We start from the raw sequence: 70,302 nt of genomic DNA on the forward strand, positions 1-70,302 counted from the left end.
TTATAATAATTTTTGAATATTCATAAATTTTAAAATTATATTTTATGAGTTAGAACGCTATAAATTTACCCTCAATAAAATAATTTAAAAAAATTCAACCTTCCATAATTACATATATTTTACCAATTGAGTTCTCAATCTTTGTGGGTATATAGATTCTCAACTTTTCCATTTCGGAAATAGAAATTGTGAGGTCGCCAATTGGTAATTTAATTAATTTTTTTAAATTTAAAGAATAAAAGAGAAAAGAATTAACAGAGTACTTATATTTTCCTTGTTAGACAGTTGGTAAGAGTTTTTTTTTCCTTTTCTTTACTCTGTTTCTCTTACGAAGTTAGGTTTACTTTACTTTGTTCTTTTTCCATTTTACCCAAGAATGGTGTCGGATTCCGTGTTGGTTGACCGGCTCCGGGAAATACTCCGAGTTTCCGACCTTGAAATTGCCACCGCCGGCACCGTTCGTCGGAGGCTTGAGGAGGAACTTGGGGTCGATTTACTTGACAGGAAAGCATTTATCAGGGATCAAATCGACCTTTTCCTTCGAATTCAGGTTGAAGAAACTCCAAAGAACGACGTACACGAAGCAGAGAATGGGAAGGAAGGTGAAAATGATGATTCTTGCTCCCAAGAAGAACAAGAGGAAGAACAAGTGAAGGAAGATGAAAATGGTGATTCTTGCTCCCAAGAAGAAGAGGTGGGTGAGGATAAGAGTGCCACAAGGTCAAAGAAGAAAGCACGGTATGATTTCTTGATAAACTTTAATCCCAAATTATTAAAGTTTGAGATTAATACTTAATTGATGTTGTTACACTTAGGTTCGGCATTGCCAGGAAAGTACTAAAGTGAAAGAATCTCTAGTTTTGCAAACCCCTAATTTACCTTGGAAGATAAATTATCTCTTAATGGAATAAAATGGGTATAAGGGTATTGTATATAGATGATCAATACAATATAATCATATAACCGAACCCAACTAGTTTGGGATTGTAGCGTAGTTGATTGATTGATCAGTAATCCATCTGATTGCATTGATTCAATTTTTGATTTTGTGTCAATAAATTGTTCAGTGCTATCTAATCATGTTGTTGGCAGACATTCTGTAGATAGAAGTGCAAGAAAAAAGTAATTGAAGGCAAGAATTTGTATGCTAATACATAATCTAAGTGCTATTGTTTACTGATAATTCTCACAAGTATCAGCAATTACATGTAGCAAAGCTACAATATGAGCAGCGAGAGAGCTTATGTGGCGTAATTTTGATCATCCACTTGTAATAGTGCTTTTTCTGATGTTGTTCATGTTGAATTGTTTTCAAATATTATTAAGTAGGTCTGAGAAAATGAATGGAGAAGCAAAGAAAAAAGGGGGATTTAACAAACCATGTGCACTTTCTCCACAGCTTCAGAAATTGGTTGGCGAGCCAGAACTTGGCAGACCAGAGGTGATGCATTACTTCTATGACATGTCTTTGTTATGATCCTTACTCTGTCTTCGATCTAATTTCCAGGATGCTTTTTGGTGATGTCTTTTTGTTAGTAGGTCGTCAAGAAGATTTGGGCCTATATCCGGGAAAAGAATTTACAAAACCCAGAGAACAAGCGGAAAATTTTATGTGATGAAGTTTTGAGTGGAATTTTTCAGGTCAAAAGTATAGACATGTTCCAGATGAACAAGGTGCTATCCAAGCACATTTGGCCCTTAAATGAGGAAAATGGTATTTTTACTTTCCTTTTGACGATTTCATTGTGGAATTTTTTGTAATATGTGCCATTTTGCATCATCATGGTATTGCTATAGTTGTTCGGAATATTGCTGTTAGGTACCTAAATGATTGTAGAAGAGCACTGTGCCTATGGTCAGTTGTTTTTTGGTTCTCGAATCAATAGTTTCTTACTTTCCTGATTTATTGTATAATTATTTGGCATCACACCATTACGGGGTTAAATTAAGGGGTTTCAGCAGTACTCATAGCAGCATGTGAAGAGGAGATACACGGATGCCCCAGTGTGGAGGTTGGCTATGGATGGATTCAAGAGAGGTAGCACTAGCAGTATACTTAAGAAATATTAGGAGACGTGAGTAGACATGACATGGGGCAAGTGCAGCTTCCCGAGGAAATGGTCTTATATAGTAAGGTGTGTAGGATACAGATTAGGGTAGAAGGGGGTATTTGGTAGGACTTAGGATCACATCCATACTAGTAGGTATAGTCTTGTTGTACATACTAGTAGTCGTAATATTACTCTTGTAGTTTCTTGTTCTTCCATTTCTATTACTATCTACTCTTTCATGTAGTTTGATTATTGTATTATTTTGTAGTATTGGTATGCTACTATCTGCTCTCTGTTGCTTCTTGTACTTCTATTACTTTTCTTTTATGGACTGTTTTCGTCTTGAGCCGAGGGTCTATCCAAAACAACCTCTCTAACTCTGAGGTAGAGGTATCGTCTGCGTACACTCTACCCTCCCAGATCCACTTTGTGGGACTACACTGGGTATGTTGTTGTTGTTGTGCATATCAGCCTGTCTAGATTAAAATCTCTGCTTGGTAGTGACTTCAGAGTTGCTTGTGGCGCTTCACCTATCATATCTATAAGACTCAGAACTCAACTTAGTGGAAGTGCTTGTGAAATCTTGTGTATTTAGGATACTTTTGTTTGACTCATGCAGGCACTCAAGTCAAAACTTCTGTGAAGAGAAGGCTACCGAAAAAAGGCAGAGTAGAAGGTGAGAATAAATTGCTTGAAGTGCAGAAAGTAATAGGCTTCGATTTCGAAATGCTTTCCGCTCTTTATAGGTTGCTTGCAGTATGGTGAAGCTTTTGCTTCAGCTTTTCTCCAACTAATGACATTTCCATCATTTTTGCTAAGTCAAATCTACAACTCTCAATTAACCAGCTTTAGATGAGCCAAAGCAGAAAGAGAAAAGGCAGAAAGGTGGAGGATCTGGTTTTCTTGCTCCAGTTCAATTATCAGATGCTCTTGTGAAATTCTTAGGTATTGGTGAAAATGCATTGCCGCGAGCTGATGTTATTAAGCGAATATGGCAATATATAAAAGAAAATGAGCTGCAGGTTTGTTCCATTTTCTGTTGACATCCTTCACTATCTTTAGTTCTTGTTTTGGTTTTAATACTCATTCAGTTAGCATATTCCTTTTTTATAAAAAAGTTGGCATTCATGTTTAATTATCCAACTTATCTTACCTCTTTTCTTTTTAGTTCCTTCCTTTTCCGGGAAAGAATATTTTAAACCTCCTATATCTTTAATTATTTGAGAGCAGTACTGCTATATGGTATATGTATGTGTTTGTGTATAATTAATATCATCTTCCTTCAAAAATAAAGAGCTCCATCTGATAACTTCTTTACGAGGCATGAATATTTCTTGGACATATGTCATGAATTAAAAGGGTATTGATCGTTATTGGAAAGGAATTTACTGGAGAAAATGGCATCCCTTAGCAATTATCTATTGGTTGCATGCTAGGCATGTTAAATCACCAATCTCAGGATTTGACGGTGTGCTTGTTTCTTTCCAGGATCCATCTGATAAGAAGACAATCATCTGCGATGAAAGGTTAAAAGAACTATTTCAAGTTGATTCCTTCCATGGCTTCACAGTTACAAAGCTATTGACTGCTCATTTTATCAAAAGAGAAGACTGATATTGTGGCTTGCTTGCAATTGGCAATGAGGGTAATTTATCTTCTATCTGGCCCTGTTAGTGGTTGCTGCTTCTGTCTTAGTTTCTATGGCTTTTAGGTATACTTATTCAGCCATAGTATAGGAATATATGATCTTGAATGGTAGCAAAATACTACTTGGTATGAAGCATCCCCTTCTGCCAACGCAAAAAAAGAAAAAAATTTGAAGAAAACAAAATAGTTGTCCCTCCCCGGACTCTGATAAAATTGGAACAATGAAAAAACAAAATTGTTATATCCTTTTTTTTTTTGGTAACTGACTGTATTCTATAAATCACTAAGTGAAAACATTACAAAGCCATATCTTAGCAATCACTGCTAGATTTCTACAAGGTAAGTTTCAATCTCTACCAACTAGTACATAAGCTTATGTAGGACTAGACTAGTTTCGTTTGGTTGGGAACAAGTTATCCCAAGATTAGTTATCCTGGGATAACTTACCCCGCCATGTATAAGGGATAACTTATCCCATTACTATGATATAAATGGTGGGATAACTTATCCCATACATGGCAACCAAACAAGATACAATAATTTTTTGCTAAGTACCCCATTCCCTGTTTTTCTTGGTGATGACTCTTTGATTCCTTTCTGTCCATAAGGCGTAGATAGCTGCTTTTGTATACATCATGTTGAAGGTCATCTGCAGTTTTGCCTTTAGCATTCTTGATGATTCACTGGAGATAACCATTCCAAATGCTAGGATGGTCTTTTTTTCCATAGATTCCTGGTATAGGAGCATTCTATTACCAAATGATTTCTGGATTCATTTCCATTCCCCATTTTGAGATATCCTATCAGCCAGCACAAAGTAGTGCATTAATAGTCACTAAGTAAAACTAGCTTTATTCCTGTCATTTGTATGGTAATTTGGCTGATCTCCTATCAACTTCAGGTATAGCTGTTTGATAATTATCTTTCCTGTCAAGCTAACCTGAGGAATTCAACAACACGTATTTAGCCTAAATATCTTCCATTAAGAGACATTCTTGTTAACACGAATTACAAAAGAAAGGAAGACAAATAAATTGAGACCATTCAAATCTCCCGAAATGGGTGTTAAACCTAACAAATATTGTTATCTTTACTAATTATTTTTCACTTAGCTCTTTCTTTTTCTTCCCTTAACCTTACCCGATTGATACCAAATCACCTCGAATTCACATGTATTTTTCCATAGCGGCCTTTTACTCTTTTCAAAAAGGGCCAAAATATAAATTGAATATAATCAAAAAGATGTTTAATTAGTCACAAAATACACTTTTATTTCTTCTTCTTTTTTTAAATAAATGATATACGCTTTTTTACGATTGAATTCATTGTACCTTAATTTAAGTACTTTTAAGAACTCGAGCATGAGAAAGAATGTAGTCAATACTCTTACAGGTCGCTTGGCGTGAAGGATTACACCAAATAATTTTGGGATTAAATTATAGTGCCACTTAATTTTTGTTGTTTGGTTGACAAGTCTGGGAGAACTTATCTCAGGATTAATAATTACTCAACAAGTGGTATAGTAATCTCGGGATAACTTATCTTGTGATAAAATAAGTAAATGACAAAAATATCCCTTTAAACCCTTTTTATACCTCACTTTTCAGTATTTTTGTAAACAAATAAATTGTTCTTAAAATTTATAATTTGAATACAACAAACCAAACATTCGATAAAAAATAATCTTAGCATAACTAATTTCATTATAACTTGAATTCAACCAAACAACTCGTTAGGTCTTGTTGGCCTTTGGGCTTTTGGAATTATAGTCTCCGAATAGCTACATTGTAATCTAAAAAAGATTATCTACTCCAATTTAACTCTAAACATTTGCTCAAATCTTCGAAAACTTTCAAACTAACTAAGATAGATGGGAAAAATATCACAATCAATAAAAAAAATTTAATGTGTTGGCTTAAAGTATTTTGCATTTGACCAAGAAAGGAATCATGATGCTGGAAAACTACTGGTTTGCATGCAGCAATAATATGATTCAAATAAGCATGTGATGCAAAAAGAGGAAAGAATATTTTTTATTTATTTAAGTACTAACTGAAAAACAAAAGATTAATTATAAATTAAAGAAATATTTTGTCATAGGAGCATCGAGTTTTTTATTTTAATAATTACAAATTCTAAATTTAGTAAGAGGTGCATGTGTGGTGTGGCATGAATGAAAAAGCCCAAATAGGTGATGAAATGATGAGTGGCGTGACTTAAATTGAAGGACAATAGTGTTGAACACTCCATTTTTCATCACATTAGGTTTACTTATTTTGTCCCTATGAATATTCACATTCATCACTATTTTTTTATAATTTCATAAACTAAAGTTTAGAGGTTTGTTAATTAGAGAGATTACGCTTCAATAATATGTTTTTGTAATCTTATATATCATTCAAAATTGAATCGAAACCCTCTTCCTTTTTCCAGGATCAATTGGAGCATACTGTAGTCTATAGTTTTCTTTTTTGATTTTATCCCTTCTTTTGGGATGCTTGAATGGTAGATACAAACGGTGTAAGAATTTTCATTAATGAGGTTCAAAAAATTAAATAGTTAGTCCGAAAAAGTTATTGAGAGTTCAATATCTACTATATATATATAAAAAAAAAAAAAGTTCAAATGAATCCATAGACGTTTTGCGGGAAGAATTTTAGGAGTATTTGCGTTTGAACCAGTACAAACGTCTTTCAAACAAAAAAAAGTTTTCATACATTATCATTTTTATTAAAATAAATAAATTTATTTCTCTTACTAAACGTATTTGATGTAAACAAAAGGAGAAAATGACAAAACGGTCCATTATGTTTGTGGATAGGTTTAATATGTTCCTTAAATATACTCTCGAGCAATATTGGTCCTTTAATTAACTTTATTAAAAGGGGCATCTTTGGTCTCCATCAAATTTTTTAAAAAAAATCGTTTGTTAGATTTAACAAGAGTTCGTATTTGGAGGTGTAATTTTCAAAAAAAAATCTATTTTGTTATCTATTTTTAGTACTTGGTATAGCTTCTTGAGGTGTAATTTCTACTCATTTTTTTTTATAAAAATTAATTCAGGTATTTTTTATGTAAATATAATGAAATTAATTATTTCGTCTAAAAAAAATAGGATAATAGCTAATTTTATGAAACATCTTAACCATATGCTATTCTTTTCTTATTCATCCTATCTAATTAAACAACCCCTTAATCTATAGTTTCTTGAGGTGAAATTTCTACTTATTTTTGTATATTTAGATATTTTACATAAAGTAATGAAATTAATTAATTTTTATAAAAAATAAAATAATAACTAATTTCATGACACATTTTAAACCCATAAGCTATTATTTTCTCATATCATCTTATCTCGCGTATCAAGTAATTTCTCGATGCACAAGGATATTTTTGTCATTTGGTCGGGTAGAGAGTGAAGACAAATGGTGGGGGGCCGTCGCATTTAATGGTGGAGCACCGCCGTTAGATATGCGGCGAAACGATGCGACTAAGAAATAGCCGACAATTCCACGTTTTTATTGGATTCCTATGGAATCTCGACTTCTCTTGAGACCCCACACTTTTTTTGTAATTTTTTCACAGCCCATCAATTATTGCAATGCTGTCTGTCACTACTACTAAGTTTTTTTGTTTTTTTTGGAATATAGACAACAGTTTGTGAAATGTTTTTTTTCACTATATATATATATATATATATATATTATTTAGTCTATTCTAATTATTTTCTGTTAAACGATTTATTTACTCTATTATTTTACTCATGATATTCTTGAATTTGAACGGTCACCGTTCAAAGTTCCAGCAAGTTCTCTCACGTTGATTTTTGCAATAATTAATTAATGGTAATAACTTAATTGTTGTTAAGTACTTTCTCTATCCAACAGTAGCTGTCTACAGAGTATTGAGTTTATACACTTTTTAAGAAATTATAAATATAAGGATAATTTTACTACATCACTTTTTTAATATAATAAATACAATGTTTTGAAAATATAATAAGGGAATGACTATAATTACTGATAAAATGGTAAATTAGGAACTAAATGCAAAATTATCCATTGATTTCATAACGTGGACAAGTATTGATGGATATCCCAAAATAGTACTCTATATGTCCATAATTACTTGTCCATTTTTCATTTTTTAGTTGCCCCCAATTACTTGTCCATTTTGATAAATCAAGAAAAAACAATTTTTTTTACCTATTATACCTTTAATTAATTACTTTGAAAAATGTAGAATTTCTTGAAAATTTTAAGTTTTAAATTCATCAACTTCATAATTAATAGGGGTAAAATGGTAACTCACTATGTCAATAATTGTTTTTTTAATATGTGTGTAAATTCAAAAGTGGACAAGTAACTAGGGACATAGAGAGTATATGTTATCACTCTTTTGTAATATTGATGAAGCCTATAATGATATTAGATTCAAAAACAATTAACTCATGTCGATAAAGACTTTAACGCTCTTTATTAATGTGTATATACTCCCTCTGTTTCTATTTATATGTCACCATTTTGGATTTCACGTGCATTAAGAAACTAAGTAAGTTTACTATTCTACCCTTATTTAATTTTTTTAAAACTCAAGTTTTCAATCAATGAATATGAATTAATTTATTTAACCGATAATCATGTTTACTTAGCTTTTCTAAGTTGATCAAATGTATATTTTCAAGGCTAATCACTCACGAGGGTAAAAAAGGAACAATATGATAATTTATGCATTAATTTTATGAAATGACAAGTATTATGGACCAACTATTTATAGAAATGAATGACATAAAGGGTATTGATTCGCTAAAACATATTTTTACTGTGGTGTTTGAAATATTCCGAAAACTAGCAATCCGTGTTAATTTTGCTTAACTATTACAACATGATGAATACATTAATCTTGAGTCTTGACTAATAAAATTATTAAGTCAATAACGAAGGAATACTAGCTAGATGGTATAATAATACTTTTGCTCAAGTTATAATTTTCGGCTGCTTAAAAGTGGTACATTTAGCTTTAGGTCTCTAACCATAGAGGAAAAAAAGTAGATTTTTTCTTCTTCTATGAATTCATGAGAATGATGATAGAGGGAAAAAGTTACAAGAATTATATCATTGGACATGTTATGCAACCTGTAAAGTTGGGTAGTAAAAAGGGGAGAAACAATTATGAAGTCAAATTTAAGAGGAAGATAAGAAGGGGGGCCATAAATAAAAAGCATAGAGTAAATTAATTCTTTTAACAACACTTCGAAGAGGCGTGTGTTATAGAATCTTATATCGATTTTTATGGACTTTTTGGTCTTTTATATAGTCTCAGTTGGACGAATATAATGTATAAATATTTGAATGTGAATATATATATTGATTTCAAATTGTTGTAGGAACTTATAAACTTTAAATTCTGAACCAACTATTAAACTTTCGTAATCCTCATCCATGAACTAATTTTTAGGTTGAGTTAGACTATAATATTGATTTCTTATTAGGTTATTAGAGTTAAAACTCATCTTAATTCTTAATTAATTTATTGAATGTTGGGTCGTCCCTACACTACATTATACTATCCACGCTCTTGAAATGTCTTGTCTTGGATGTGCAATGGTGTACAGTCACCCACATTAGTTCTTGATCCCTTTATATGATTTTTGGGTAATCTTTACTTCATAAGCTAATTATTGTAGATTTAGAGGTCCTTTGGTAGAGTGTATTAGCAAAAATAATGCATGCATTAATTTTGTGTATTAGTTATACCTTGTTTGGTACACTTTTTCATGCTACGTACAAGCATTAGTTATACACTCTATTGTGTATTATGGAGTGTATTACTAATACCATGAATCTCTAGGTATTAATAATACAAAGGATGTTAACACTTGCATTAGATTAACTAATGACAAAACTACCCTCTATGCCTTTATTAAAACGTTTTTCAATACTTTTCCACGGTAAACTAATGCTATTCTCAAAACGTAAGCTTTGCAAATTGCAGTAAAAAGGATATAGATTATTGCATTTGTTAAGATTTTTGATGCAGAGAGCTTCTTTTTTTTAATAAAATATTTTTGAAAAATTAAAAAATGTTGCTGCTCCCTGTGTATTTCAAAGTCAAAACACAATTGACAAAAGGGTTATAAAGGGGCACAATACAATAGAGCAACTGCTTCTAGAAATAATAATAATAATAATAATAATAATAATAAATATTATTGCTTCTAGGGAACGAGTTGATCAAAAATGAATATTGAGCACTTGAAATAACTAGATTGCTGGTGATAGACTTTGAGGCAAGGTGAGGGTTAAACGATGAGGTATTCAAATGACTTGAATTACCGTTAATTAATTATTTTGGAGTGTAATTATGAGTTTCAATTTATTTTTATTACACATTTGACATACTTCCAATCTTAGAGTGTGATGAGTAAAATTATTACAATAAGTTATTGCTTTGTGACTCGAATTCGTAATTTATAGATATCATAGAGAACTTTATCATTACTCAAGTGCTTCTCTGGATCATTTCAATGTCAATATGTGCATGGTGCATGCACAAAAATAACAATATAAGTTTGAATTTTAAATAAACCTCTTTGCCAACTTTTCTCAAAAACATTTTAAAGTAGTACTAAAAACTATTTATCTTATTTTTGGGGGGAAAAGAAGAGTTAATGACGTTTAGCAAAGAATTTTATTGTGATTGTTAATTTTATAAAAGAACCATGTTGCAAAAGAAAGTGCACAGAATAAAAGAATGTCGGGTATTTTTGTAAACAAATATTTTTTTAATAAATTTTATACAAGGCTTGCTATTTTCAATACATCAAACTAAACAATGTATAAGAAATAATGCAAGTATTACTAATACTTGCATTACTAATGTATGCATTACTAATACATCATATTCAGTATTATTCTTATATACTTTGTAGACTTAAGTTATCAAGATTCATTTATTTACTAGCGTGATGAGATAGTCATGAAAATAAAAGCTCTTTTATTATATAAATTCAAATTAATTGAATTAATAAATTTAAATTACTCAAGACGAGAAATAAGAATTCTTGGAAGGACTCGAAAATATCACCAACAAACAATCCATAATTGCCACCCAATCACTCGTGGTGGTGGCGGCGGCTTGGTTAGTATGTCAAATGACAAGAAGACCCTCATGAGAAGACAAATACTAGGGATATAGAATAGAATACTATATATTATATTATACTAATAAAATAAAAGGAAGGAATGTAGACAATGAGGATGAGATAGAGATGAGTCACATACACATATAATGAATATAATGAATAAATAATAGTAATAAATATATATATAGATGATGATAATGATAAAAATGGGAATGAATGATAAGCTTGTCATCACGTGAAAGATGCTTTGACATGATAAGGACTTAGTTGTTGTTGTCCTCTTCGTTTGCACCATTGAATAAGGGCATCTTATTCTTTCTACAAAAATATTAATGTTACATTAAGACGTTTCCTTTACATGATGAATCTTGTGTAGCAAATTAATCCACACTAGATATACCAACCCTTTTCCACTTTTTTCATTCCTTCTTTTCACTTTAATTTAAAGTAAAGTGAATCCTCTTTTCCGTATCAGGATTGTAATAAAGTCATAAATATTTTTTTCATCTTTAGTTAGAAATTTTACATCAAGTCATTATTATGAAGTCACACGTCTTTATAAAGGAGTGTTTGATCTCCCTTATGTGAATATGTATTTATTCGAGTTCAATATAAGTACAAGACACTAGAAAATAATCTTCTTTCCCCACTTCCTATAATTTTCCTTCACTAGTTATTTATTATTCGAAATTTGTAACTTATAAATCATACCGTACAACACATTAGTTTGGTGATCATGTCGTGCTCAATCAAATAATAGATCATGATTACGATTTGAATCGTCTCAAAAACTTTGATAGGTTTACTCCTTATTTAATAGGATAATGATGAGTTTTTGTCTTTTACTGATCGAACAATTGGATGATAGTTGAGACTTAAAATTTCCTTAGAAGAAAAAAAGGTTAACCTCTAAAATGAATTGGTTTTGATCAATTGTTCCAAATTTATTGTCGAGATATTTTTAAGAGACAACCCCTACTTTCTACAGGACCTCTTAGAATGAGTCATTGAATAGATTAGATAATTAGCTCCACCTTACAATAAAAAGACAATTTTTTCTTTTTAAAAGTTCAACCATTATTTTATTTTAAAAAAAAGTCAAGATAAAATTGTAAAGGAAAAATGATCTATCTTTGTAAATTGATAAGTAACTTAGGATAACTATTTTTAATAACGTGGACAATATAGGACGGATGGAGTAATATTCTCTCTCGAAATGCGTGCACACCGAAACCCTTTAAAAAAAATTCCAAGTAGAAACAGAATAGTAGTTTTAGTAGAAAAATTGTGAAGAATGAATGGCGCTTAAGATAAGATACCATTTCTTGGATTCTAAAGGTAGAATTCAGATGCCATTTTCTTCTTGGCATCTGCCCTTTTGAGGTTCCCCTTTTCTCTATTTTGATACTTATATTAATTAATTATATTATATTATATTATATAGTACTTAATATAGAAAAGAAAATGTGGAATCACAAGTATAATATAAAGTCTTTATTTAATTGTTGAGTTCTTTTATCTTGAATTGACTAAAATTAACAAGTTTGGTGGGTGGGAAGGTTGTGACCTTTTGACGTGTGTTTTTTTCCATCATTAGGCTTGTGCTGTTTGTGTGGAAAAACAATATAATTAAATAGTAGGAATGCATAGTGGCAACTTTCAAAGGAATCTAATGCTCCCTAATTTGCTTGACCAACTAATTTAATCTCATGACTTTATTGCCCCTCATTTCAGTATCCACAAAATTAAATATATTTTTTCCTTTTAGAAAAATATTTCTTCATCAAGTGAAATGAGTCTGCAATACGCAAATTCATGTGAAATTAAGGTTAAGGACGACAAAGGTGGATTTTTAGAATTCAAATGCATCAATTTAAACTACGAGAAAACTTTTGAATTTTGTGATGATTTTTCATTTTGCACTATATTATTTTCTGTATTTTTCCTATTTTGTCCTTGTTAATTCATTTAATAGGAGATAGTTTGGTAAAATATCTATATCAATGATTATTTTCTTAATAGGTCTGTCAAGTTAAAATGTAACAAATAAAAGTAAACGAAGGTAGTAATATATAAGTAAAAGTAAACAGGCTAAGGCGTATCCAAGGAGGGGTCACGGGGTTCACGTGAACCCATGCTCTCTTTCCGAGATCATATATAGTAGTGTTATATTTTTTAAAAATATTGAAATATAGATGTGTGAATCCACACTCAGTGTATCATATAATGTGAAGATGACTGAGTGCACCTCTCTACGTGAGGTTAGAAATTTGAATATTATATTTATCTTGTTTTATTTTTCTTTCAAAAATTAGATAACACCCGTCTAAAGGGTTATTGGTAACATTTTTGACATTTTAATTAATTTTGGACCTGTAATATTAAATTTTTTACGATTTTCACTAATAAGAACCTAAATGTTGAACCAATCAAATTTATATCTTAGATCAACCTTTTTGTAATAATGCTCCCATCATCTTGAAATCCTGGATACGCTAAAACAGGGAGGACTAACAAAGGCGAAGCCATGATTAAGATTTTGGGGGTTCTAAATTTCCTTTACAACAGTCAATCAATTTGTTAGGGGTTCACAGATTAATATATATATATATATATATATATATAAAATTAATTTTCTAGTACAAATACAAAATCTACGAAAAAGCTATTGGTTCGTTCGAACCCACAAACCCCACCTAGCTCCGCCTCTGAGGACTAATATGAGATTAATTTAAGAAAGAAGGTGGTGTGGGATTCTCCTTTGTTTTGTATTAATAAAAACTCATAAGATGGGAATCTAATTGGTGTAAAGACTTGTCATTAAAAGTTTAATTTTTTTCAAAAAAGAAAAGGACATGTCACTCAATATGAGACGTGCAAATTAATTTGAGCTAGGGTTAGGGAAATGAAAAATGTATGGACATTATCTGTCCCACCCCATAATTATTAATCTAAGATTCCTTATTCCCAGGCAGCACACTATTCTACTCTCACTTTTTTTTTTTATAAAAAAATCAATTACAATGAACTGTATCGTTAATTTTATCGCAAAATAATCCTCACCTAATTAAATAAACTAATTGATGAATAAAATTTATCTATCGTTAATTTTTATATTTAGTATAAATAATCAACTAAGCAACTTGTGTAACTCAATTTAAAAATATATGCAATTTCTTCTAATCAAAATGCTGTTATCACTTCTCCAAAGTTATAGCAAAATAAGAATATATTAATCCTCCTCAAAAAATTAAAATGATCTAAGTGTTACTTGTTTTGTTATTTATTTATGGGAGTGTCAGTGTAATTATATTATAAAGTATAGGTATATGAATAAGATTCTTTATGTGTACTCCAACTAGAAATATGTACTACTATTATTCCCAAGAAAAATGGATGATTAAATAAAGAATAAAAACATGGAGTGATCTAAACGTCAACACATAATAGACGCCGTTACACTTAAACGTTAAACCCCACTTTCTCCCTTTTGAGGGTCACCCCCTTAAACAAAATTCTTTTATCTCGATAGGGAGAAAAATATTTTTTTAAAATTTATTTATTTATATTTGATTCGTAAGTAAAAAAAAAATTAAAAAATATTTATATATAATTTAAATAAATATTATGAAAGGTAAAAGTGATTGAAGAGTTATGGGTGGATAGGATAGAGACTATGAAAATGGATTGAAGATAAGGTGTATTGTCAATCAATATGAAATGTTATTTGTAAAATTTATTTTTTCTACTCATATCAGAAAATTATTTTCCTTATTTTTAAAAACTTCATTTCGCTAAATATAAATTTTAAATCAATGAAAAAGATATTCATCCATGCCGAACACCACCTTAGTCCCCAAAATTTCATCTTTTAGTTGCAGTTGTTAATCCCTCACCAGTCACCCTCCCACCCCAAAACAAACAAACAAAAAAAAGTTTAATCATTTTGTGGATAATTTTAAGTAGACATACTTGTATAAGTATTATTTACTTTAAAGTATGCAAAACTTGCCAGATATGAAATTATCACTTATAACCCAAGAAAAAAACAACTTTAAAGAATTACATCTAACAAATTGCACTGTTTATTGTTTTTTTGGTAAATATGATATATATGAGATAAAATAAAAGGTTGTTAGTTGGAGTAGGTGTGAACATGGTATGGTATATACCGAATAATGAATTTTTGACCAAAGTAAGCTATTATAAAAATCAATTTACTAAAATAAGACGTTTTTTAAAAAATTTACAAAACTAGTATAAACGTTGTTCACAGTAACGTTTTAGGTTATATTTTATTCAAAAAAATTGAATAACAAAAAGACAAAAATCTGACAGAGTAAACAAAAATAAAACGTTATTGTCAGTAAGATTTTATAATTCCTTACTCTGAGACATGTTTTACAGCTAAAACGTGACTCACAGTAACGTTTTTCTGGAATGACTGAAAATTAAAAAAACAATCTTGTACATGCCTCATTCAATTTTATTAAACTTTCCACTATTAAAATGAATATATATATTTTACACATATATATTCACATATATAAATTTCTCTTTTCTTCTCTTTTCATACATAGATAATACTTTTGCAAGGAAAATAAGTTGTGAGGAGGCTTTACTACAATATCAATTAATTCCTTTGTCTCTTCTATTATGATGTAGCCATTATATTTTTTCAATAGTTGGTTTGCTTACTTATTACATCAATTTTAATTCAAGTCAGTAAATCTATTTTGCTCATTAAAGTTGTGCGACATTCTTGAATCATCATGTGTTTATTGACCCTTAGAAATCCTTTTAAATTGATCATTATAGAATTGTTGATGAAATACTTTACACATTTACGAATTTTCTTTTATCACAATAGAATCGGTCATTACTCCAATAAATTTTGGAGAGAAAGCTAAAGATTACTAAGGCTTTTGTTTGAGATCCTAAGAGTCGAAGTTTCCAAAATATATTATATATTTACCTAGTAACTTCTTATATGTGTAGTTATATTTTATGGCTATACTATATTTTATAAGAGAAAAAAAAATTAACTTCAAGAATCAAATTAACAAGATCTCATCCATTCATTTTAATATATCATCTTGATTTTTATTATCAAAAATCTTATTAACAATTATAAAAATTTAAATAATTTAATTCAAAATTCTAATTTTTTTTAAAAAAGATCTATTATTGAAAAAATAATTTTCACTCTTTGGAATAAAGATTTAGTTTGCTTATGGTAAATATTTTTTATTAAATAAAATATTTAATTATAACTCATATTATTATATAATTAAGATAAATTTGGAGGGACAATTTAGACCATTGAAATTGGGGAATCTAAAGAGATAAAATATGCGACGACACGAAATATACCTTTCAGGTTATTTTTATACGCCTTTCTTTCTTTTCTGTCAAAACCCGGCGTTGTTTAACAGAATCTTCTCCTTCTTACCCCCCACCCCCGTAATACCCCTCACCCCTCCATTTTCCCTTCTTTTCTTTTCTCCACTCTTCTTTTCTCGCTTTATATATATATATATATATATATAGAATTAATATCTTCTCTCCTTAATTTCTTGGGGTTCCATTTTTATCGATTCTGAGAGCAACTGAAGCAATAAGATTCAATTTTTTTGTTTGTTGTAAAGATCTAATCTGAGATAGTGGAAGATCTGGAGAAATGGGTTCGATCCCAGCAGAATTGAGCTTAGATTGTAGACCTAGTTTTATTCCCAAATCTATTACTGATTTTCTTCGACAACTTTCTTTGATCCGTAATGTTCCTGATAAACTATCACAGATTGATGATTATATCACCAGACTTGAAGATGAAATGAGGAAAATCGATGCATTCAAACGCGAGCTTCCCCTTTCTGTTCTTCTTGTTAAAGATGGTTAGTTTCTATTTCTTTTTTCTTTAGTTTTTTCATCAATTATAGTGATGGGTACGATGTTTACTGTGTTAATCAACTTCCGATGCTTTTGGGTATTGATTATTTTGAGTAATTTTTTGTGGGTAATGTTTTATTTGTCATGTTTTCCGTTATTGATGCGTTCGACTGTTTTTTCTTTGAGCTGAGGGTCTAGGTAGTGGTGAGGTGTGTGTATACTTTACTCTTCTCAGACCCCACTTTGTGAGATTACGCTGGATATGTTGTTATTTCATTTGTCAATTGTCATGCAGTTTGGGGAAGAAAGTTGATGTTTGAAGATTGTAATTGTGTATATGTTGTTGTTTGTTTATGAGAAGTATTGTGAATGGAAGGATTGAGGGTGTTAATTATTTTCCCTTTGGTGATGGTTGTTATTGCAGCGATTGTAGCTCTAAGAGAAGAATCAATGCAATATAGAAAATCGAGAACAGAACCAGTATTGGAAGAATTTATCCCACTGAAGAAGAGTTCCCATGAAGATACTAAAGCTGAAATTACTAAAGATAAGGATAGTAGAGAAAAGATGAGCTGGATGAGCTCTGTTCAGCTCTGGAACAGCGAAAATACTGATGAAGTGATTAATAAACAACCATCTAAATCAGAATTGAAAGTGGTGAGAACCTAACTGACTTGATTTTCTTATTATAGACATTGAATTTCTCAGATTGTTTCGTGTTCATATTTGCTGATCAGTGCGTTTAACTCTTTGTTAGGATACTCAGCGATCTCCTGAAGAAGGAAATAGTTCAGTAAATGAAGATCCATTCCAATCTTGTAAAACCATGAATGTGGGAAAGGCATTTTCAGTACCTTTCAAGGGGTATTCTGGTTTCTCAGTGACAGCGGTTAGGAAGGACAATAAAGATGAACTACCAGGATTATCACTTCATACTCCTGGAATTACGAAGCTGAGGGAGGATACTGTGACTAGTGGTTTGAATTCGAAACACAATGGTAGCAGAGGTGGATTATCTAGTGTAGCAGGTTGCCAATCAAATATAAGGACTGGATCACTGGCTCAGCAGCAGTCTTCTAGAAAGCAAAGAAGATGCTGGTCACCAGAATTGCATAGGCGATTTGTTGATGCACTACAACAACTTGGGGGTTCACAAGGTTTGAACTTTATTCTATTGATGTGACTTTGTTTGCAAGAATCTGAATTGGGAGAATTTAACTCTTGATTATTGTATGGACTATTGGAGCCCTGTGTACATTTTCATGAATGCATGATTTACAGAAGTTAGGAAATCGACGTCTTTTCTATACTGAAAGTATAGTCCTCTAGTGAAACTATATATAAAATGATATGTGAATAGCTGCCAGAATCTTGAAACAGCATTGAATTAAACATTTCCAGATTAGTTGTTCTGTTAGTTTTCAACTCTTGCTCATAATCATTCCGACTTGTTTGCAGTTGCAACTCCTAAGCAGATTAGAGACCTTATGCAAGTGGATGGCCTAACCAATGATGAAGTAAAGAGTCATTTGCAGGTGAGTTTGAACTCATACTATTTTGTGAAGTACCATTATGTCTTTGTTTGTTTATGAATTGACCATATTAATAAATACGCTTATATGATTTCAGAAATACAGGCTTCATACACGAAGAGTTCCAAATTCACAGACTCAACCAGCAAATCAGTCTGGTGTGGCTCTAGGAAATTTATGGATGTCCCAAGGCCAATATGGGGAATCCTCAAAGCAGAGCAGTTCACAATCTGGTTCCCCTCAGGGTCCTCTACACTTGGCTGGTAGTTGCGGAGGTACTTCCACGACTGTGGGTGATAGCATGGAAGAAGAAGATGATGTAAAATCCGAGAATCACAGCTGGAAAAACCATGTTCTCACCTCTGGAAAGATTGATGTATAGATCTCCACCATGAATTTTGCAGATAAGATACATTGGAGAAATTAATTACCATAAATCGATACCCTATATTATACTTATATATAAATATCTTGAGAGAGATGTGAAATTTTGCAGGATTAGATCTCCTTTTCTTTTTTTTGTCTGTGCATTTCGAACCGTGTTCTAGTTATTTGTTGTTTCAGTATAAGGAGAACTTGAATTTAAGTCCCAACACTTGAGAAATGAAAGAGCAGTGCCTCTCTGGTATCAACTACTATTACTACTTGTTTTAAGCTTCTGTTAAGAATTCTTATCATTGCACTTCAATTTCTTGATGTTTTAACTTTTAATGATATCAGGTTTAGTTGACTTATTCTTCTCCAAAGACTTGTAACATATACTATATTATCTTTGTGAATAGATTTCTTTGATCTAAAGAAATATGTGGAATTTATTTTTTTCCTTTAAGAAAGTGGAACATAGATGTCTTCTAAGATTAGGCAAGACGAAAATCACCAAACAATAGCTTTTGTCTTCCACAAGACAAGGTCTTGGTCTATATTCAAAATCTTGAAATTATGGCTTAGTCTGTGTCTAGACCCCGCTTCGCTCGTGGGATTTCACTGGATATGTGTGGTGTGACTTGAGAAAAGAATAAAAAAAAGAACAGAAGCATCTTGTATTAGTTTAGTGTCTAATTTTAAATATTGAAATTCATTTGGCAATCATGATTTCAGGGGGCCTGTTTTATGTGGATCAAAAATTAATTTGTGTAGCAGGTATGACCTGTTAGGGATATTTCCAATTATATCTAACTAATTATATTATTAAATAAATATCTAGGTTCATGTTCTTGAAGAATCATCAGATATCTTGTGAAGTAAAATAGACAAGGCAAGATTTGGTCTTATCCTCTGTAAGATACTCCCTATGTCTGTTTTCTCATTTATTACAAGCATTAGGTAGTTCCCTTATTTTCTATTCTTTTCTATTTAAAAATAATTATTATTATATGGACCACTTTTAGTCCTCCATGACAGGTGTAAAACAAACACTAGTAGACATCAAGAAAGGAATCTAGCATTTTTTTTGAAAAAATAATTCATCATGCAACTAAAAAAGAAAGAGGAATCAAGAGAAAAAGGACAATGAGAAAGATGATAAACAAGAAGCAAATTGGTGTAGAAAAAAAAGAGGAGAATCTATATACATACATATAAAGGCAAAGAAAGAATAGTCCAAATTAATAGATGGAGTTTAGTTGAAGGATCTGTGATTCTATTCAATGTTCAACAAAAAATCTTGTGGGGTGTCCTAAAAAGAACAATTTTTTCTTGGCTCAAAAATATTCCTTCCTCTGAGTCAGAGCAATCACATGAAATTAATGTGTTGTATGAAAAAATAAAATGGGGAGGGTGAGAATTACTCCCTCCGTATATCTTTACTTGTCCACTATGTTATTTTAGAATGTCCAACAATACTTATTTAATTTATAAAATTAATGAATAAATTACCATATTGTGTCTATTTTATCTTTGTTATTAAATATTATTCATTTTTTAATATTTACATGACTTATATTTATAAGGGTGATTAGGTAAAATTATCATTCTCATTTACTGCTTCTTAATCTCTGTGTCAAATTAATCGTAAACAACTATTATTAAACCGAGGTAGTAATTCTCTGACTTATTTCACTTGAGAAAACATAAATCTAAACCATAAATATTTTTTTTATCCTAGATGTTTATTACTCCTTTCGTTTCGAATTAAGGGAATCTCCAATCCTACACTCTATTTTACTCTTCAAATATAGAGTTCTCTATTTTTTCAGACAAACAACTCCAACCCAATTCTCTATTTTACTCTCTAAAAAAAATATTTTTCTCTCTCCTTAATATTATATTATTATTTCTATTTTTTTCTTATTTTCTTATTTCATAATATAAATCCTTTTATTTATTTTTTTAATAATTATTTTATATAATTTTCATGTGATATAAAAATTTATTTTTTCAAATTTTTTATTTCATATAAAATTATATTTTATTCAAATTTTTTAAGTAACATAAATTGCAAGAAAATATTATATAATATACAAATTAATGGACAAATTTAAATAAAAGTGAAATACAATTACATAAACACTCAATTTTCGAAATTATTATGTTGCTCCCATAAATTCTCTATTAATGCATTGAGGAGTTCAAAATGAGCATTTTTGTCCTTAATTTTTTTATGTCTAGATAAAAATTGTTCAAATCGGAGATTTTCATCTACCATCATTTCTGTCGTTGGAGTTGGAGCCTCTACGACATCTTGAATTGGTGCATTAAGATCATGTTCATCCTCAATTATCATGTTGTGCAGTATATACATGTAGTCATTATATCATGTAGAACTTCCTTTCTTCAAAAACGTGACGGTCCTACAAGATTGCAAAACGTGATTGCAAAACTCCGAATGCACGTTCAAATCTTTTCGGCTTGATTCTTGTTTCATCGCGAATTAATTATTATGTTATATATTGAATTTTATCTTGTATTTAAATTATTATGTTATGTATTGTATTGTTATCTTGTATTTAAATTATTATATTATGTATTGTATTTTCAAATTAAATTTGCATCTTATCATTTTAATTTTGTGTATTCTTTATGTGAAAATTAATAATAAAATCAAATTATATTATTGACGAAAATGAAAAAAAAATACTATTAATTCGGGATGGAAGTAGTATATATTAAATAATATATTTTTTAAAATACTATATTACATTTAAAAAGAATTGTGAATATTAGATATTTAATTAATGACATTATATGTAAAATAATATGTTAATTAGAAAGTAATAGAAATAATAATAAAACAATCAAAAAGTGAAATAGAGAGTTGGAGAACTACTATTCACCTCTCTAAGTATGAAGAGAATAGAGACTGAGGTGGGTTGGAGTGTTCATTCTCTATTTTACTCTTCAAATATAATAGAGGTGGGTTGGAGATGGTCTAACAGTCACTTTCCAATGAAGTTTCTTTGATTAAAGTTTATCTCAAGCCAGCATTATAAAAAATAAAAAAATTCTCAAAAATAAAAAGAATTCGAAAACTAAGATGTGTGTGTATATATATATCCAAAGAGTGTGACAAAAAAGGTCAGTTTCAGCAGCAAAATAATACAGAAAGAATCTTTATGTACAAGATATGGTTAGTGTGCCCACATAGATTTCTTAATTATTTACCACTATTTGGTGAAAAAGATCTGAGTGAAAATATATAATCCTCTAATAAAATTACCGACACTCTAGTAACTATGATTTACTTAAGCGTAATTTACTATCATATTTTATGTAGTTTTGAATATATAGTAACTGTTTTTCTTCAAAAATATCAAGAAAACGTTATATGAATTCTTACAATCAATTAAGAAGATGTATAAATCCTCGTACATTAAAGTAAGCTATTTTTTTTAGTGGAGGAAAAATACAAATTCTCATTTATGAATTTTATCGACACGTGATTGTGTCTGAACATTTTTGGATCATTAATTTCTCCAAAGATTATAAGTTGATCGTAGAATGAATACATTTCATTTAATATTTCATTTAATATTTACAGTAATATTAATTTGAAAATAATTGAATTGTCAGGGTGTTTCAGTTTCACACCATTTAAGAAAAGAAGATGAAGACATAAATTAGATATTGTTTTCCATTCGCCCTTATTGATTATTGTCAAAGTAATCTTTAGAATAATTCAAAACGATTAAAGTTTCTTAAATTAATTACATAGAAAATCCAAATGAAAAGTTAAAAATAGAATATTAAAAGTGGTTTCGAAGATTGAACAATTGAATTAATTTGAAATATGAAAAAATGTCTGAACAATCAGTTATTTTGAAATGGAGAGAGTAATCATTACTCCCTATGAACTCTTTTACTTGTCCAATTTTGACTTTTTACTTGTCATTTTTAATAAATCAAAAAATGTTAATATTTTTTTTACCTATTATATCCTTAATTTATTTAGAGAGTTAATGTTTTCGAAACAAGTAGAATCTCGTTAATGAATAAATTGATTTTGAAATTCTATCAATTAATAGAGATAAAATGATATAGGAGTATTTATTATGTCAATTATTATTTTTCTTAATAGATGTGTCAAGTCAAAAATAAATAACTAAATATAGAGTATTTAATAGTTTAAATAGACCTGTGATAACATGTAATGATGCAATGGTTAAAAATATACTTGAAAATTATTTATCTTTTCGTTGATCTAATATTTTAACTAGTTTTTTTTAAAAAATTATTAAAACATACATGGAAGTGTTTTTTTAAAATATAAATGAAGTGATAGTTTAGATAAGTAAAGAGAATAATTGATAGTTACAATATGAAATTCGTATAAAAATCTAATTTTAAATTTGTTTTTGATCATTAGTTCTTCTATTTTTTTAGACACATGATGCCGTGAATTATCAGTATAGTGATGGGAGGTGTTCCTTACCTCTCTAGAATAGATACTCTTTTAATATAATTGCCAACAAAAAATATTTGTAAAATTAATTTAAGTTGGACAAGTTATCTCATGATCTCTTACTCAACTATCTAATTTCAACTCATATTATTCCAAACAATCTTTTAAATAATTATATAGGCACTTTACTTAAAATCTATCATTTTAATTCAACTTGCTTATACAACATTGTTGGATATTAATTAATGTCAAAATTGCTCTTCAACTTGTCAATTTGCTTAAATATTAACATTTTATAATTCTGCTTCTTTCATCTGATTTCTTAGTGTCTGATATTTATTTTAGACTCTATTAATTCATATTTTAAAAGTAAAATACTTTTTATAAAATCGTAAAAGAGTTCTCTCATATTTTCAAATCGTAAAAGAGTGACTCAACTAGGTTGAGGTCAAATCCATAAAAAATATGGGACAAGAAAATAAATAAATGAATAAACAACTCTTCCATTAAGAAATGGGCAAAAAATGATTTTGTTATTATTTGTGCCTCTTCATCATTCTTGACCTCTATCCACCAAACAAGTCGTTATCGTACTTTCAGAATTGTTAAGAATATCTTTTTTATGTAGCCTTATCACTTTATTGTTTAATTCACATTATAAAATGTTAGCTTGAAATTAGGTGCAAACAAACTGGCATGTTACATCAACTTCACTATCTATTCATTGTGAAATAGCTTATTTAACAAAAAAAAAAAAAGAATCAATAAATAAAGAACATTAGCTAGGCAACGTGACTTTATGATATTGATTAATCATTATATATAAAAAATGATTAATATATTCAAACATTTTAACATCTTTATGAAAGTTGAGAGGATATGTTATTTTGTCAACTTATAATTGTCGTTGGTGTAAAAATAGCCAATCTTTTTTCTAATGGACAATCTTCATTTTTGAAAAAAATGAGAAGGGTATTTGACAAACATATAAGAGTAAAAACATATAGATATTATATTTTCTGACAAACTTATAATAGTAAATTAAAATCTAGACAATCTCTGAAAACATTTTTGAAGATAAGTTTCATGAGAAAAATTATATCGAAACAAACCATAACAATAATATATTTAGCATAATTTTACAATGTCCAATTCGTGTGAGGGGAGAGTGGTGTGATGCCTACGCAGATTTGCCCCTACCTTGTGAGTTGTGAAGATAGAGAGGTTATTTTTGATGGACTCTTGGCTCAAGTACCGCATATACTAGAGGTGTCAAAAATGAGCCCAACTATAACTAACCCGCCCAAAATTTTAAGGGTTTGACTCAAGATAATTTGATTGGGTTCAATTTCAACAAGTCTTAACCCATTTCAAAAGAATTATCAATTGAGCCAAATTTAATCTCCAATTTCAACCTTTTTATGACTATTTATTTGCATTGATTTAATGTATGTTCCTATATATGAATTACTATGTTATTTTATATCTTTTAGGATTTTATCCATCCATTTGCAACTTCTTCTTTTTTTTAAAATAATCTTGAATTGAAATTCAAATTGTGGTTATAAAATTTAAATAACAATATATTAAAATTATCGAGATTAAACGGGTCAAATTGTGCGGATCAAGACCCAATCCACTTTTAAGCCCATTTGAGCCCAAACAAACTTGGGCAGTTTAGAACCCAACTCAATTTCAATTTCAACCCATTTTAATATCTTCAATTTTTAATTCAGCCTGCATATTCAACACCCCTAGCATATACAAAACAATATTAAAAAAAGGGCAAATTACATAAATCACATACTTTTAAGGCAAAATTACAATTTATCCCTTAAAAGTTTATATTTACAGAAATCCCTCAAATGGATACAATAATATAAGCACTGATACATTAATCTGATGCGCGAGATACATTAATCTGATGCGCGAGATACATTAATCGTTAAGTAAGATACATTACATTTTATACAAGATACACTAATCTGATGCGCAAGATACACTAATCTGATGCGCAAGATACACTAATCTGATGTGCGAGATACATTAATCTGATGCGCGAGATACACTAATCTGATACGCGAAAATGAGGGATTTTGGAGATCTGTAAAACTTATAGGGGATAATGGTGATAAGTAAACTAAAAGGTGGGATTTCTGTAATTTTTCCTAAAAAAAATACATGAAGAAGTTATATGAAAAATAATGGAGAACAAATTGCATATGGGCTGGGCTTGAAATGTTATTAACCTAAGTGATCGCAATAATAGTCCTAAAGTTAGAAAATAGCACTTCCTTGAATAGTAAAGAGAACTTGGAAGGGAATGATCTTGGACTTGCATATGGGCTTTCAGAAGAAAAAGAAAAAAAAAGAGCCCATAAGAATATCAAGTTGAGTAATTCTACTACTATGGGAAAATTAGCAATTAAGTCATAATATCTAACATAATTAGTTAAAATAACAACACTTTAAAATATTTATTTAAAATGTCAGAATGACAATATTTTGGAAAATAATATGTATTCAGATTTTAGTATTTAAAATTAATTTTATTTATGAAAATAGTCCTATATTGGACCAAATTCTAAACCAATAACTGTTTACAAAGAAAAAAAAATTAAACCAATACCCATTATCCTTCCTTCTTCACCTTTCACGTTTCTACCCCCACCTTTCACGTTTCTACCTCTTTTTTCACGTTTCCAGTTTCTCTTTCTTCAAGGTGCTCACAAATTGTTTATCAAAATATATATTTTAATTCAAGAAATTTTCTCGATTGTTAAACGTAATCTCTTTATTAAGTCAAGCAGATTTCTCGATTGGCAAGGTAATTTCCATTATTTATTTTGATTTGTTGTTTAAAATCACCAATTATGGTGTATATTTCGAATTCTATATATTACGGATTTCCAATAGAATTTTTCGAGTTTTATGAGATTTTGTTTAGATATTCATCAAATATTTATGATTTTCAATTTTTTTGCGATTTTCTTTTAATTTTTCAGATTTTGTAGAATCTAGAAATTCATATATATGTTTATTTTGTTTGATATTTAATACATTTTAATATTTGATAATGTAGATTTTTATGCAAGTTTGTTTACATATTCATGTAAAATTTATGTATTTTAGATTTTTTAGTCGATTAAACAATTTTTTTTTAATTTTTTTATGATTTCGTTTTAATATTTTAGATTTATTAGAATCTACAAATTCATTCATATGTTTATTTTGTTTGATTTTTAATACATTTATATTTGCTTTTAGGGTTTTAAATTTGGGGAAAGAATCTGTCTGTCTACAATGTCTGAATCAACAATTTATTTGTGTATTCATTCTATCTATATATCAACAAGTTTTACATTTTTTGTTTTTACATTGTATTTCAATCTCAATTAGTATACCAACATGTTTGTATTTTCTTCTTAATTTGTATTCATCCTAATTGTATGCTAGCAATTTTGTATTTTATTGGGTATTCATTCTGTATTTCAATCTCAATTTATATATGAACATGTTTGTATTTCTCTTTTGTTTTGTATTCAACCTAATTGTATACCAACAAGTTTTGTATTTTATGTGCCTACTTTACGTTTCAAAGTCACCTTGTATTTCAAATGAAAAGAGTATTTAATTTCTTTTGTATTCACAACTTTATATTTATAACTTTGTATTTTCATCTCACTTTTGTATTCATATATTGTTGTATTCAACATATAGTACATGATCGATTAGTTACATTAACTTAATGGGATACAAATGATTGTATGCATTCAAACAGAAAAAACAACTACTAAACTAAAAAAAAAAAACAATTTCATTCGTTATACATCATAATTTGAATACAAAACATCCAAAAAAAGCTATAAATCCCAATGCATACAAAGTTTTCATTGATTCAATCAGGAAAAAAAAAACACTCTTGTACTCGACATATACGAATATCTCATCCAAACAAATTAAAAAATTGAAAAAAATACATGATTGTTTTTCGATTATTCACTGAATGCGATAAATTTATAGTTGTCAATTTTGAAAAATTCTATTTCAAAAATATGTCGTATTCAACTTGAAGAAGCTTTGAAACTTATCAGATGAATGATTCGGAAGACGAACTAAATTATTTTAATTTTTTTTTGATGTTCTTAAGAAGAAAGCAAAAAAACGCTCGACGAAAAGATGGCTATTTATGCTCTTTTCAAAAGTAATTGATTTGTATTAAAAATCTTTTTACCTTTTTTGAATTTTTTTGTTCCATAATTTTCTCTATTCTGTTATTAATTATTTGTATTCTTTCAAATTAAAATAAAATAAATACATAACTAATTCCTTAACTAACTAAAATAATGACATTTTAAGTAAATAATGAAACTGTTGCTAAGGAGTTTCACTAAAAGCTAAAATATTTTGTTTTAAAAATTTTCCCCTATACTATTCCTTCCCAAAATTAGAGTAGACAAAATCAATTCATTTTAAATAATTAGTTCAACTTGCTCATGCTTAAATGGGTTGAATGCAAAATGTTCATTAATAAATTCACCCTCTCCGGACCTTTCTTATGAAATCACACCGTATTATTATTGTTGACATTACATATGTAAAAATTAATCAAGTCATTCAGAATTATGTTAATTTTAAATCAATTCACTATATAATTTAAGAAAATATAATAATATTCACATTTTTTCTTTAAAATTAAAAATATAAAGGGCGTCAAATTTGAATCTTGTCATGTGAATTGGGTTATAACCCGTTATCTTGACTCATTTTTGTCAAAAAGCGAATTGTGCATGGGTTATAGGTTACAATCTGTTTATTGATCTGACACGTTTTAACGTGCCTAAATTTGACTCAATCTTTGGACATTCTTTCTTCTAATTAAAAAAAAAAATCATTTAACAAATTCATATCACTAGACAAAAGTTTATTTTAATTTTATTTCTAAAAGAGATGTTTTTATGAATAAGTTGAGTGAGTGGCTATAGGATGGTCAAGGATCAAGAATAAAGGCATGCAGTTAGGAAAGGTCGGAATAAATAATTGGTCAAATGTTAGTTAACTTGTGGAGAGAGTGTACCAATTTTGTCGCTCCACCATTCAACTAGATCAATGGAAAGAGAAAACAAACACTTGAATATACTTTGTTCATAAATCTTCAAGAAAATTAATTCTAAGTTACTAAGAAAAGAATATGGCACAATTGCAACCTGAAAGAGTTGTTGAAGAATGTATTCAAGAAAGTAGCACAACACCACATTTTGAAGCTAAGAATAAGGAGGATAGTGCATGTTTCAAATTTAATGTGCAGGCACCTGAATTTGTACCAAGATCTCATAATACAACAACTCCAATTTCAAGTTATTTTTACCCATATTTTCAGTATCTTTCTGGGGGTAATACTACTTCTGATTGGTTATATGTTGCTGATCAAGACACTCTTTCTTATGTTCCTAATCAAAATTTCTCTGCGTTGCTTCAAAAAGATGTTCTTCCAGAAGATGTCAAGAACAAGATCATTAAACAGGTCTCTTTTCATCTCTCATGACTTTTTAACTTAAAACCTCTGTTTCATGATCTGATCAGGTTGATATATTTATAGGTTGAATATCAACTTAGTGACATGAGCTTGCTGGCAAATGAGAACTTATTGAGACAGATGAATAAGGACCTTGAAGGCTTTGGTCAGTATTAAAAAAAGGTTATTTCTTAATTCTGTATTTGAATGTCTTTTGATTGTTTGTATGTATGTATGTACTACTTCAGTCCCAATTTCCTCTGTTTCGGCTACGAAGAAAATCAAGTCCCTCATAACTAACCAGCAGACACTTGCTCATGCCCTCCTGTCCTCTACAAAACTGGTACATTTATAAACTTTTTTTAATTTGAATTTATGAACATCGATAAACCGACTCAGTTTTTCTGTACTTAAGATTGTAAGCAATGATGGCAAGAAGGTTAAAAGAAGAATTCCATTTACTGATAAGGATAAAGAGGATTTGCAGGTATACATCTTTGCACTGTAATTTTGATTAGTTTCATATATTTTTATGGTGCTAGCTAATATTATGCTTTGGGGCTTCCTACTTTTAGTTACGCACAGTTGTTGCTGAGAATTTACCAGATGATCACTCCCATCACAACATTGAGAAAATATTCAAGGTAGCTGGAAGGTGATATTTTTGCCCCTTTTGTCCATATTTTTCATCTATGTTTATTCTATAGCAAATTGAACTAACTTGTTATATTTCCAATTCAAGTGTCAAAACCATCCGTGTATGTCATCCCCAGGATCCAAACTTGTCGCGTGCTAGAGGAGACATTGGCATTAGCAACAAGGTATTAAAAGACTAACTCGAAACTAAATTTCAGTCATTACTCTGATCCATTAAGAAGAAGTTCTCATTCTTTTTTGGTTCTTGTTAATATTGAAGCTCCATGCACTGATTGAGTTTGAGAATCCTGAAGCAGCTGAGAGAGCAGTATGTGGATACATTTTTAAGATTAATTTAAGTTCTTGAGTTTAGTCGCTTTAAATCGACTTCATTTTGAATTTGATCAGGTTGAGAAGTTAAATGATGAAAGGAATTGGAGAAAAGGCCTAAGAGTGAGGTTACTCCTCAGACGTTCAGTAAGTCTTATTTACTGTCTCATCCTATCAGTTTTGCTTCACAGTTCTCCAATTTTCTCGAATAGTTGTTATGAATTGTTTCGTTGAAATTGCAGCCAAAGTCTATACTAAAGATCAGAAAGTGTGAATTTGAAGGATGTTTTGATGATGAAGATGGACTGCCTTCTGAAGACTCTGATAGCAATAATGTAAGTAATGTCATTGTTTATTATTTAGGATTTAACTTATATACAGTGAGTGTCAGTATATTAATAATCGTGGTATTAAAAATGTTAGGTTGAAGACGGTGTAGGATCAGCCAAGAAAGCATGGAACAAAGGACGTGGGAAATTAAGAATGCGTCCTCAAATACATGGTGGTCGAGGCCTACTTGCTGCACTTCCACAAAGCAGCAGCAGCAGCTCAGGTTTAGGTGAAGGACCAGTGAGACAAGTTACAAAAGGGCCAAGAATGCCCGATGGAACGAGAGGTTTCACCATGGGAAGAGGGAAGCCTCTCACAGCTACTCTTATATCCGGAGTACATGTAATTGCCTAATTGATTGGAAATTTGATCAATTTTATTTCCCCTTTGGTTAGTTACCAAAAGAAAAAAGAAAGATTTTGGATTTCAGAGTTTTTGAGAGTCAAGGAAATAATGTTATGTTCCACTTTTATGCAGTGATTTTTGAGCATTCATTCATTTTACAAAAGTGTATAGTAAGTAGTATATAGGTTTTATAAGTCTTTGCTTTGAGACTATTTATAACTTGTTTTTTGTTCTGGAATCTGAGATTTGATTCTACTTATTTTTGCATTATTGACAGATTATCCACCATTTTGATTCACTTCAGTTCAATATGTAATTGTTGGCATAAATTATGATTATTGATTCATGTTCCCGGCCTGTTTAAGGGAATAAGGAACTTAGAAAGAGATCGAGCAAAATGAGACCATTTTGATTTTGCCTTTTATCAACGTGCATTAATTTAGAACTTTTCTATAACATTAATGTTGTTTGTCCCGATATTTTTTAGTCGATATATAATAAACATGAAACATTGACTTCACAAGAAAACATAATTATTATAGTGAGTAATTATTGTATATAGACAAGTGTGGTTGTGTATTATCTTAAACTCTACGAATTGAATATAAAATTACTATCGTCACTTGACAGTATCCTGTATTCAAAGTAGTAAATAAAAAATGTAGAAGAGAGAGAAAAAAAAGGACAAATTACTTAACTACACTCATTTACTTACCTTAATATCCATTTATCCCTACTTATTTCAAAAATTTCAAAAATCCCTTATTTACCTATGTATCCCGTGCACAACGCTATGTATCCCGCTATGTGGAATGTATCAAACACGATGTATCCCCCATGTATCCCGTGCACAATGCTATGTATCCCGCTATGTGGAATGTATCAAACCTAATGTATCCCGTGCACAACGCTTTGTATCCCGCTATGTGGAATGTATCAAACCTAATGTATCCCGTGCACAACGCTTTGTATCCCGCTATGTGGAATGTATCAAACCTAATGTATCCCGTGCACAACGCTATGTATCCCGCAAACATCATTTTTAAGGGATTTTTGGTAAATAGAAAACTGGAAGAGATAGGATGTTATTTAGTACTTATAATATGTGGTTCCTATAATTTATAAAAAAAAATGCCAAGCCCATAAGTTGTTTATATGTCCTTGAAAGAATTATTATCGGTTCATTATTGCTAAGGATTTGAGTTGTTTCCTTCCTTCAAGGATCAGAGGCGTTAGAGGGGTGCCGTGGGTTCACGTGAACCCATGCTCCCCTCTCTAGATCATATATAGTAGTGTTATATTTTTAAAAAAATATTTAAATATAGATGTGTGAACCCATGTTCAAAGTATCATATAAAAATGCGATGATGATTGGGTGCACTTCTCTAAGTGAGAGATATAAATTTAAATCTTATATGTATCTTGTTTCTTTGAGTAACACTTTTCCAAGTGGTTATCAGTTACACTTTTATCGTTTCAATTAATTTTTCTTTTGTTTTTTTCCTTTATTCTTTCAAAATTTTCAAGTGTGTTACATTGAGAATTACTAAAAAAATTAGCATTGTAAATTTTTTATATAATTAAATCAAATGTGTATATTAAAATTTAAAACTAGTAGTATTATATATTTTGGATCTATAATTTTTAAACTTTAATGATTCATATTACAAACTAAAAGTCAAATCGATCAAATTTATATTAGAGATACATTTTTTTGTAATCGTGCACCCATCTAGTCGAAATCCTGGATACGCCTCTGTCAAGGATACGATAAAAAAAATATCTCTGTAACAGTGACCATATAAATTACAAACATGGAGGAGATATGTAGTTTATTAATGTGATGTTTTAGGATATTTTATAAAAAAATTTATGAATTATAATTTGCTCATTTAGTAAGTTTGTATAAAAGTAAGTAAATTTTTAATAGTTTTTACAAGTTAAAAGATTTTTATGTTTATGAAACATTATTTAACTTAAAAAATCTAGATAATATATCCAAACAAAATTTTTAACTCCAAACTAAGCTGATTAAAATCACTAATAAAAAATCATTTTCAAACGGGTTAGGGGCCTTGTGAAAGTAAACGTAAATACAGGAGCGACATATAACCACCGGAGAAGAAAAGACTCCGGCAGCTTTCGAAAACCAATAAATTGGACATATTGAATTTTAGCAATTAATAGTTCAACGATGGCCCATTAGCTCAGTTGGTTAGAGCGTCGTGCTAATAACGCGAAGGTCGCAGGTTCGAGACCTGCATGGGCCATTTTTATTTTTTGTTTGCTCATTCAATCTTTATGAAACTCTTCCCCTTTTGGTCTGTTCGTTTTTGGGGATTTTATACTGTGTTAGGGTTGATGTCTCAGATTACACAAAACCCTTCTTCTGGATTTCAATTTTCTTCAATAAAAAAAAAAAGACTTTATATTGTGTTAGGGTTGGATTTCTCGTAGTCACTCAACTAATAGTTATATCTTAAAAAATACCTTTCCTCTATATTCCAATTCTCTTCAACAACAACAAAAAAAATATTTGAGTGAGCATATGAGAAATCAACTATATATATTTGTCAACGTTTCTTCTGAGATTCATTGTTCTAATAATCCCTTTAACCGGCACTCCAATAGAATATGACATCTTGGCCTTTTGTGGGATGAAGAATTGCACTCAGAATTAAGCTATAAAAAGTGGTGCACGCACGCACTGCTTTGTCTATACATTTTTCTATGATATGTTTATGCATATATAAAACCAACAGATATATACTTGTTAGTATATCTTGTCTTCTCCACTATTTATTAAAGATAATAGAATACAGTGGCAATGACAGTATCCTGCATTATTTGCAACTATTTCTACTGAATGGAATTTTCAGCACATGCTCAAATCTCTTATTTTAGTTTCTGTCTCATTTGAAAAGTGGACATTCATGTTAATTCTGTCTTATTCTCAACTGTATTATTATTTAAAAAATACTTTTGTAGTGATCACCACTTCAAGTACATCGAATAATGGCTGATTAGGTCATAGCTATCCAAGTTTGACATTCTGTTACTTGCTCTAATTTAATTTGTTAAAATGAAGCCATCTGATTTAGAGCTAGGACTTGCTTTTGTAGCGAAGAAAAAAGACGCGTCTGTGACATAAATCTGAATTAAGTAAGGACTATATGGTAGTATACTAACTAATATTAATGTCCCTTTTAATACATGTAAATATGCGTTCATTGATTTTGATTGCTGTCCATAGCATGTTCTTTTGTGTTATAATTTGAAGTCTGTTTCTTTGTAGAAGAAAGCTAACTAAGATAACAATTGTTTGTTGAATGACCATATGAGAAAATCAGCCCGGAAGGTACAAAAATGATAGAAAACTATGCAGTTTTGATAGGGTAATCAAAAATTACCAAAACATCTATTTGATCCAAGGAATTCACCAACATGATTTCAGGTACAGCTCCTGTGACCTCATTCAAAGTGATTGCTTGCTTTCGCAGCGCTGTCATTTGGTTTCTGAATGTCTTAGAAGATCCAACTTGAATTAATCCGTCTTCAAAAACAATATCTTGAAATATTCAACTTTGTCATCAGTAACTCAAAAGTTTCACTGTTTTATTTCGAGACTTGTCTTGTTATTCCGCGGATATACACTGTTCCATTGAAGTCATAGGTGCTTTGATCTCTCAGTGGTTGGATGCAATGTCGAAACTCTTTTAAATATCTTTGCTGCATTTTGTCTAACCAATGTATAAATGTCAAAGTGGATAACTTCATCAGCACTGAACTGTAGTAAAATATACTGGTTGTCGTATAAAATTGCAATGCTTACATGTCCATTAAGCTCACATGTACATAGTGGCATTCCCACTCTTAAGTCCACTAATGTAACTTAGTTTTTTTCGCGTATATAAATTGCTCTATGTAGCTCAACACAAGTCACAAGAATCAGAATTGCTCAAAGCTTTTAGTACTTGAAAGTTATGGCGAGTAGTAGTTTGTTCCCCTGCCTTTCTGTTTTCTTCTGTATGATCAGTATTATGGCTCCCTTAACTGCTGGTCAGCTTGATTACAGTTACTATGATAGAGCATGCCCCGTCTTGCCTAGGATCATTCGTTGGAATGTTTGGTCAGCTCTCCGTAATGATTCCAGAATAGCTGCATCCCTCCTTCGTTTGCACTTCCACGACTGTTTTGTTAATGTAATTTCTCTAATAATCATTTTATTGAGTACTCAATTGCATACTCTTAGGGTAATACTTTATTGAGTCATCAGTTTATGCTTATGTTTGACAGGGTTGTGATGGATCCGTGCTTCTTGATGACACAAATGATTTCAAGGGTGAGAAGAATGCTGCACCAAATCGCAATTCAGTCCGAGGATTTGAGACAATCGATAACATAAAAGCTGACCTTGAAAGAGCTTGTCCATTAACTGTATCTTGTGTGGATATATTAACTCTTGCAGCTAGAGAAGTTGTTGTCATGGTAAGTAGCAACATATTTGACGTGCAGACGAGTACTTAAGTATTAATGTAAAGCCTGGAAATGAACCAACGACAATATATTTTCCTTTCTTCCTTTACAGTCAGGAGGACCATTTTGGCCAGTTTTACTTGGTCGACGAGATGGACTAACTGCAAGTGAGAAGACAGCAAATGACCAATTACCTTCACCCTTTGAGCCCCTGGATAAAATCGCGGCGAAGTTTACTGATAAGGGCCTTAATCTAAGGGATGTAGTGGTTCTTTCAGGTACATTTAATCTTATTAGTATATAGTATAAAGTTAAATCTGCATTTGTATTGATGATTTAAATTTGTTTTGCCCATTCTCTTATTAGTGGCAGAGCTACATGGTTCGATTTAATCCCCCTTCGTAGGAACATTATAATGCAAAATAGGATAACAACAATCATTTTTGTTTGCATATATAGACTCTCCTTGAAAGTTTCTAGTGTAACAACATTAAGTATGGTTCAAATATTAGTTTAGGCCGTCTAAAATTCTCCTTAATGAAATTTCTGACTCTACGACTTGTCTCGTGTGATATAGGAGCACACACAATTGGTTTTGCTCAATGTTTCGCATTCAAGAGGAGACTTTTCAACTATCAAGACTCAGGAAAGCCAGATCCAATTCTTGATTCTTCAATGTTGTCAAATTTGCAAAGCACTTGTCCTGAAGAGGGATCCAACACCAAAATTACTCCTCTAGACATTCAATCCGTTACGCAATTTGACAATGCATATTACAGAAACCTTATGAGCAACACTGGACTTCTTGAATCTGATCAAGCTCTAATGTCAAATTCTGAGACAGCTGATATGGTAAAATCCTACAGTTTGTACCCTTACCTTTTCTACCAACACTTTGCTGCATCAATGGTGAAATTAGGAAATGTTGGGGTCCTTACTGGAGAAACTGGACAAATTAGAAAAGTATGTGGCTCTGTAAATTACTACAATTAAAGTGTTTCTGTCAAGTATGTTTAGTTTAATTATTAGACAAAGTTTATCAAGTGTGCTTGCTTCAGTATCTATGTTTGTACTAATAATTTAACTATATATCAAATGATATCGTTCAAGTAGATATTTTCGTTTTATTATATTATTTCGGCTTGATTTATTCATTTTGGATCATTAAAAAGTGTCGATTTTATTTTATATTGGAACGAAGGAAATTTATGGACAATGGGATCCCACTTAAATAAGAAAACTTTGGTCTATTAGAATATTTTAAAGAAGGAAAAAGTGGTCCTAATGCTTGACTTTCGATGTCTAAAAAAAACATTGTACTCTTTTGTTCTTTATGCTCAATGCCCCTTCAATTTTATGTTCACTGATTCTATGTTCTCTAAATTTCCTTTTAATAATTCTATAGTTAGAATTGTATGTAGTATATTAATTTCTTTTTTCTCTTTTTTTTTTTTTTGATTTCTCACATAATGTCTAAAATCTGCATCAAAGTCTAAATTAAATTCGAATCATGCGGTATAGTACTCATTCAAAAGTGACTCTCTCAACAGAATATTCTTCGTATACATGCCTTAAACCCAAGACCTTTAATTATATAAAGACAAGTAAAGATAAGGAAAAGGAAAGAAAGGGACAAAGAGAACCATAGATTCAAAAAAATGAATAAAATAAAATGGTTTTCTCACTTATTTTGTCGAACAAAGTTACCTGATATGTATTTTTATTAACGAGAAATGGTATGTTATCCATGAAATCAGTGGAAGTAAACACAAGCTAATCAAACAATAACCACACATTCAATATAATTTTATAAGTGAAATTCAGATAGAATAGAGTTTTTTTGCAGCTCTTACACTTAACTCACAAAGATAAAAAGACTACGTCCCAAAATTATTGTATTGTTTTTTAAAAAAAATGGGGAAGCTAGGTAGTTGGATTGGCTGAGTGGGGTGAGGCTGACTAAACCTATGTCTTATAGTAGTGCTATATATTTATTTACATCAATCTATCAACATTTTAATTTATCCTTTGTCATCTCCTGCAAAAAAGCATCTTAAATTTTTTTGTGTGTGTTTCTTCTGTATTATCAGTCATCACTATCCCCAAGGCACAAGACACACAGATATTCCTCTCTCACCACTGATTCTTTTTTGATACCTTTTCATGAGTATGTTACTACTCAATTGCACTAGTCATTAAAGGAGCAAAAGATTATTTATAATTTTTTAATTTTAATTTTTCACATAATATATTTGAGATTATAATATTGAATTTTTTTAAATATATTTTCAAGTTAGAATCATAAAGTTTTAAAATATATATATATATATATATATTAATTTATTAAATACTCTATATATGTTAAATATACAAAACCTATACTCGCGAATATTTGCTTCAGTCTTGTCTTGTCTGCTCCTCGCGAAAACGATTAAAATTTCCATATGTCTAATATAATTTTACCAAATGAAAAAATTACACTTCATAGGTAAGATATCAGTAAGTCGATGAATTTATAAATTAGACTCATATTTTTATTTTTTATATAAGTAAATACTTACGATTATATGCTATTATAAATTTTTAAGTATACAATTTAAAAAAAGATCATTAGTTAACAATAAAATAACTAATTATTCTTTAATATAATATTTTCTAATGGTACGGACAATTTCACATTGATATCAATATGGATCTTTCTTAGCAAATTTAAAATGAAATTATTTTTTTACAAAATATAAATTTATATGTCAAATTTTAAAAACTTAGAGTTCAAAGTCATAATTTGAAATTAAGATTATAATTTTATGCAAATTTCATAAACAAACATTAATTTTAAATTAAAACAAAATACTATGGCCAAACGCCTACCTACTACCTAGTATTGCTTTTGGTATTAATAATTTTGCATGATTAATATCCTAACTAGAAGTAATAAATTGTGGGAAAGGCATGAACTTTTGACTTGGATAAATGTAGAAGTCACTAAACATTATTGGAACCTTTTAAAATGCAAAATGGATGAACTTTGCCAAGGAAATTAAGGATGATTGCTAACCTTTTTGACTTTGTTAACTAAAGCAAACTTATCTGTAACACTTAAAAATAAAAACATTATATATAAACAATTGGCTAATCATGTCATATTTCAATTAGAATATGATATGGGGATTCTAGTTACACCGATCGAATTGATGATTTGAAATTTTTGGATGCATTAATTTAAATTTTAAATAAAAATAACAAAATATGACTTTAGTTAGATTCAAACTTTGGTCTCATAGGTGATATATCTTTGATTTGTACCAACGGCATGAGATACTCCTATGCTCCTCATGAATACACCGTTAATTATTACAGTATATTCTAGTTTCTGTTAGTTTTTTAAATATATATACATATTTTTTTTCAAAATTAACGAGTACACGTGCATCCAGCTTTGTATGTGGATCCGCCTCTACTTGTAACAGATAAAGTGCTCCTTTGTTAAATATTACTTCTATCTATTTTTAGAACTAGAACTCGAGATACCAAATAAATCATTGTAATCTCCAAAATAAAGTCTTTTTCTAATCTATCTTATAGTATTATCGAAAGAATATGAGATGCCGCTAATTTTCCTGCGCAATTTCAGCTCTTAATACATGTACGAAGTCCAAAATAAATTACAGAATAGAGAGAGTACTTGTTGTACAGCAGTTAAATATAAATGAGCCCAGAGACTCTAGATTTGAAACTTTTTTCAGTACAATTTATGAATTATTCCGAGCGTGACTAGGCCATTTTGTGCAGTACAAAGATGCCTTTACAGGATTTCTTGCAGATTTGTTGTTACCACTCTCTTTTTGTACCTACAAACTTCATTCAATTCTGACTCTTGTAACTCTGAACTAATGGTCCAATATCCATTACACTTCCCTTTCATCTTAATTATGAGAAATTTCGTTAACGATTTTATTATGAACGGTATCCCACTGACCATCCTGAACTATGTGTGGTTACGTCCAGGCTTCGAGTTGCTATTTTTTCGCAAAATAGGGGATACTAATTTTGCTACTTATGAATTTTTTTCATGTTGTTTGTTTTGCTTCACTCATTATCAGGACTTAGAAAATGTGATTAAAGCAAATAAAAGTTCAAAAGTCAGATGAAACAGAACCAGATCAGTCCTAAATTCAAACTACTAATAAGTTAAAAGAGTTGTGGTCCATTTACATTTTACTGAAATAATTCCTGAGATTTTTTAAATATATAAACAGAACCAGAACAGAACAAATTTGAGGAAGTTTTTTGCTTTAATAGCAGAGTTTGTACAGATTCTCTTCTTTTTAATACTGGCATTTCAAGATTTCATATCATATCAAGAACCAGTTTCCCACAGCTTCTATCTCTACCAAAAGAAAGAAAGAAAAAGTTGTTTAAAGAAAAAAGTAACTCACCCCACACCACTCCTGTTTTGCTAATTTTTGTATAAAGTTAGACTAAAAGGCGTTTTTCTCGGGCTTTGTTCTGTTTCACTCTCACACAAACATAAACCTAAATTGTTAACACTCCCCATTCAGCCATTTTTTCCCCTTTTTTTCTTTTTCTCTTTTCATTTCAATAACAAAATATCATCTTCTTCTTTGTGCATTTTCCCCTTCCAATTATTGATTAGTATTATCTAATGTGATTATCTTTTCAAACAACAAGAATATCTTCGATTTGAAATTTTTAGTTTTGGGTATTCTTCAAAATGTCATCTACACCAGCTGAATATCCTTTACAGCAACAGCTACCACCGCCCATGTTTATGAGCCAACAAGCTTATTCGGATCGTCCGGGTCACGGGTCGGTTGGACCCGTAATCGCTGTTCTTGCTGTTATAGCTGTATTGGGAGCCATCGCTGTAATGATAGGCAGATTGTGTTCGGGTCGGAAGATAATGGGTCGTGGTCAGTACGATTTTGAAGGATGGGTTGAGACCAAGTGCGCGTCTTGTATCGATGGCCGGGTCGACCCGATACCACGACCGGTTACTATGGCGCCACCGCCGGTGGTGGTTGCTGAGAGCAGCAGCAACGGTAGTCCCGGCGGTTCTGCGCCGGTTTCGGTGCCGGAGCCGGTGGAAATGAGAGAGGAAGAAGCATCTAAACAACAAAGTAATTTACATGAGCATCATCCACATGAAAGAACAGAGTCTTGAAATGCTTTTTTTTCTTTTTCTCTTTTTGAAAAAAAAAATTGTGTTTAATGTTTTAATTAATCTGAGTATTTTCTAATAGTGGAATTTATAAATATTGTAGCAATTCTTTCTATATTTTTCATTTTCTATTCTTTGACATTTTGGAAAAACTAATGTTTAATCATATAACTTTGCACTATATTATATTAAAATATGATAATCCAATAATTTGTTAACATTCTCACATGTGAAATGAAAAGTATTTGTGTGGCTTCTTATTGTTATTATTATTATAGAATTAGAAAAAGGTCCAAAAGGAATCAATTAATTTGGTCATTCATTTTTTATAGCTATTTTCGAAACTTTATATTCAAAAGCTAAGTAATTGAAAAGGAGGACCCTCCTTGATGTTGAAGTTTCAAGTGTCTTACAAAGAAAATACGGTGATTGTTATATGCCAATTAAGATTCTTATGATGTATCTTAATTTAAGAGTGAAACGTTTTCTATTAGAGATTTCTCATGTTTCTAAAAACTCAAATTTAAAACATTTATGTGGATCAAGTAATTTGTTCCAAGTAAAATTTAGATACTATTAGTTGCATAATTATTCCCGATCATGGCTTGCTTTTATTAATAACAAAAACAATAACTATATCTCAATCTAAAGCAAGTTCAAAAAGATCAGATAAATCAGCATTGCTTTTAGTTAAGCTGCTTCTTAATAAAGGGATAAAATCATAAGTAGTCATTTTTTAGCCCTCTATGAGTTTTAGTTACAGATTTAAAATTGGAATAATATATAAACATGACTCTTAATTTGGCTTCAATGAACAACTATGCCCTCCAACTTTAAGTGTACACAAGTAGACATTTAAACTTGTATAAAATTGAACAAGTAAACACGTGTGTCCTACGTGGCATAATACATGTAGAACGCCACGTAGGATATAAGATTTTCATGTAGGGTGCCATGTAGGATGAATGTGTTAATTTGTTCAATTTTATACAAGTTTAAATGCCTACTTGTACACATTCAAAGTTAAAGATCATAGTTGTCGGTTGATGTCAAGTTAAGAGTCATGTTTATGTATTATGGGTGTGTTTGGTATGAAGGAAAATATTTTCCGAAAAATGTTTTCCAATTTTCTCATGTTTGGTTGGGTTAAATGTTTTCCAAATCAACTCATTTTCCTCAAATTTAAGGAAAATGACTTCCCTTCAAAACTTAAGGAAAACATTTTCCAAAACTCTCTTCCAACTTCAAATTACAATTACTTTTTTGTTGAAAAAAACAATTTATTTTGTCTCTATCCTCAAACCATCCCCCCTTCAAAAAAAAATAAAAAATTAAGGGAAAATTGTATATAATAGCAAACTATTAATTCAAATTAAATGCTATAGGTATAATTTGATTTAATTGTACCTCATAGCAAATTGTTGCTATTTCACCTCTCTCCTGGTGAATCTCGCTCGCCACTCTCGTTCTCTCTCTCGCCTCTCTCATTTTTTATACAAACGCAAGTGTATAAAGTGTGTTTGTGTTTGTATAAAGCGAGAGAAAATTGTATATATACATATATTTTCGTTCCCATCTCCTAGATCTTGCTCGCCACTCTCCCAGATCTCGCTCTCTCACTTTATACAAAAAACACAAATTGTATAAAATGTGTTTGTGTTTGTATAAAGCGAGAAAAAAATTGTATATATACATATATTTTCGTTCCCCTCTCCCAGATCTCGCTCGCCACTCTCCCAGATCTCGCTCTCTCACTCGCCTCTCTTACTTTATACAAAAACGCAAATGTATAAAATGCGTGAAAATTGTATATATACATATATTTTCGTTCCCCTCTCTCCCTTCTCCCAGATCCGCTCACCACTCTCCCAGATCTTGCTCGCTCACTCGCCTCTCTCACTTTATACAATTGATCTTTTTGTATATGTATACCAAAACAGATTATACAACTGCTTTCTTTTGTATATGTATAGCGAAATATACATATTTATGTTTGCTATGGAGCGCAATTATGCAAACTGTGCTATAACATACAAATATGAATTTTGTGTTTGCTATATGTGAAAGTTGCTCTAATTTTAAAGCTTGTTTTTAAATTCAATTTTTTTACCCTACCCCCACCCCCTCCCAAAAAAATATTAAAAATTATTTTTAAAAGATATTTCTAATTTTTATTTTTTTACCCCCACGCACTACCCCCCTCCCCATCAGCCCCCTTTCAACCCCTCAACCCCTTTCAAAAAGAAAAAAAAAATTGTTTTTAAAAAATATTTTCAACTTCAAATTTTTATTTTTTCATCCCAATCCTCAATCACCCCCCCTCCCCCGCAAAAAAAAAAGAGTTTGTTTTTAAAAAATATTTTTAACTTCAAAATTTTATTTTTTCACCCCTACACTCGACCCCCCCCCCCCTTAACCCACCCACCCCCTACTCGCCACCCCTACCCAAAAAAAAATTAAGTTTATTTTTAAAAAATATTTTCAATTTCAAAATTTTATTTTTTCACCCTACCCTCGATCCCCCCACCCACCCCCTACCACTCCCCCCAAAAAATTTAAGTTTATTTTTAAAAAATATTTTCAACTTCAAAATTTCATTTTTTTCACCCTACCCTTGACCCCCACCCACCTCCTACCCAGCCCCCCACCCACCCATCCCTACCAGCCCACCCCCCTCCCCCCCCCCCCCCCCCCCCGAAAAAATAATAATTTACGTTTGGTTTTAAAAAGTATTTTCAATTTCAAAATTTCATTTTTTTCACCCCTACCCTCGACCCCCCACCCACCCACTCCCTACCAGCCAAAAAAAAATTAAGTTTGTTTTTAAAAAATATTTTCAATTTCAAAATTTCATTTTTTCACCCCTACCAGCCCCCCCCCCCCCTCCCAACCACCTCACAAAATAATTTTAAGTTTGTTTTTCAAAAATATTTTCAATTTCAAAATTTCATTTTTTTCACCCCTGCCCAGCCCCCCCACCCTACCCCACCCCCCAAAAAAAATTTAAGTTTGTTTTAAAAATAATATTTTCAACTTCAAAATTTTATTTTCACCCCAACCCTCGACCCCCCCCCCCCCACCCCCAAAAAAAATTTAAGTTTGTTTTTAAAAAATATTTTTAATTTCAAAAATTATTTTCTACTCTAGTAAAAATAAAAGATATTTCTCAAAAATATTTTTCAATTATAAATCAAACATTAAAAATCTTTTTCGGAAAATATTTTCTACTCACCAACCAAACATGAAAAAATAAGTCAAAAAATCAACTTATTTTCCAGAAAAACATTTTCCTTCATACCAAACACACCCTATGTCTTTAAATTTCATGAGAGTTAATGGGTGACAACTTTACAAAAACAGACCAAGAGTGACAACGTGAGCTATTTCTACGTAAATAGTGGCTCAAATTGTAATTCCAATGTATCAAAGGTCATTTGCACAAATGTCCTTATTTTTGGGGTCTTTAATTTTTGCCACTTAAAATTATTAGTTTTTAATTTTTATTCTTCAAAAAGAAATTCGCAAGATATAAGTAAATTATGCCTAAGGAATAATTGAAATGCTTAGTAGCTCAAATTATGTCATAAGTTCAGTGACAGAAATCATATTTTAAAACCGAAGTAAGTCGTGCCCTATAAATCAGAAATTATGTATTCCGATATAAGTTAGGTATTAAAGCAAAAGATTCTCAAAAAAAAAAAAAAGAAAAAAAAAACCTAATGCATTTAAAGTGAGAGAATTCTGGTAGGTTTGGTCCCAAACCAACTCTGGGTTTGGTTTGGTCATTTATGGGCTGTGGCCTCTGGGCCTTCTTTGTTGGAATTTTTCATAACTCTACCTCGACATTATCCAAATGCCTCCTTACCCAACATAATAAATGTTTGTGTCCTTCGTAAAAATGTCATAAATATCCATAATAACTTTTATTTATTAGGCGTTTGGACAATGATATGAAATTATCATTTGGACATATAATCTCACGTTGAGAAAGCATACAACATAAAAAGTCAAAATTACATGTCCAAACAAAACTTTAATTTCATCTCATGATTTCATATTGCATGGCCAAACGGGCCCTTAGTTTAGTTCCGCTACATATGTTTGAACTTTAGAAATATGAAATTTCAACAAGTAACTTATAGAAATTTTACTAGTTTAAGAGCTAATCACTTATACATATGCTAGTTTGCAAATATTATGAATCTTATCAAATTTTGGTGCGTTCAGATATGTCTAGATAGATGTACCTTAAGTTAGGAGCTAATTGATTAGACACACGTTAGTTTGTAATATTATAAATCTTAACAAATTTTGGTGCGTTCAGATACGTCTAGATTGATGTACCACGGGATACATGAGGTCAAAAATATATGTAATTTGTTCCGAATACATTGTATCCAAGTAGATTCACATGAGACACATAGAAAAATCTCAATCGCATCTCGCTCGTCACTCTCTTATCTTTCTCGCGTATCTGATATCCCAAATACATGTATCTGAAAAAAATAGACAAATTTCACTCGCCTCTCCCCCTATTTTCTATAGTTATTATTTCAAATTATAGAAAAAATAATAAATATAACAGAAATATTTATGTTATTAGATAGTTTTTCCAACTTCAAATACTGTATGTGAAGTTGTTTTGAGGGGAGTAGTGTTGTAGTTAGTCATAAAATCAGGTACATATGTGTACTTCGGAAGTGTAACTCTGAATGGGTTGAACTGTATATTGGGCTTTATTTCATGACCCGAGCCCAATTACCCCAAAATATCTCCCCATTCAGTCCTTGGATTTATTTTGGTAATATAAATTATTTTTATACAATTAGTACAATTTAACTTGTTCTTAAAAAACGTGCTTTACTCTTTAGATTAAGCATCTCACTAGTCACTTGTTACCTTTTATTATCTTTACATAGTTAGCTTATTAAAATATATTATAAAGTGTTAAGAAAACTTGTTTCATTCTTTAATCTTGCTATTTGATGAAGGAAACAGATAAATATATAAAATACTATATTACAAGAAGTTAAGGGGTAAATTAGTGAAAATTTAACTTTTGGTGGATTAGTTGTTACATTCCTTGTCGATGTATTTGTGTACTAGACATATTAAAGAAACATCAACTTCAGTAATATGAATAGCCACTAAAATCTAAATTGCTTTGTTTTGTTCGAATATCTATTGACTAAAACTAAACTAAACAAAACAAATCAAGATCTACAGCTACAGCACAAAATGTTTCCATATATATATGCATACAAAATAAAATAGTACTGATCACCTACAGATCTACATACTACGAGCTGTCGGCAATTGTTTCTCAATTTATTAGAAAAAAATATCACCAAATGACCAAATGCATGATGTGATGCAGTGAATGAAGTTGTTTCTATTTTAATCAGAAGTCTCGAGTTTGAGCCATGAGTATGAAAAAGTCCATGGAAGGGAGCGTTATCCCGAATGAGATTCTATCTGGTGCGAATCCGAATTAATCGAACTTCAATATGAGTAAGCAAATGAGAAACCAAAAACAATTATTCGAAAAATTATTTTTCTTTAGCACAAATAATATTTCAATATTTGTCAAAATTAAATGCGTAGATACCCGTCATTAAATAACAAAGTTAAGTACAATTTGTTCTTATACAATATATTTTTCCGACAAAAGATATTTGATTGATCACCATTTGATCGGCTTCTCCACGCCATATAGTTTATTGAATTTCGATGTATCTCAGGTAAAACAACGAGTTTCAATCACAAAATTTGAATTTTGTATTTCAAGTTAATATATGTTATTTTCAAACAATACAAGTAGTAAAAAATTTGCTTTAAATTCAAACATTTTCCCGTTCAATCAAATATCAAGATAGTATTATAGTCCTCATTTAAAAAACCACACGTTAATCTCATAATAAGTCATATATGTGATGATTAGTTCGCCTAGCAATACAACTAATACAATACTGATCTTCCAAAGTGTTTTCTCAAAATGATTTTATTAAAATAAATTATGTTTTACGTAGTTGTTTTTATTAATTGAGTGTTCCTAATACATCATATACAATTTTATTGGGAGCGGGTCACGTCAGCCTTTTTTTTAACTATATTTTTAGCCCTAAGTTAGGTGTCCCCAATTTCTTTATTTTAAATTGTCGGGTTGTAATATTATCCATCTTTTTGCTAATTAATAATTAACAATAAAGTCGTTCTTCTTTAGAAGCTAAAAAAAAAATAATGGTTGTGGTACTGGTATCTGCACTACAAATATGTAAATATAATAAAAAAAATTATATATAATAAACAACGATAGTCTAGCTAGCTATTATATTGCCATCCAATTGTACTTAATTAACTTGATGACTTCTTTAATTTACTAATTAATCCTGACTGGCTCATTTTACTTCTTTCTTTAATTTAAGTTACTAGTTGACAACAACTTTAATCACAAATGCTATTTTTTAAAAAGTGTTAGAGAAAATGGTGCTGTTATTCAAGTAACTTTAGATACATGCATACACTTACATATAAGCATGACAATGATTAGTAATATAATACTCATATTTCTTGTTTTTGAGAATCACTATAAATTTTAATCATCTATATGATATAATAGCTAAACGTCCATAAAAAACAGATAAAATAGAACCCTGTAAAATGTAAGTATATGTTTGAGAATTAATAAATAAATTAGGAGGCGTTCAACTATTTTCTCTTTCTTCTTAAACCAAACAATACCTAAGATAAATAAATTGTTGAAAAATTCGTTTAATTAAGTTGAATTTTAGCATATGACAATGTATATTTTAGTGGCTGTTTTGGTTCGAATTTGGGATATTCCAGGGACATGGATAAATCAATACTTGCTTTTCATAGAGATGAGTTGGACTAAATTTCTATACAAAAATAATTTTAATTTTAACTAAGATATGAAATAAATTTATATCGAAATAACTTATCTAAACTAGATATATCGTATATGTATGTTATTGAGAACATGAACATATATAGAATAATATAAAGGATGGAGTAAAGTTGAATGCGATTCAGTTTCCTATATTAGTATTTCCTTTTTCTTCCGTACTATTTTTATTTTTCAATTTTATGATTACATGTTATTTCATTTATTTCAATTTATCGTATTATTTATTGTTGTTATTGTTCTTTTCTCTATTATTTTCACTACTGCATTTCCTCGTCAATTCCGTATTATTATGCTTTATTTAAATTAATAATGATTTATTAAAAATAATATATTTACCTTCGCAAAATATACGTAAAATTGTCTTACTTATGGCTCTGCAGAGTCTCATTTATAAAATTACAATATATATAATTGAAATAATGTGTCGAATCCATTTAATCAATGCCTCTTACGAAAAGCTAGTTGTGGGGCAAACTACATAAATCTCACTAGTTTAAGTCTTAATTACTAAGATTTCTGATAGTTTTCTCTACCATATTTCGTGCTTAGGATACATGAGTCTAAATCTGCAAGATATATGTATCTGCCGAATTTTAAAATCAAGATACGTATTTTATTTGTTTAAATTAATTGGTTGTAACTAATTTTACTTAATTAGAGGAGTAATTAAAGATTTTCAAAATTCATGGACAATTAATTCTAGAAATTTAAATTAATCAATTTCCTTAATATAAGGTGGAAATCAAGAAGTGTATCTATGTTTAATTAAATTTTTTAATTATTATTTGAAATAATAAATTCATTAATATTATTAATAAAAAAACAAAATATGTAAATCTTGGTCATATAATTTGATTAATCTTAAAATATAAATTCATTAAGTTGATGTATCTATTATCAATATATGATATATCCAACAAACTAAACAGTAAGATACACGAGTATCATAACATTCATATGTATCATAGAAGTATCTAGTATTAATTTCATATATGGTTGAACCCACCTGTAGCCCCTTAAAGTTGGCACCAACTTTCACTTAGACACCTTAACTAAGCTTTGTTCATTTTAGACACCTCATGTCATGGTCCATTGTGACATTTTGACACTTTTTTAATTATCAGTCAAATATATAAAGTGTTTGTAATACACTCGCCGATGACGTGTCAAAATGACGAATTAAATAAAGACACGTGACATATATATAAAAATTAATTCTCAAATAATGATTTTTAGTACAAAAAAGAAGTGACCAATGAGTGAATGACACGTGAAATTTTTGCCCAAAAGACTTTAAACATAAAAAAACCAAACCCCACCCAGATCATCTTCTCCACCCCACCCACCCTAACCCCTGCGTTTTCTCCACTCTTCCCCCACCTACCCAACGTCTTCTCCACCTCTTCCCATCCTAACCCCAACCCCTTCCCCACCCACATCATCTTCTCGAATAGAATAGCAAATCCACACATACCACTACTCAAATCTAATTTGAGATTATTCATGAATTCATGACTTTCCATTTTTCTTCTTCTTTACGATAGCAAGGTCATCACATTGTATTCTTTTAATTTTTATTATATCATTATATTATAAGTCCATGGGTTCAAATTCATTTTTTTGTCTATAGCATTATCAAATTTATTGCTCCATAAAAGGAGTTTAAGTTTTGGGATGATGGCTGAAAAATGAGGAAGAAGATGAAAAAAAAGAAGATTAAATAAGTCTTTCACGCGTTGATTATGAGTGTATTACACTCTCTATGACATGTCAGCAAAAAGTGTCAAAATGACAGCGGGGTATGACATAAGGTGTCTAAAATAAACAAAGTTGAGTTGAGGTGTCTAAGTGAAAATTGGTGCCAACTTAAGGGGGCCACCGATGGGTTCCCCCTTCATATATATGTTAACAATAAATGATGTGTCTAACAAACTAAACACTTAGATACATGAGTATCGTACAAGTATATTCATATATATCATAGAAGTATCTAGTATTAATTTCTTATATGTATCTAATATTGTCCCCGTTATACAAAGACTATCGAAGAAAATTCAACCAAAAGTTGAGAGATAACACATTCGATCTGTGGCCGATCTTTTTCCGTCGGAAATGGAGTTGCAACTGGCCGTTCCTGATTAGTTTTGCCCTCACCGACACTATCATCCTTAAGATGTCCCTCGACTTCACTGAAGAGGATGCAAAGAACTCCCGATTTGCGCAAAGGCATAAGAATTGAATTTTACTCGATCATTCTTGCTGCTAAAGGGAGGCATATTTTGAATTGCTAATTGATCATTAATTAAGGAGTTTAAATTTTAAGATAATTATTTAATATTATATTTGAGGAATTTGTGTAACTGATTAAATCTTTTAAAATATATGGTATAATTATTAAAAGTGGTATTATGTGTAATTATTTTAAACTATAGGTAAATTAAGTATATGTGGTAGTGAATTATGTCTAGTTAGGTAGTTTCCCTTAAAAAATAATTATTTCAAATTACTTGTTAATTTATAAAATTAAAAAAAAAACATATTTTAAAAAAAATCATATTATTCTTATAGTGTATTTATTTTTGAGTGCAAACAAATTTATAAAGTTTTAATTTTTTTTCCTAAAAAACAAATAATAAAATTATCGATCTTATTTTTAATTTATTAAAAACATATAAAAAAGTTGAATAACTAAAATTGAACAACTAATACGAAACATAAAATATATGACCAAGTAATATATAAAATGAAAGGACGAATGTAGCGTTTTTCCCAAGAATATATTTTCTTTTATTTCATCGAAAATCACACGCTCTGTTTATTTATTTTTGGTTTTATTTGTGTTTTTTTATTTTCTTTTTAAAAATAAACGGAGAAGACAGTTTTGAATACAGTGAGGAGAGGTTGAAGAATTTCGAAATTATATATATAGCGGGACTCCTCTAGGGTTTTTTTCATCTTCTTCTTCTTCTTCTCCGATAACTGCTTTCTCTTTTTTTATTATATTTATTTTGCCAACACAACAGAGAGTTACAGAGACAACACTAGAGAAGAATGACAAGACCACGGTGTTATTTGGACATAAGCATAGGAGGAGAACTTGAAGGAAGAATTGTTGTGGAACTTTACAATGATGTTGTTCCTAAAACTGCTGAGAATTTTAGGGCTCTTTGTACTGGTGAAAAGGGTGTTGGTCCTAATACTGGTGTACCCCTTCATTACAAGGTTCTTTTATCTTTATTCTTTTCCTTTCTGTTTCTTGGGTCGTTAATGAATATATGAAATTAAACATACCCTTTTGAAGTTTTTAGCACTAGTAACAACTTAGGGGAGTCTTGTTTTGGGGTAAACAGTGTGTAAATCTTGTTTCTTGATTTGAACAGATTAAGAAATTGTCGGTGAAATTTTTCAAGATTCTTGGTGTTGTGGATTACTGTTAAAGATGAAATTGGATATAACTATTTGAAATTTAAGTAGCAATGACTACATTTTATTCATCTGCTTTTGCTTGTCAGAAGTATTACTATATAAAACTGATTTTTTGAGGGTTGTTTATGTTGTGTAAAGGTGATGAATAGAATAAGAAACCATGACTTAATTTCTTTGCTTTCATTGGTTAGTACTGTTCTGTAAATTTTCTTGTAGAAAAGTTCACTGTTTTTTAATGTATACTTTAGTGTCCTTTCATTTGTTCCTCCTCCTAGCAGATTCTGTGCTTTTGAGATTGATGCTTTATCTTGATAAATTTTTGTTGTCCTCCTTTCTCTAAGCGGTTCTCTGACGTTATTGTCTATTTTAAATCTCAGTACTTCTTTTTTATTGATCTCCTGCAGTCCTTACGAATTAGAACTTAGTCATTTTGGTTTCAAATAATATGATTTTATGTCTTAACCTACTAGAAAGGATGAGATATTATTTGATTTCTATTTGTTGCTGGCTTCTCCCAGAACTGTCTTCTAATTGCTCTGTATGGTCAGACGAGGGGACATTATCGAATTCACTTGATTCCCTCAAAAAAATCACTTTTGCAAGGTTTTTGAATTTTGACCGTGGATGCACTTCAGGTCTTGGTACTCTAGAAATCCCTTTTTTCAAGTACGTTTACTATCAAGTAGACAGTCAAGGTGGATTCAGATATGCTCTGCTGATTGCTTGTATATAGTCAAGGAGGCTTGGTATATAGGATGCAAGAGTGTTTGCCTTTGGCAGCTGCTCTGTTCTCATTATCTTTGAGTATAAAAGGATATGCTTAGATAAATGATTTCATTTCACTATTTTATTGTTTGTGATCAACCCTCTGCGCTCCCCTTTTCTTTTTAGCTGAATTCTTGAAAAAAATTGTGCTCTTGTCATGCTGAGCATTACAATCTTCTTTAGTTTGTCCCTAAATGCTGTTTTCATCCATTGTAGGGAAATTGCTTTCATCGTGTGATTAAGAGCTTCATGGTGCAAGCTGGTGATATTTCTGCTGGAGATGGTACTGGGGGAGAATCCATCTATGGGCTAAAATTTGAGGATGAAAATTTTGAATTGAAGCATGAAAGAAAGGGGATGTTATCTATGGCTAATTCTGGACCTAACACTAATGGATCTCAGTTTTTCATCACAACTACTCGAACTTCCCATCTAGATGGAAAACATGTGGTTTTTGCAAGAGTAATTAAAGGAATGGGGGTTGTCCGTTCTATGGAACATGTGACTACTGGTGAAAATGATTGCCCAACAGTAGATATCAGTATCGCGAATTGTGGAGAAATTCCTGAGGGGGCTGATGATGGTATCACAAATTTTTTCAAAGATGGTGATCTATATCCTGATTGGCCTGCTGATCTTGACAACAATACTGATGATCTCCCTTGGTGGGTCACCGCTCTAGAGTCGATTAAGGCATTTGGTAACGAAAATTTTAAGGTATTAATTTTAAAGCAACATCAGTGTTATTAACTACCTAATCCCCTTGCTTCTTTTTCTCATTGACATTTGACTATATCTCTTTTAGCTATCTTTCTTACGTATGCTTGCTTCTTCCCACAGAAACAAGATTACAAGATGGCTCTTAGGAAATATCGAAAAGCTTTGCGCTATTTGGATATCTGCTGGGAGAAAGAAGGGATAGATGAAGGTAGGGATTGTAAAATATTTTGTAACATAAATGGCTATGAAATATATCTGTTTCTACAAACATAAATAGCGCTGGAATATGGATTTGTCCATAAAAATTGTTGTCATGTGAATTATAACTCTGCTTGTTCCTCTTGCAGATAGGAGCGCATATTTGAGAAGGATGAAATCACAGATATTTACCAACAGTTCTGTGAGTTACCTTTCTGTTGCTTTAGTTTGATGCAGTACTGAATTTGCATTATAGGGAATAATCATCACACAATTTCCCTTCTTGGTAACAATACACTTGGTCTGCTTTTTGTTTCTAATGGTCGTCAATGTTTTTACTACTTCTTGATCATTTCAGGATAGTACAGGGACTAAACAGCATTAAAGTCATTATTGCGATAAATGTAGTATTATTTTTTTTTAATTGTACTTTCCTTTTATCGAGGTCCCTTTTTGTTTTGATGTCTTATATTTGCTGATTGCGCATTTGTCTTTGATTGAAACCTTAAAGTTTATCACATCCTCTAGTTCAGCACTTGCCTTCATAACCCCAGTTGTCATGCTTTCTAAAATTCATAATTGTTTTCCTATTAACCAACCAAACAAAATAACTGATAGCTGTTATGTATAACCAGGCTTCTAAACTAAAACTTGGAGATCTGAAGGGAGCACTCCTAGATGCTGACTTTGCAATGCGGGATGGAGAAAACAATGCAAAAGCTCTATTTCGTCAGGGACAGGTTGGTATCTATCACGGGCTTTTGTATTCTGCAGCAGCTTTGATCATCTTAACAATTGAATAACCTGCTTGTTAATTTGGGTTTTGGAATATCGACAACAACAACAATATCCAGTGTAATCCCAGAAGTGGGGTTTGGATAGACCCTAGGCTCAATTAAGGCGGGTTTCAGAATAATAAATATAAATTAGATTGCAACCTTTTCTTACTATAGTGCTGAGTCGAACACTTGGTACTTCTCAAGTTTGAAAGTAATAGATATACACTTCTTGATATACCTAACATCTTTACAATTTAATTGAGTGAATTCTGCTATTTCTTGGGAAAAAAGACTTTCTAATGGAAAACAAGGTTGAACTCCATGATATTTTGTTGGTGATCTGTGTTTCCAACAGATGATTCTATAACTCAGTAGAGTGGTGTACATGTCTATCCTATTCTCTTGGCATAAGTAGGTGCAGTTATGTATCGTTCACCATAAAGTTGTAGTGGTAAAAGGGAAAAATAGGATGGCCATTCTAATTTACTTCTGAAGTTCAATTTACATGGTAAAGTATTAGTTTATGTGGGTTCCTGGTTCTTATTTGAGAGATTATTTTGTTATAATGTAATCCTGCTTTGGATGTATATGTTCATTGATGGTTATGTTTTTACTTTTCTGTGTGGGGTGGGTGGGTTAGGGGTGAGTATGGTTAGTGTTAAGTTGTACGTGCTTGCTGTTTAATTGCCGATATGGTAGCTGCTTTTATATGTCATTATGGTTAATGTTTACTCACAGCGCTCTTCTATTACTCCTTACAATAGCTCCTGTGTCTTTAACAATAATGCCTGTCTGTTTGCCAATCAATCACAACCATCATCTATTACTCCTTACAATGGCTCCAACAATAACGTCTCGTCTGTTTACAAATCAGGCACACATGGCTCTTAATGACATAGATGCTGCAGTAGAAAGTTTCAAGAAAGCATTGGAGCTTGAGCCAAATGATGGTTAGTGATAATTCATTTTCTGGTTAATTGTTATGCTATTTTGCCTTGAAAGGTTTTTGACACCTAACTAGAATTGACACTGATTGGAACACTAATGATCAGAAAATGTTAAACTGCGATGTGAGATCTTTACTTAGGTGAATGCAGGGGTGTGTATGCTGTAATATCATAAGAATTGTTTAATTAAACCATCGGTGGCATGATTAACTGCATGAGAACAGTAGTGAATGCTCGATTGGGATAAGCTTAAGTGTCTATTATACATGTAGACTATTTTTACTGAAGTGACTAATTTGGTGATGAATTTTCAGGAGGAATCAAAAACCAGCTTGCTGCTGCTAAAAAGAAGGTTAGTACTTGGCATGAAGACTCCATACGAGTTTAACACACAATAAAATTAGTTTTTTCCCAGACAGTCTATTTGTCATACTTATTTTGTTTTCTTTCTTTTTCCTTACAGATTGCTGATAGACGTGACAAGGAGAGAAAAGCATTTTCCAGGATGTTCCAAAATTAGTTTTGGTACTCATTTGGCACCAGTGCTGGCAATTAATACTCTTTATCGATTGCCATCATTCTGGGAGTTCCTTCTGCTTTCAGAAACAGGATAGTTTATTGCCTTGTTTCGAGACATTGATCCTGATCTATGAACTGAATTAACTTTAAATGAACTGCTCAGGCTATTCTTGGTTATATGCACCAAATAGCAGAAGGGATTTTAGGTGTCAATGCACCCTTGTTGTTATTAATCAGCTATTAATAAGCTGCACGGAGAAAAAAAAAAAGTTTAATCATGAGCATCGTTATCCAATGTTCTTTTAAAATTGTGCTGACTTGCAAGGTGACTTTCTTGCAATCTCTGTAGCCTAATATTTCCACATTGAGATGGAAGTAACTTGTATGTATTATGTAACTTAGCTGTCATGGTAAGGGCGTATGATGGGAAATTTGGTTGGTTTTATTGTCCATTACATATGTTAATTGTAGTTATGTCCCTTCTCACAGGAAATCGGTAAATATTAGATCTGTTAATAACAGGTGATCTTTGTGGAATGATGTTCTTCTATTCAAATTGTAAGTTGGCATCAGAGATCATTTCCTCGCGTCTGACCTTGCATTTTTCTGTGTTGAAAATCGAGACTCAAAATGCATAATGGTTTGTTGTCTCTCTATATTTTTTGACACATCTCTATGTATTGTGAGTCTCAATGTTCTTGTGATTGTTGTATCCATAGCATTCTAAAGGGTTAGGGAAACAAAAGAGCTGCCGAGTTGTCTTAGATTTACTTTTAGCTCTAGTGTTGTGGTCCAACATTTTTGTGTCCCGTGTATGTTTAAACTTGTTATCTGTTACCAATCCTCCCTTATTATGACCATCCTGTTGGGGATGAAGACATGAAGTTTACCATAAAAAGAACCAAATGTGACTAAACAAAATCTACAATGGGAACTTCCTTTTTTTGGTTTGTACAGTTGTACTGTATATTCTTCTGCACATGAGAAAGAAAAAGATCTAAATAAGATGCTTCTGTATAGAGTAAGTCATATTGTGCAGTTGTGCCCACCTTTTTCTTGTACAGTAACAAAATTGAGGTCCCATTTAAACAGTGATGTTTTCTGGTAAAAGGAAACAGGGAAATGCAACTTGCTTTGACTGACTTTAACATTTGAAGTTGAAAATAAAGTTGATGGTAAAGAACACACACCTAAATTATCACTGTTTTTCGAGTTTCATACATGAATTGTGTGAGTCCCCTATCATCAATTATTTATCAAAATGTATTTCAACTATTACTTGTTCTTTTTTCTTACCTAAGTATCACTATCATTTAGGGAGGAAAAACTCTTATTTTATCTGTAAGAAACGTCTACTTCTAGTAGGTGGACAAATACATGTGTAGTAAAATACGACTTGTGATGTATGGGTATGTGTACGTCACATGTTCAAATTCAATTTAATGCTTGCTATATATATATATAAGTGAAGAACGATAGATAGATGGACATGCTTGTTATTTACTGTACGCATTGTAAAATCTTTCACTCTTAGAACTGAAACTCGAGACCTTTGATTAAGCATCGAACAATAGTTAACGCCTCCATCATAAAATATAATGGTCTGATTGATGTCATTATTACGTGAATGTGTTGTCTGCAAAAAATAAATCCTCCTTTTGTCAATTTTCCCAGCTGACTTCTTTTATTCAGTTCCAAAAGCATTATTCACATTTCACCCGCTACTAGCGCATTAGATGATGGATTATAACTTTTCTTGATCAACATCCCACTAATAAAAAATAATTAACAGTTACTTTTGACTTCTAAATGCCTTGCATATTGTAACAGAATGCGTCAAAGTCAAATCGTTTACATGGTTTTTCTTAAGTAATTTTTTTTAAAAATAAAAAAGAGTTAAAAATAGACGAAGAACTCTTAGCCATAACAAGTTTGATCTAGATGATTAATTTGCGACGATAATTGTACAATGACTATCGACTATTTTATATATCGTAAACTATATATACATACAGCTATGAACTTTAGTCCCATGTACGGATAGTGTAATTTTTCAACCTCTTAGCATAGAAACATAAGTAAAACATGTTTAATAGAGAAATATATGAACCCCCCCTTAAGATATCTCACGTATAGAAGCGACCAGCAAAAGTGCTAATTAATTAGTCGAAAAGTGTGTAACAATTTCGGTTTAGGTCAGTAACCATTTTCATATTCTTAAAAAAAAGAAAAAAAAAGTGAATTTTGAAAAAGGCAATCAAGTGTTTTTTGCACTAATTTTCTTGTCTCACCAACCAATTACTTCAAGAAAATGTTGACTCATTTTCTAATTAGTCATATTTTTGTAGTTGGCTTGCTATATATAGCCCATCATTTTGGCTCTCTCATCACCACACAATCAATTCCATTTCTCTTATATCTTCTTCATTGGCAAAACAAGGAAAATATATTGGTGGGTAAAATAAAAATGGGTTTGGCTAACGCACAAACATTTCTGTTTCTTGTAGTGTTTTCATTCATGTTTGTCCTTAGTATGGCCAACTTTAACTACGGTTGGGGACCAGGAAAGTTGAACAAAACCAATTGCCCATATGGTAATAATCACCCAAATGCTACTCAAACCTCAAATAAATTCAACGTTGGTGGTTCCGAAAATTGGCGTTATGGATTTGACTACATGGATTGGGCTCGTAAGAGTGGCCCTTTCTTTGTCAATGACACATTAGGTACGTACGTCTTCTTTCATTTAAAAATTGAAAGGAATGCAAGTTATCTTTTAGCTTACTAACTTTAAATTTCTGAATTCGTTTATGTGCAGTTTTCAAGTATGATGCACCAAACCCTAATGGAGGATTTCCACACAGTGTATACTTATTACCAAACTATTGGAGCTTCATCAAGTGCGACTTGAGAAGGGCTAAGAGGATAGCAAATCCAAACCAGGGTGCAGGGAAAGGTTTCGAGTTTGTGCTGAAGAAATCACAGCCCTACTTTTTTGTTTGTGGAGAGCATGGGGGCATCCATTGCAATAATGGTACTATGAAGTTTGTTGTCGTGCCACTCAAACGCTGGCCTTTCTAAGTTACGTTGCCTGCTCCAAACTTGTCGAATAATTGAGGCACCAAATACAATACTTAGTAACCTTTTGCATTTTAGTTTTGTTTGGAACTAAATAACAAGTCTTATTAGATATTGGAATTTTACTTTGAATTTATATGTTGTGATTGAAGTTTTGACCAAAAAAAAGATTGATAATATCGTTTCAAAATGTGTTTCGACGTGAAATTTGTTATAAATAAAATGAAGAGAAATTATGAGAAAGCCAGAAAGAGGCCAATGTTGATGAACTCATTGTACTATTCATTGTATTGTTTTTTGCATTAAATCAAAATAAAAGACTACATCACTATTTATAGAGAACCAAAAGGAATAAAATAAAAGTAATAGTAATATACTAATATGTTATTTTCCTTCTAAACTAAAGAAAATTATATATTTTTTCAATTAATGTAAATTTAGACTTGAAAGAAACAGAAATTATATTATAGAATACTTTTAAACTAAAAAGGCAAATAAATTATATTGTGACTTTACTGAATAAAATCTTATTAATTAACCAATAAAAGTATATGCATAAAAACAGTTGTTGATAACATATATGCTATTGTTTCTTTCATAAAAAATCCATTAAAGGGAGGGATGCTCAAAATATTTAATTAAATTCAATTTGGTTCTACTTTATAATTTGGACTAAACTAAACAGCTCGTCCGATTTTGTTATTTATAAGCCAAATTAAATTTAAAACAAATTCTTTTCTTCATCGTGATTATTACGTAGCTAACCAAAAAATCATCAGAAATTTGAGTGCATTACCCGAATTATACCTTTATGAATATTGTGCCTCAAATTGAATCGATGTAGTAGTAGATATCCAAATATACATAGACACATGCATGCACTACTATATTTTTCATTGGAAAATGTTTTCCAATTTTCTCATGTTTGATTGGGTTAAAAGTTTTGGAAAATATTTTATGTGTATATACCTTTGGAAAATTATCTGTCACACCTAATGAAAAATATAACATACAAATATTGTTGCCTCAAATCGAACCGATGTAGTAGTAGATATCCAAATATACATAGACATGCACTATATAGAGATTATTTCTTAATTTATACCACTAGATAATGCATTAGTGGTCTTTTATTATTAATAATATAAAAATCCTCTATTGGGATAAGTACAAGCAAAGATGCTAGACTTTACCTTACCGATCCTAATAAATTCCATTGAAATAAGCAAAGATGCTTGAAATAAAAAGAGATACTGACTAAATAGAAATTAAGTGAGAAACTAATTTTGTTCAACAAATAACAGGTGGGAGAGCAACCTTGTTGGTGTCATCAACAAAGACAACAACACGAGCACAATCCACTGGCAATGGAATTGGCTTAGACATGTTCAACACCTTAACATGAACACTTGGGTTCTCTGTCTGAATTACACTCACTGCTTTGGCCACATTTGTTCCCATTAGCTCCGGCCACGATGACTTACCTATATACACAATACAGTCACATCTCTCTATACCAATCAATCGTTATAACAACCAAAAGCAAAAAAAATAACTTACCAGTAACCTTGCATGCGGACGAGCAGCCAGCAGTACTCATATTTGGCTAATTAATTTATCTAATTCTATTATAGATGTGCAATTGCTTGTAGAAAATCAGTCTGGAGGTGTCTATATTTATAGGTGTAATTTGTCTTTGGTTTTAATTTTTTTTCCATATTTGAACATTTACTTAGGAGTTGAAAAATATACTTACAACTTAAGGTTGGTAATTTAATTTATTAACATAGATAGTGTAGACTGTAGAGATATCAAACACATCATTATATTGGGAAAATACATAAATTGTATTTTAAATTTGTCCCAAAAATTATTTACACTCTCCAAATATGTGGGGATTTTCTTACATTTATATTTTTTCCCAAATTGTATCTCAATTTTCCTACTAAGAATTGCGTGACATGGAAAGTGCTTTTGCCAAAACAAACGTTAAAATTGTAAGGAGATTTTACTGTGACTAATGCGCATATGTGAGGCATAAAATAATTATAGAATAATTAATTATTTAACTCTATAATTAATTTTCCTTATTAAGTTGAGGCATTAAAATAAATAAGATCCATCCTATCAAATGTAGCTAATTATTTCATAATGACACGTTTTACGAAATTGTAATTTTTACCTTCTTCTTTTTTTTTCTTTTTTTTTTCTTTTTTTTTTCTTTCTATTATGTGGTTACTACTTACCAATTCCAACTTTCATTAGTCATTCAAGAAGAAAACTAGAATAGTTTGTAAAAATTATTTTGTTAGCCACATAGTTCTTATTCATATGATTTAGTCGAAAATCATTATTCATTCCCATCCTGTATTATATTATTTTTAACATTTTAGTTTTAATTTGAGTACTGAGTTGAATATTAATGGTTTCTTTTGGGATTATGTAATTTTGATTTGAGTACTTTAAATTTGATTTTTTAAAATTTAAATAGTGTAGTTTTTACTTGAATGTTGTGGTTTTGAATATCGAAGCTTTTATGTAATACATATCATTGTATATGTATAATATAGTAATATACATAATCATCGTATATGTATTGTATATTTGGGATTGCGCCGGTCATTAAATTGTAAATTTGTTTGACCGGGACAAAAATGAAAGAAGCCCTATATTAAATATCGGAAATTACCTGACTCATTTTCTTTTCATTTGAAATATATTGTTATTATTATAATGATCAGCAGCATTTAATTAACGGGTTTAGCTTAATTATCTTTAAATATGTATTTAATTTTAATGGTAATCCAGTAAAGACTTTATTAGCCCTTGTCACACCCCTATTTTTCCTCAAAATTAAATGTATGTTTTGAAAGAAAAAGTTTTTCCAATTAAGTGACATTTTGAAAAGAGATTATTTTATTATTTAGAGTTGTCACTTGAAATTGAGTTTTGGTGTTTCAAGTCACCTTATTTAAATCCCTAATCAAAAGGAAATTTGACCTTTTATTTTATTGATCTGCGAACCAGAAATTCGGGTAAGGGATCTTGTTGACCAAGGGGAAGGTGTTAGGCACCCTCGAGTCCCGTGGTTCTAGCACGGTCGCTTTATTGACTATATATGACTTAAATTAATTTTTGGATATTATATTATTAGCTTAATAATAAAAATATTATTTACCCTCAATTGTCTTATTTATTTTAAATCTATTTAAAGTTGTCTTATTTTTTCGGTGTGTGTCCATTAATTTGAAACTTGAAAAACATCCGTATTTTTTTTTACTTTTCTGCTTGTATTTGTATTTTTTTTTAATGTTGTTATGGGTAGAGTATATATTGTATCTAGTTACTAGGAATTAGAATTTGTGTGGGAAAGAGATTTTTAGAGTTCAAGTTAATTAGGATTGTATTTTTTTTTTAGATTTAAAATAGGAATTAAAATTTTATGTTTAGGATTTTTTTATTTTTTTTTAGCTACACGTTTTTCTTCTTTATTTTTATTTTTAACGCTCTGTTGCTCTTCTTCTTTTTTTTTTTAAATTTATTTTTAATCATATTTTTTTTGTCTTACGTTTTGTTATCTTTTCTTATTTGTATTTTTTTTTTTACCAAGCAAAATATAGGTTCATTAACTAAACTAAAAGTGAAATCAGTAAGTTGACAAAAAGATTCCCAGAATAAAGTCAAAGGGAACAGGGCCTTTCATACGGAAACATTCCTCGAAGCCCATGTCGTCATCAGATTCCTCTTTCTTCTCCTCGGCAGCACCACCAGATACAGCTACTGCAACTCCACCACCAGCAATCAATCAGCTCAGTGATGTCCTTGCCCATGACTTGGGACAAGAGGAGTTCAATCCTATCATCATCAGCAAGCTAAGGATCTTCTTCAAATCTGCAGCAGATGGGGAGGTGTTGCCACCCAACAAGTAAGAAGCCATAACCTTCATTTTCTTATTTTGTGAGATTTGTAAGCTTTAATGGCGTACAGCTGCTTCTTACTTTATTAATTGCATCTAAAGAGCATAAGACAATAATAAAAAAAATGTATGATACATTTTTTATATTATTTTTTTTAGCAAAAAATGTCTTCGGTTTCATTTTCCTAAGTATTCGTAAATTCTCAAAAATAATCACAACATGCATCACAGATTGATATTACATAATAATAACATGCGATTAAAAAAACTTCATATTATTGGAATCGAGTTTTCGTACAAGTATTCTATTTAAATCATGCGAGAATTTAGAGTTACCTCGCTGCGAAAATTGATATCACAAAAATAACTGCTACGATCTACTGATTTCTAAAGTTAATAGCTAATATTAACTTTAAAGAACCACGAATTCGAAACCTTGAGTGAAACCTCAAACGCTGACTTAATTCTCAAAATAAAAACTCACTTTTGTTATCTTTTTCTCTCGTTTCTTCTGTGTATCTCCTTCGATGTGTTTACTGAGCGTGTGTTTTTTATAATAGTTTTGGATGTGAGTCTGGTGTTAAATAAAAGGAACGTGAGAGAATGGGAAATTTATTTTAAAATTTAGTTGAGAATTTTAGGGTTGAGATAAAGGAATAAAATAAAAATAGTAATATAATATTAACAAAACAACAAATAAAAAATAAAAAATAAAAAATAAAACAAATAAAAAGAAAAAGTAGGAAAACGTGTATTGTTAAGAAAAGATCGTGCAAAAGAAAAAAAAAGAATAAATAAATAAAAATAGAATAAAAATAAAATAAACTAGATGGGAGGAGAATTTTTAGGAAATAAGTTAAGGAAGTTGGGGATAATTATGATAAAGATTAAAGGGTAAAGTAATTTGAAATTTTAGGACTCTTTTTTTTTTTATCTTTTTCTTCTATTTTTCATGATATATACGATTTTTTTTTTAGACTAGTTAAAAGTCGAAGGATTAAAATAAATACATTAAATTCACAAGCTTTCTTTATTAAATTTTAAACATAAAGTGAGCTTATAATTTGTTGTAATTTGCCAATTTTTTTTAATTTAAATATAATCCTACTGAAATAATAATATTTAAATATTAAAATTGGTATAAAATCTTTATGTTTTGGTCAAAAACTAGGTGTTCACAGCACTCTTTAGTAATGTGTATATTTATTATCGCTAAAAATTATTTCTGTTATAGTGAAAATATTAGTTTGCAAAGATAAGTGGGAACTAACATACAATTGATTAATTTGCAAATGAAAATCTGCATTGCAAGTTTGAATAGTCCAAAAAATCTTTGAAATGTTTGTATATCCTAATGTTAGTTAAGATGATCGATTTGAACGCGCGGAATCAATGTGTTCCTAGATAGTCCAGTTAATAAGTTAGATAAAGGTAAATCTAAAATTTAAATTATATGGTTTAACCTTTTTAAATTCTTAGAATTAAATCTATTGTTTTCTTAAAGTTATAAGTTAAAATTTACTCTTTATATTATTACAATATTAATAATTTTTCACGAATAATTTTACTGTACTCCATGCCAAAAGTACGGCATATATATCCCCTATGTGACAACTATTTAATTGATCGTAAAATATAGGTAAAATGGTTTAATGGATCCTTGTACTTGTATAAGTTTGTATTCTAGACCTTTTTACTTAATCTTTTGCCAACTGAACCCTTAAACTCAATTAAAATGAGATGTTTAACCCCTCTAACCATTGACCCAGCTTATGTGGCATTTATTTTGCTGACTCAATTATAGTGCGTGGTTTCACACTTAAAAAGGTGAGTGAAAGCAATGAATTTGCTTTAAAAATAATTAAATAATTTAAAAAAAAGAAGGAAAAAACAAATTAAAGTTCCCAACCCGTCCCTCTTCTTCTCCCTTGGCTTCCGACGTTCTGAGAAAACGGTGCAGATCTCAGCGTCCCTTGCGACGCCATTTTCGTCTGCATCTTCACCCATTCTGTCCATTGAACCTTCGTTAATGATTAAGTGTTTTAGTGAGTTTTAGCAGAATCAATGAAAGTTTTAGATGTTGAACAAGAAGGCTGATTTTGCTCCGGTGATTATAGGTCATCCATGGTGGTTATGTGATGATTTTGCTCTGGTGGCTTTCTCCGCCCATTCTGTTCATAGGTTTTTTTTTTTTGTGTTGAGATCTTAATTGTGGGTGGTCTTCTTCTTCGACCCTCAAAAATCTGCCATAAGATCTAACATTAATAAAACATTGTCCGTTCATATTAGTTTTGAGATCTGGGTTTGAGTTGTGGCTTTCTGAGCTTCATAGTTATTTTCCAAAGAAGAAAAGAATTAGGAGAAAGGAGATCAATGAAAAAAAATTCTTGTTTTGGTGGTGGTGGGTCGAGGAAGGTGGAGGAAAAGTGAGAGAAATAATTATTTTGTTTATATTTTAAATAGAAAACTTAGAATTTTTATCTTTTATTGAATGACATTTTTAGATAATAATTTAAAAAATGTTAAGAAATAATTATGACATGGCATTAATATTTATGGTGTGGATATGATATGTCATTTATGTTAGAGAGAGTGAGTTACACACATGGTTGAAGGGGTTCAAAAATTTCACTTTAATTGAGTTTAAGGGTTCAGTTGACAAAAAGTCAAATAACAGGGTTCATAATACAAACGCATACAAGTACAAGGGTCCACCAGACCATTTCGCCTAAAATATATAAACGGCCACGGATTTAAGTTCTACATACATTTGATAGTGTAATTTTTGTTTTAGCCATACTGTGTTAGAGTTTTGCCCTGATTTTCTTACCTGAAATTTATTTTTTTTCTAAGAGAAAAGACAAAATATTATCATAAATGTTTTTACTTTTCCTGTTCAGGAAAATATAATTTTCTTTCATATTTGGTTTATTCTTTCCTTAGAGGGAAAGTTTGGAGATCTATAAATTGAAGATCCCTATTTTCATAACATAATCCACATAGAATCCACAATGTTGATGTTTAGAGAGTTCTGTTTATGGGGAGATTTTTTCTCTATAATTTTAAGGTTTTTTTTAGTTTTATAATATGTAGGCCAATTGGCCAAATTTCATATAATAATATTTTGATTTTTAGTATAAGTACGTTTTTGTCAATCTGATTTATCAACCATATGATTTGCAATTGTAACCTTTCGCATGACGCCATAATCACTTTCGAACCCAACACTGTGTTGGGTTCGAAAGTGATTAGGGCGTAATGCGGAATCTTATAATTGCAAATCATGACATTGAGAAATCAGATGACAAAAACTTATACTAAAAATCAAAATATTATTATATGGAATTTGGCCAACCGACCTTCATATGAAAAACTAATAAAAATATTAAAATTGTAGAGAGAAAATCTCCACATAGACAAAAGTATGTGAACGACTACATTGTAGATGCTATTGTTATACTATGAGAATAAAGATCTTCAATTTATAGATCTCCAAACTTTTCCTCTAAGGGTAGAATAAATCAAATATGATAGAAAATAACTTTTTCTTTTTAGAAAAAGTTAAATCATTTATAATAATACTTTGACTTTTCTTTTATGGAAAAAATAAATTTCAAATAAAATAAGAAAATCAAGGCAAAATCCTAACACACTACTCTAATATGCAAACATATGAAAAGTGAAAACTTAAGTTAAACATGTTTAATAGAGAAATATATGAACCCCTAATTAGGATATCTCAAGTGTAGAAGCGATGTGCAGCAAAAGTGCTAATTAGTAGGTCGAAATTAAAAGTGTGTAAGCAACTCGGTGAATTCGGTCAGTTACCATTTTCATAATCTTAAACTTTATTTTAAAGGAATAGGCGTAATTCATTACCAAGTCTCACGTTGAAAAACAAAAGTGAATTTTGGAAAAGGCAATCAAGTGTTTTTTGCACTAATTTTCTTGTCTCACCAACCTACTTCAAGGAAATGTTGACTCATTACATTTTCTAATTAGTCATAATTTTGTAGTTGCCTTACTATATATAGCCCATTATTTTGGCTTTCTCATCACCACACAATCAATTCCATTTTTCTTCTATCTTAATTGGCAAAACAAGAAGCTACCTATTTATTTGTGCAAAAAAATAATGACTTTGGCTAATGTACAAGCATTTTTGTTTCTTGTAGTGTTTTCCTTCATGTTTGTCCTTAGTATGGCAAACTTTAACTACACTTGGGCCGGAGGAAAGTGGAACAAAACCAATTGCCCCTATGGTAATAATCACCCAAATGCAACTCAAACTTCAAATAAGTTCAACGTTGGTGGTTCCGAAAATTGGCATTATGGCTTCGACTACATGGATTGGGCTCGCAAGAATGGTCCTTTCTTTGTCAATGACACTTTAGGTACGTACGTCTTCTTTCATTTTAAAAAATTGAAAGGAATATAGAGTTACCCATCGCTATTTATTGATGACAACTCTAAAAAAATAAAGGAGCATGCATTAATTATTTCCTTATTAGCTAATTTAAATTTCTAAATTCATTTATGTACGTATGCAACATGCAGTTTTCAAGTATGATCCACCAAATTCCAACGGTGGATTTTCACACAGTGTATACTTATTACCAAACTATTGGAGCTTCATAAAGTGTGACTTGAGAAGAGCTAAGAGGATAGCAAATCCGAACCAGGGTGCAGGGAAAGGATTCGAGTTTGTGCTGAAGAAATCAGAGCCTTACTTTTTTGCTTGTGGAGAGCATGGAGGCATACATTGCAACAACGGTACTATGAAGTTTGTTGTCATGCCACTCAAACGTTGGCCTTTCTGAGTTATGTTGTTGTTCCAAACTGTTGGAGAATTACGGCACCAAATACAATACTAGTTATAACTTTTTGCATTTTACTTATGTTTGGAACAAATTAGAATAACGTGTATTAAACTTATTTATTATTTATTGTAATTTTACTTTAATATGAATTTATATTGTATTTGGAGTTGTGACAAACAAAGATCGATTGATATTTGATTTGTTGAAAAAATTTAGTAATATTCTACGCAGTTTACGTGAAATTCTTAGGGAGCGATTCGACCATAAATTTTCAAATATTTTTGAGAAATTAGATTTGGGTGGAGTTTGAATTGAAGTTTCTATATTTATGTTTTGATCATAGTTTTTGAAAAACATATTCACTTTTTTTTATGAAAAACATAAAACATGTCTGATCTATTCATAAGTTTTAAAAAATTATTTAAATTATCAATCTATTTGACAAAAAAATATTATTTTTATAATGTACTAGATAATACATTTATCAAAAAATCAGAGCACAAACTTTTAATAAAAACTACTAATAACATGATTATAGATTGTTATAAATCGTCAAATTATAATTAATTACAAATATCCCAGGCAAGAATAATAATAATAATAATAATATAACAACAACAACCACGATAGTTGTTGAAATCTAGAGACAAAACTCCATTAACAATCTGTGATGAACCTCCATAGAAGCTTGAAGAAGAAAGAAGAAGAAGAGAGAAACTCTTCTGTGTATTGAAAAACTTGAGAATACAAAATACATGTTCAAGCTAATTTATACAACAATGTAAAATCAACCAGCTAACTACTAAAACAACTTAGCTAACTAATTATGTTTAACACTAACAACTGCACTAACTGACTCTAACTACTTTTTCTGTTAATTAGTCTAATCAATCTCAACAATAGTAAATAGCTATTCATTAATATATATAATCTTCCCACCTTAATATTCAAACCATTTCTTCACATCGAGTACACATTTTCAGATTATCAAAATCAAATGAACATTGTTACTTTGAAGGGTTGGGTATTTTGATTTATAGTTGGAGACATAATTGATAGACTTTTTTATATATATAAAATATAAAAGTTTGGAATAAATCTTAGAATTTTAATAGAACTTCACAAAGTATAATTTGAACTAAAATCACCTTGTTCTTCATTTTTCTAGATCTTGGTTTTTTACTAAAATATTTTGAACTTAGCAATATTTAATTAATTTCATTTTGGTTTTTCTTTATACTCATCTTTGAAGAACTCAACAATATTTATTTTTTGTTTTACTCACTGCCTTTTCCACAATTTGTCCCATTAGCTCCGGCCACAATGACTTACCTACACACACATTAACAAATACAATCTCACTTTTTTATTTTTGTAAGAGTCATTCGTTATAACAATATTGTTACAATTAAATCAGGTTATAAAATTTAACAGAAAATTAACTAAGCAGAAATCTTGCACTGTTCAAACGGACACCTAGCAGTACTCATATTTGGCTAATTAGTTCTCTAATTATATTATAGATGTGCAATTGTTTGTAGAAAATAATTCTGGGGTGTCTTTATTTATGGGTGAAATTTGTCTTTGGTTTTAATAATTTTTTCCGTATTTGAAAATTTACTTAGGAGTTGAAAAATAGAGAACTTAAGGTTAGTTATTTAATTTATTATCTTATATAGAGATATCAAACACATAATTATATTGGAAAAATACATAAATTGTATTCTAAATTCGTCACAAAAAAATATTTACACCCTCCAAAAATTTTTTCCCCTAACTGCATCAATTTGTACGTGCTTGCGCTAAAAGAATTTCAAAACAAATTAAAATGTTTGTTTTTTTTAGTACATTTTATTTTAACTAGTATATTTGTCCACATTTCTCACAGATTTATTTTGTGAAAACAAATATAATTTTTGTCAGGGATTTGCCTTGTTTTTTTGTTTCAAAGTAAGTATAACCTTAATTAGTTTTCCCTTTTTTGAAAGGAAATACTACTAAAAATATTAATTTTTTTCCATTAAAAAAAATGTTTACTAGCTATTCCTACAAATATTTTGATCAAATTGACGAGAAAAGAAAAAAAAAATCATACGAAAAAAAATTAGGAAGTTTCTCATTGTTGTAGTGAATATTTGTTCTCCGTCATGCATTTCATCATATTTAGTATTTATTACAATTTTAATGTTTTTTTTACAAATTAATTTACAGTCTGTGCCAAAAGTACGACGTACTGAACCCGATGCCAACGAGCTGCATCCGTGCCTCTATATGTGACATCTATTTAATTGATCGTAAACTATATGTACAAGTATAACTAGGAGTCAAAAATGAACCCAATTATAGGTAACCCGTCTAATTCGTCCAGAATTTTAGGGGTTGGGATCAAGATAATTTGAATTGGGTTCAATCTCAACCCATTCAAGCATAACCCATTTTAAGAGAATCCTCAATTGAGTCCAATTTTAATTTATCTCCAATTTCAACCCGTTTTAAAACTTTTTATTAAGATATGTTCCTATATTAAAGGTATGAATTATTATCTATTTAATATCTTTTAGGATTTATCTATCCATTTGTTACTTTTTTTTAAAAAAAAATCTTGAGTTGAAATTCAAATTGTGATTGTAAAAGTTAAATATCACTATGTTAAAATTATTGAGATTAAGCGGATCAAGACCCAACCCGTTTTTTAGCCCATTTGAGCCCAACCCATTTGAACTCAAAGTAAACTTGGGCGGGTCAAGACCCAACCCGATTTCTATTTCAACCCATTTTAATATCTCTAATTTCAACCCAACCCGCCTATTTGACACCCCTATGTACAACCACCGATATAAGTCATGGTATAATTTTTACTATAGCCACTGCTCTATGTGCAAACCTTTGAACACAGAAAAATAAGTAAAACTTGTAAAACATGTTTAATAGAGAAATAATATATGAACCCCTAATTATTTAGGATATATATATTTCAATTCTCAAGTGTAGAAGCAAATGCTCTAAATTCTAATTAGTACGACGAAAAGTGTCTAACAACTCAGTAAATTGGGTCCGTAACCACTTTGATATTCTTAGAAATGAATTTTGGGTGCAGTGGTGGACTTAGAGATAGTTAATTACCAAGTCTCATTTTGAAAAAGAAAAAAGGCAATGAAGTGTTTTTTGCACTAATTTTCGTGTCTCACCAACCAACTTCAACAAAATGTTGACTCTTTTTTGTTTTCTCATTTCCTAATAATTAGTCATATTTTTGTATTTGCCTTGCTATATATAGCCCATCATTTTGGATCTATCATCACCACAATCAATTCCATTTCTCTTCTATCTTCATTGGCTAAACAAGAAGCTACCTATTTATTTGTGGCAAAAATATAATGACTTTGGCTAATGCACAAGTATTTTTGTTTCTTATAGTGTTTTCCTTCATGTTTGTCCTTAGTATGGCAAACTTTAACTACACTTGGGCCGGAGGAAAGTGGAACAAAACCAATTGCCCCTATGGTAATAATCACCCAAATGCAACTAAAACTTCAAATAAATTCAACGTTGGTGGTTCCGAAAATTGGCATTATGGCTTCGATTATATGGATTGGGCTCGCAAGAATGGCCCTTTCTTTGTAAATGATACATTAGGTACGTATGTCTTCTTTCATTTTAAAAATTGAAAGGAATATATATAGAGTTACATGTCGCTATCTTGCTTATTAGCTTTAAATTTCTGAATTCGTTTATGTATGCAACGTGCAGTTTTCAAGTATGATGCACCGAACCCAAATGGAGGATTTCCACACAGTGTATACTTATTACCAAACTATTGGAGCTTCATCAAGTGCGACTTGAGAAGGGCTAAGAGGATAGCAAATCCGAACCAGGGTGCAGGGAAAGGATTCGAGTTTGTGCTGAAGAAATCACAGCCCTACTTTTTTGCTTGTGGAGAGCATGGGGGAATCCATTGCAACAATGGTACTATGAAGTTTGTTGTCATGCCACTCAAACGTTGGCCTTTCCGAGTTACGTTGTCTTTACGGCACCAAATACAATACTTAGTAACTTTTTGCACTCTAGTTTTGTTTGGAACAAAATAACGAGTCTTAGCGTTGAGTACACTTATTAGATACACTCCTATATTGGAATTTTATTTTGGATTTATTGTGATTGAAGTTTTGACAAAAAATAAATAAATTGATAATTAATGAGATATATCTATGTAACTATTTCATGTTCAGATATTTGAATTGTTTACGAAATCTTGCAGATAATTAAGCTTGAATGTTTGCACGTTTTTTACT

The 70,302-nt window shown here is 30.5% G+C and overlaps 10 protein-coding genes and 1 non-coding gene across 11 annotated transcripts; 10 read left to right on the forward strand and 1 right to left on the reverse strand.

Moving 5' to 3' along the window:
• Window positions 1-293: 293 nt before the first annotated feature.
• On the forward strand, window positions 294-3,726 carry LOC125815382 (upstream activation factor subunit spp27-like). The gene is made up of 6 exons (XM_049494844.1): window positions 294-738; window positions 1,330-1,441; window positions 1,540-1,714; window positions 2,671-2,727; window positions 2,898-3,073; window positions 3,540-3,726. The coding sequence occupies exons 1-6, from the start codon at window positions 377-379 to the stop codon at window positions 3,663-3,665; spliced, it is 1,008 nt and encodes a 335-aa protein (XP_049350801.1). The 5' UTR covers window positions 294-376; the 3' UTR covers window positions 3,666-3,726.
• Window positions 3,727-16,396: 12,670 nt separating this feature from the next.
• LOC125815378 (transcription factor HHO6-like) lies at window positions 16,397-18,895 on the forward strand. Its single transcript, XM_049494841.1, has 5 exons — window positions 16,397-16,736; window positions 17,156-17,388; window positions 17,489-17,888; window positions 18,190-18,266; window positions 18,361-18,895. The coding sequence occupies exons 1-5, from the start codon at window positions 16,523-16,525 to the stop codon at window positions 18,643-18,645; spliced, it is 1,209 nt and encodes a 402-aa protein (XP_049350798.1). The 5' UTR covers window positions 16,397-16,522; the 3' UTR covers window positions 18,646-18,895.
• An 8,384-nt stretch (window positions 18,896-27,279) lies between these two features.
• LOC125815072 (la-related protein 6C-like) lies at window positions 27,280-30,265 on the forward strand. Its single transcript, XM_049494471.1, has 11 exons — window positions 27,280-27,304; window positions 28,284-28,624; window positions 28,700-28,781; window positions 28,864-28,958; window positions 29,031-29,102; window positions 29,191-29,270; window positions 29,358-29,436; window positions 29,532-29,579; window positions 29,660-29,728; window positions 29,824-29,916; window positions 30,005-30,265. Exons 1-11 carry the CDS (start codon window positions 27,280-27,282, stop codon window positions 30,263-30,265), a joined length of 1,245 nt encoding a protein of 414 aa, XP_049350428.1.
• A 2,187-nt stretch (window positions 30,266-32,452) lies between these two features.
• TRNAI-AAU (transfer RNA isoleucine (anticodon AAU)) lies at window positions 32,453-32,526 on the forward strand. Its single transcript has one exon. It is a non-coding gene; the product is annotated as a tRNA-Ile (tRNA).
• A 1,564-nt stretch (window positions 32,527-34,090) lies between these two features.
• LOC125815384 (peroxidase 10-like) lies at window positions 34,091-35,844 on the forward strand. The gene is made up of 4 exons (XM_049494845.1): window positions 34,091-34,458; window positions 34,553-34,744; window positions 34,845-35,010; window positions 35,310-35,844. Exons 1-4 carry the CDS (start codon window positions 34,240-34,242, stop codon window positions 35,723-35,725), a joined length of 993 nt encoding a protein of 330 aa, XP_049350802.1. The 5' UTR covers window positions 34,091-34,239; the 3' UTR covers window positions 35,726-35,844.
• Window positions 35,845-39,007: 3,163 nt separating this feature from the next.
• On the forward strand, window positions 39,008-39,942 carry LOC125815398 (uncharacterized). Its single transcript, XM_049494861.1, has one exon. The coding sequence runs from the start codon at window positions 39,468-39,470 to the stop codon at window positions 39,915-39,917; it is 450 nt and encodes a 149-aa protein (XP_049350818.1). The 5' UTR covers window positions 39,008-39,467; the 3' UTR covers window positions 39,918-39,942.
• A 9,729-nt stretch (window positions 39,943-49,671) lies between these two features.
• LOC125815380 (peptidyl-prolyl cis-trans isomerase CYP40) lies at window positions 49,672-54,641 on the forward strand. Its single transcript, XM_049494843.1, has 8 exons — window positions 49,672-50,064; window positions 51,250-51,750; window positions 51,874-51,961; window positions 52,101-52,153; window positions 52,587-52,691; window positions 53,605-53,680; window positions 53,992-54,029; window positions 54,141-54,641. The coding sequence occupies exons 1-8, from the start codon at window positions 49,894-49,896 to the stop codon at window positions 54,195-54,197; spliced, it is 1,089 nt and encodes a 362-aa protein (XP_049350800.1). The 5' UTR covers window positions 49,672-49,893; the 3' UTR covers window positions 54,198-54,641.
• A 1,953-nt stretch (window positions 54,642-56,594) lies between these two features.
• LOC125815394 (uncharacterized) lies at window positions 56,595-57,277 on the forward strand. Its single transcript, XM_049494856.1, has 2 exons — window positions 56,595-56,922; window positions 57,015-57,277. The coding sequence occupies exons 1-2, from the start codon at window positions 56,664-56,666 to the stop codon at window positions 57,275-57,277; spliced, it is 522 nt and encodes a 173-aa protein (XP_049350813.1). The 5' UTR covers window positions 56,595-56,663.
• A 1,287-nt stretch (window positions 57,278-58,564) lies between these two features.
• LOC125815400 (glu S.griseus protease inhibitor-like) lies at window positions 58,565-58,874 on the reverse strand. The gene is made up of 2 exons (XM_049494863.1): window positions 58,835-58,874; window positions 58,565-58,758 (listed from the first exon to the last, which is right to left on the reverse strand). The coding sequence occupies exons 1-2, from the start codon at window positions 58,872-58,874 to the stop codon at window positions 58,565-58,567; spliced, it is 234 nt and encodes a 77-aa protein (XP_049350820.1).
• Window positions 58,875-65,325: 6,451 nt separating this feature from the next.
• LOC125815396 (uncharacterized) lies at window positions 65,326-66,010 on the forward strand. Its single transcript, XM_049494859.1, has 2 exons — window positions 65,326-65,584; window positions 65,748-66,010. Exons 1-2 carry the CDS (start codon window positions 65,326-65,328, stop codon window positions 66,008-66,010), a joined length of 522 nt encoding a protein of 173 aa, XP_049350816.1.
• A 3,322-nt stretch (window positions 66,011-69,332) lies between these two features.
• On the forward strand, window positions 69,333-70,098 carry LOC125815073 (uncharacterized). Its single transcript, XM_049494472.1, has 2 exons — window positions 69,333-69,646; window positions 69,761-70,098. Exons 1-2 carry the CDS (start codon window positions 69,388-69,390, stop codon window positions 70,096-70,098), a joined length of 597 nt encoding a protein of 198 aa, XP_049350429.1. The 5' UTR covers window positions 69,333-69,387.
• The last annotated feature ends 204 nt before the right edge of the window (window positions 70,099-70,302 follow it).

This window comes from Solanum verrucosum, unplaced genomic scaffold, assembly GCF_900185275.1.
Source record: "Solanum verrucosum unplaced genomic scaffold, falcon-dt-bn FXZP01000261.1, whole genome shotgun sequence".
Lineage (NCBI taxonomy): Eukaryota > Viridiplantae > Streptophyta > Magnoliopsida > Solanales > Solanaceae > Solanum > Solanum verrucosum.

What these genes read in the sequence shown, in the direction of transcription:
- LOC125815382 (XM_049494844.1), top strand. Translation starts at nt 377, where the DNA reads ATGGTGTCGGATTCCGTGTTGGTTGACCGGCTCCGGGAAATACTCCGA. An exon ending in CAGAACTTGGCAGACCAGAG is followed by an intron (nt 1,442 to 1,539) that starts GTGATGCATTAC and finishes TTTTGTTAGTAG; the next exon opens with GTCGTCAAGAAGATTTGGGC. An exon ending in GAAAAAAGGCAGAGTAGAAG is followed by an intron (nt 2,728 to 2,897) that starts GTGAGAATAAAT and finishes TCAATTAACCAG; the next exon opens with CTTTAGATGAGCCAAAGCAG.
- LOC125815072 (XM_049494471.1), top strand. Translation starts at nt 27,280, where the DNA reads ATGGCTATTTATGCTCTTTTCAAAA. An exon ending in CTGAAGCAGCTGAGAGAGCA is followed by an intron (nt 29,580 to 29,659) that starts GTATGTGGATAC and finishes GAATTTGATCAG; the next exon opens with GTTGAGAAGTTAAATGATGA. An exon ending in AAGACTCTGATAGCAATAAT is followed by an intron (nt 29,917 to 30,004) that starts GTAAGTAATGTC and finishes TAAAAATGTTAG; the next exon opens with GTTGAAGACGGTGTAGGATC.
- LOC125815073 (XM_049494472.1), top strand. Translation starts at nt 69,388, where the DNA reads ATGACTTTGGCTAATGCACAAGTATTTTTGTTTCTTATAGTGTTTTCC. An exon ending in CTTTGTAAATGATACATTAG is followed by an intron (nt 69,647 to 69,760) that starts GTACGTATGTCT and finishes TGCAACGTGCAG; the next exon opens with TTTTCAAGTATGATGCACCG.
- LOC125815378 (XM_049494841.1), top strand. Translation starts at nt 16,523, where the DNA reads ATGGGTTCGATCCCAGCAGAATTGAGCTTAGATTGTAGACCTAGTTTT. An exon ending in TGTTCTTCTTGTTAAAGATG is followed by an intron (nt 16,737 to 17,155) that starts GTTAGTTTCTAT and finishes TTGTTATTGCAG; the next exon opens with CGATTGTAGCTCTAAGAGAA. An exon ending in CTAAATCAGAATTGAAAGTG is followed by an intron (nt 17,389 to 17,488) that starts GTGAGAACCTAA and finishes ACTCTTTGTTAG; the next exon opens with GATACTCAGCGATCTCCTGA.
- LOC125815398 (XM_049494861.1), top strand. Translation starts at nt 39,468, where the DNA reads ATGTCATCTACACCAGCTGAATATCCTTTACAGCAACAGCTACCACCG.
- LOC125815396 (XM_049494859.1), top strand. Translation starts at nt 65,326, where the DNA reads ATGACTTTGGCTAATGTACAAGCATTTTTGTTTCTTGTAGTGTTTTCC. An exon ending in CTTTGTCAATGACACTTTAG is followed by an intron (nt 65,585 to 65,747) that starts GTACGTACGTCT and finishes TGCAACATGCAG; the next exon opens with TTTTCAAGTATGATCCACCA.
- LOC125815394 (XM_049494856.1), top strand. Translation starts at nt 56,664, where the DNA reads ATGGGTTTGGCTAACGCACAAACATTTCTGTTTCTTGTAGTGTTTTCA. An exon ending in CTTTGTCAATGACACATTAG is followed by an intron (nt 56,923 to 57,014) that starts GTACGTACGTCT and finishes GTTTATGTGCAG; the next exon opens with TTTTCAAGTATGATGCACCA.
- LOC125815384 (XM_049494845.1), top strand. Translation starts at nt 34,240, where the DNA reads ATGGCGAGTAGTAGTTTGTTCCCCTGCCTTTCTGTTTTCTTCTGTATG. An exon ending in TCCACGACTGTTTTGTTAAT is followed by an intron (nt 34,459 to 34,552) that starts GTAATTTCTCTA and finishes TATGTTTGACAG; the next exon opens with GGTTGTGATGGATCCGTGCT. An exon ending in CTAGAGAAGTTGTTGTCATG is followed by an intron (nt 34,745 to 34,844) that starts GTAAGTAGCAAC and finishes CTTCCTTTACAG; the next exon opens with TCAGGAGGACCATTTTGGCC.
- LOC125815400 (XM_049494863.1), bottom strand. Translation starts at nt 58,874, where the DNA reads ATGAGTACTGCTGGCTGCTCGTCCGCATGCAAGGTTACTG. An exon ending in GTCCGCATGCAAGGTTACTG is followed by an intron (nt 58,759 to 58,834) that starts GTAAGTTATTTT and finishes TTGTGTATATAG; the next exon opens with GTAAGTCATCGTGGCCGGAG.
- LOC125815380 (XM_049494843.1), top strand. Translation starts at nt 49,894, where the DNA reads ATGACAAGACCACGGTGTTATTTGGACATAAGCATAGGAGGAGAACTT. An exon ending in TTGGTAACGAAAATTTTAAG is followed by an intron (nt 51,751 to 51,873) that starts GTATTAATTTTA and finishes TTCTTCCCACAG; the next exon opens with AAACAAGATTACAAGATGGC. An exon ending in GAAAGAAGGGATAGATGAAG is followed by an intron (nt 51,962 to 52,100) that starts GTAGGGATTGTA and finishes TTCCTCTTGCAG; the next exon opens with ATAGGAGCGCATATTTGAGA.